This window comes from Macrotis lagotis, chromosome 1 (genome assembly GCF_037893015.1).
Source record: "Macrotis lagotis isolate mMagLag1 chromosome 1, bilby.v1.9.chrom.fasta, whole genome shotgun sequence".
NCBI lineage: Eukaryota > Metazoa > Chordata > Mammalia > Peramelemorphia > Peramelidae > Macrotis > Macrotis lagotis.
Window position 1 is genome coordinate 78,743,805 of NC_133658.1, and position 72,089 is coordinate 78,815,893.

At 35.1% G+C, this 72,089-nt stretch overlaps 2 protein-coding genes and 1 pseudogene across 2 annotated transcripts; all 3 read right to left on the reverse strand.

The window, feature by feature from the left end:
- Positions 1-17,967: 17,967 nt before the first annotated feature.
- On the reverse strand, positions 17,968-18,906 carry LOC141513621 (olfactory receptor 1N1-like). The gene has a single exon (XM_074223627.1). The coding sequence runs from the start codon at positions 18,904-18,906 to the stop codon at positions 17,968-17,970; it is 939 nt and encodes a 312-aa protein (XP_074079728.1).
- Positions 18,907-26,713: 7,807 nt separating this feature from the next.
- On the reverse strand, positions 26,714-27,734 carry LOC141508977 (rhomboid domain-containing protein 2 pseudogene; annotated as a pseudogene).
- A 14,816-nt stretch (positions 27,735-42,550) lies between these two features.
- Positions 42,551-43,498, reverse strand: LOC141513629 (olfactory receptor 1N1-like). The gene has a single exon (XM_074223640.1). The coding sequence runs from the start codon at positions 43,496-43,498 to the stop codon at positions 42,551-42,553; it is 948 nt and encodes a 315-aa protein (XP_074079741.1).
- Between the last annotated feature and the right edge of the window lie 28,591 nt (positions 43,499-72,089).

The window sequence follows — 72,089 nt, forward strand, 5'->3', positions numbered from 1 at the left end:
TGGGAGCACTTTTTTCATAAGAAAAAGATAATTTTAATTTCTTCATCTGAACAATGCTTGTTCTTATGCTTTGACCATTTATCAATAGAAGAATAACTTATATTCTTGTCGGTTTCACTCAGTTCTCCATATATTTTAGAAATAATCCTTTATCAGAACCACTAGCTGTGAAAATTGTTTCTCATCTTTCTGCATTCCTTCTAATATTGGTTGTATTGATTTGATTTGTGCAAACCCTTTTTAATTTAATGTAGTCTTATTTATCCACTTTGCAACTTGTTATGTTCTCTATGTCTTCTTTGCTCATAAACTTTCCCTAGTTTATTGGCATCCCCTCAGATTTCTGTTCTTTGTCACCTCACAAATACCTAAAAATTTTTGGTTCAATTTAACAGTTTCCTTTACGGGGCAGCTAGGTGGCGTAGTGGATAAAGCACCGGCCCTGGAGTCAGGGGTACCTGGGTTCAAATCCAGTCTCAGACACTTAATCATTACCTAGCTGTGTGGCCTTGGGCAAGCCACTTAACACTGTTTGCCTTGCAAAAAAAAAATTAAAGAGTTTCCTTTACCTAGGCTAAATACCTAGCTCACTCTGTTTTTTTCTCAGTTTCCCCCTTTGTCCTATTTCTCTTTTATTTTTCTAATATATAAAATATAGTTCTGTACACAACTTGTGTGAGTTTTTGTAAGTGTGAGTGTGTGTGTGTGTGTGTGTGTGTGTGTGTGTGTGTTTTACCATACACAATTAGCATGTACAACTTAGTAACTTTTGGGACAAATTGTCAAATTGCTTTTCCTGATAACTGTACCTATTCACAGCTCCACTAACAGTGATTTAGTGTTTGTTTTCATGCAGATCTTTAAATATTTGCATTTTCTTTTTCTGGCACCTTTGCCTATTTGGTGATTGTGAGATAGATTTCACAGTTACCCTAATTTGCATCCCCATATTAGTGAATTGGAGCATTTTCTCTTATTATAATACTCAACTTGAATTTCTTCCTTTGAAAACTGTTTGTTCATATCTTTTGATTTTTTTATCAATTAGAGAATTACTTACTCATATATTGAAATTATTTCCTTCTAAATCTTGGAAATCAGTGTTTGTAAGAGAAACTTGTTGCAAAGATTTTTTTTCTCCAAGTAATTGTTTCCCTCCTAAATTTTATTACATTAGAATTGTTTGAGAAATAAAAACTTTCAAATATTAAATAATTAAAATTTGAGACTCTCTCTATTCTTTTTTTTGCCATGAATTTTCCTTAACCATAGAGATGATAGGTAGTTTTTTCCATGTTTATCTAATTTGTTTATGATATGACTTTATATCTAGATAACATGTTCATTTAAATCTTATCAGAATATAACAAAAAGTAATGGTCTAAATTCAATTTCTTTCATATTGCTGTCTAATTTCTTAGCATTTTTTAAAATCAGAGAATAAGTTCTGAACCCAATATTTGGAATTTTTGTGTTTATGAAACACTTGGCTAATATATACATTTGTATCCACATATTTTATAGCTAATCTGTTGCACTGATTAATCTCTATTTTTAAAATCTCCAGGAAAATTAGTTTGAGAATTATTACTTTCTAGTATGATTTGTGATATACTATTAATAGGCCCTCTTTGATTCTATTTATATAAAATTTCCAGTTAAAACGTTTTTTAACATCTGTATTTAATTTTTACTAATGACTTGCTTGAAAGTGTAAATGTTGTATTCATCAAGTTTGTTGTGGATTCAAAGTTAAAAGAAATGTCTAGTTCCTTTGAATGGGAGAGTTAGAAACCAAAAATATTTAATCAACTGAAATAATGAACCAAATCATCAGATCATGCTTGCATATAAAGAGGAAAAAAAAATACTATGCAAGAAGAGAGATACAAGGAAACACCAAAGTAGAGCGTAGATTTCTCTGTTTAATAGTAAATGGAATAAAGCCTGCTCTAACATTCAGAGGAGGGACACATTCCTAAGGATCTAAGAAGGAAGAGGAAGCATGGTGAAGATGAAACTCATTCATTACCTTCAAGATTGATTCTAGTTTGAATAAACTAAGTAGTTAGATGAGGGCAATGGAAAGATCATGAGTGGAGGTGAACAGGAAGAACATTCCATGAATGGGGACAGAGAGGGAAAGGATATGGTGATTGAAGATAGAAAGTTATGTGAGGAAAAACATCAAGTGGATTAATGTTTCTGAATTATAGTATCTGAAGTGGGCTATAATTTCTAAGAAGATGAGAAAGGTAGGATGAATCATGTTGACAATTTATCTTGCCAATCTAATCCTGTTGCCTTCCTCGAATTGTAATTTACCGCATGACTAAAAATAGAGTTTTTAAATTTTTATCATGTTTATTTCATTCCTCCCTTGAGCTCGTATCTTATCCTTGGGTCATTCAGAAAGAATGTGATACTGCAAGAGTATAATCTTATAATTCAATGAGCAAGGAGATAGAATGTCTAAAAATTAATACATTCTATTTTCTAGATTATGAAATAGAAACAACTAAATTTTAAAAATCAAAATGATAAAAATAAAAGCATTAGATTCTTTTACATTTGCATTCCTTGACGGTAGTTCAGGAAAAGTTTATGGTTTAATACAGTATGATAGATTGACCATAAAAACCTTTATAGCTTTCTTGTCACGACCATAGAAATTTTCTATGAAAGAAGAAAGGTGAGATTTGATTTTAATGAAATTGAAATGTTTCCTGTAGTCCTCAACCTAAAAGAACAGACTCATATATTACAGAAATACATATTACTTTTAGTTCTTTGTTTGATTTCAGATTAAAGTCATCAAGGGTTCTTAAAAAGCTTAATTGTGGGAGGCAGAACCAAGATAGGGTAGAAAAGGCAGAGACCTGTCTGAGCTCTTTCCCCAACCCCACCAAATACCTTTAAATAATAACTCTAAATAGATTCAAAAGTGACACAACCTACAGAAAGATGGAGTAAAACAATTTTTCAGACTAAAACAACCTAGAAGTTGTACAGAAAAGGTCTGTAGCATCAGCATGAGAGAGTAGTGTGGTATAACTCAGTTTGAATCATTGCATATTGACCCCCAGCAACTAGGAACAGGCAATGGGGCACCTGAATAGGTGGCAGCCTTGGAGATTTCCAGACTTCTTAGCTCACAGATGCCAGAGTCAGCAGCAATGGTCTGTTCCACCAAGATGAGAGTGGAGCACAGTCCAGCCTGGAAATCAACAGCAGAGACCCAGTCCAACAGAATGGGAGCAGGTCTGAAGAAACCACTAAATCACCTTCAATAGCTACCTTTGGAACCCTCAGCCCACAGACAGTAAGGGGGTGGAGGGAGATTACAGGGATCTCTTTGCTAGCACTGAGACAGCACTCTGTTCAGTGGCCCATGCTTAAATCTGGGTCACAATCCAGGGTGGCAGTCCCTGGAAGAGGAGGAGCAATTGGCACACCAGACCTTGTAGTTACAGTGGAGCAGGGACCCTCCACAAGTTACAGGACAGAACAGAGTGCTTGTGGTCACTCACAGACCAGGAGAATAGATCATGCCACCTTGGAGGATCTCAAAATTTGCTGGTTCCCAGAAGTATTTCTGAAAATAGCTACACAGTCTCCCAAGAAGCTTGGGACACTTCCAACCTGGAAGCAGAGCCCTACTTTAAAAAGAGTTAAAATCAAGGCACAGCTAGGGAAAAAAAAAACAGAAAAAATATCTGAACAGAAAAAGTTACAAGGGTAACAAGGAAGATCAAACACAGACAGACCAAGATAATAAAAATCAAAGCTCTTAGATGCCAAGGCATTAAGAAAAATATGAATTTGTCTTATGCCATGAAAGAGCTCAAAAAAGATTTTGGAATCAGGTAAGAGTGGGGGAGGAAAAATTGGGAAGAGAAATGAGAGTGATGTAAGAAAAATGTGAAAAACAGTCAGCAGCTTGGTAAAGGAGAGACAAAAAATATTGATGAAAATAACATCTTAAAAATCAGCCTAGGAGGTGGAACCAAGATGGCACAATATAGGCAAGAACGTTGGAAGATCTCCCCCAGATCATTCCAAATATCTTTAAATAATGAATGTAGTCAAATTCTAGAATAGTAGAACCTAGAAGAAGACTAAGTGAAACAATGTTCCCGTCCAAGACAACTTGGAAGATCCCTGGGAAGTCTGTTTCATCTGGGTTAGAAAGGACAACAGTGCAACCTAAGCCCCAAAGGAGAAAACCTGCTTGCTTCAGGAACAGCCCACAGTGCATATGAATTCAAGTGGATGTCTGGATCAATGGCAGCAGTGGCAATTTCCAAATCTCTCAGCCCAGATTGTATCAAAGACAAATTGGATCATTAGCAGGAAAATTCTGTGGCACAAGAATGACCATGGAGCCCTGGTTAGTGCAGCCCCAGAGGAACGGGAGCATATCTGGTGAGCCACCTAGCAGCTTCTTCCAGAGTGCTTGGTGGACAGTAAGGAAGTTGGGTAGACTGCTGAGGTCTCTCTGTTATCCCTGAGGCAGGACTCTTTTGTGTTGTCCATACTCAGGGCCAGGCTGCAGTCTGGGGTCCCCTACTATCATAGCAGAACAGGGACTCAAATTTCCATTGCAAGGGTTATGGTCATTCACAGACCAAAGCAGGAGTCTCTTATAAGATATTGGAGGAACTGAGGTCCCTGGGGCAGTGTTCCTGAACATAATTGCAATGACCCTCAAAAGCTTGGGGCAGTACATCCTGTACCCTGGAAGTAGAACCCCACTTTAAGAAAGATATAAGATCAAGTCATTGACTGGTGAAATGAGAAAACAATAGAAGAAAAAAATCCAACTATAGACGGTTACTTTGGTCCTATGGAGCACTGAAATATACATTCAGAAGATAACAAATTCAAAACTATTGAATCCAAAGCCTCCAAGAAAAATACGAATTTATATCAGGATATGGAAGAATTAAAAGAAAGAAATTAAAAGGAAGAAAAATCAGAGTGATGTGGGAAAATCTTAAAAACCGAGTCAGTAGCTTGATAAGGGAGATACCATAAAATGCTGAAGAAAATTTCACCTTAAATACAAGTTGAAGCAAAAAAAAGTAGTCCAAAAGCCAAAGAGGACAAGAATGCCTTAAGAAATAGAGGTGGCCAGAAGGAAAAGGAGATACAAAAACTCTTTGAAACAAATAATTCCTTCAAATGGAGAATGGAACTTAGAAAAGCTGATGACTGTGAGAAATCAAGAAACAATAAAACAACTCAAAAGAATGATAAACTTGAGGAAAATGTGAAATATCTCATTGGAAAAACAAGTGACCTGGATAATAGATACAGAGGAGGCAATTTTAATATTATTTGACTACCTGAAAGTCATGACTGGGAAAAGAGCCTAGACTTCATTTTTTCAAGAAATAATCTAGGAAAACTGGAAGCAGAGGGTAAAATAAAAATGGAGGGAATCCTCCAGGCACTGGAAAGAGATTCCAAAATCAAAATTCCCAGGAATATTTTACTAAATTCCAGAACTCCCTAGTCAAGGAGAAAATATTACAAGCAGCCAGAAAGAAACAATTCAAATATCATGGAGTCACACAGGATTACACAGGATTTAGCAACATCTACTTTAAGGACTCATAGGACTTGGAATATGATATTCCAAATTCCAAAAGAGCTTGGATTATAACCTACCCAGCGAAAATGAAATACTCTTTCAGGGGAAAAGATGGATAATCAATGAAATAGGGGACTTTTAAACTTTTCTGTAGAAATGATTCAGAGCTGAACAGAAAGTTTGATCTTCCAGTGCAAAACTCGGGTGAAGCATTGAGAGGGTCTATGAGAAGGGCTAATCCTGAGAGACCTGATGTTGAACTGCTTAAATTACTTCATGGGTAGATGATACTGATAACTCATATGAATCTTTTCATTTATTAGGGCAGCTACAAGGAGCATATATAGATTAGGTACAGGACCGAGTTGAATTTGTATATTTTTTTACAGCTATCTATATTTAATAGTTATGATCATAAAGATTTTCTTTTTTATATAAGTATTTTACTTGTTTTCCAACTATATGAAATAGTAATTTCTACCAATCATTGTTTGTAAGGTTTTGAATTTTACAATTTTCTCCATCCTCCTTTCCCTCCCCCCACAAGAAGGCAATTTGATATTTTTACATTGTTTCCATGCTAGGCATTGATCAATATTGAATGTGTTGAGAGATAAAACACATCCTTGAAAAAGAAGTAAAATATTAGAGATACCCAAATTATGTTGTACATAAGATATCTTTTTTAAAAATTGAAAATAATAATCTTTGGTCTTTGTTTAAATTCCAAAGTTCCTTCTCTGCATACAGATGGTATTCCTCATCACAGACATTCTAAAATTTTCCCTGATTATTACAATGACGGAATGAGCAAATCCATTAAGATTGATCAGCACCCCAAGATGCTGTGAGGTATATAATGTTCTGCTTCTGGTTTTGCTCATCTTGCTTAGCATCAATTCATGCAAGTTTTTCCAAGCTTTTCTGAAATTCCATCTCTCCTGTTTTCTAATAGAAAAATAATATTCCATCACATGCATATGGCACAATGTGTTCAGGCATTCCCCAATTGATGGACATCCCCTTGATTTCCAATTCTTTGCCACTACAAACAGAACTGTTATGAATATTGTTGTACAAGTGATTTTTTTTACCCTTTTTCATGATCTCTTTAGTACCAGTAATGACTTTGCTGGATCAAAGGGTATGCACATTTTTATTGTCCTTTGGGCATAATTCGAAATTGCTCTCCAGAGAGGTTGGATCACTTCGCAGCTCCATCAACAATGGATTAGTATACCAGATTTCCCACATCCCTTCCAATACTGTTCATTATCCTTTCTGTTTATATTGGCCAATCTGAGAGGTGTGAGGTGGTACCTCAGAGATGCTTTAATTTGCATTTTCATATGAATATAGATAGCTTTGATTTCCTTCATCTAGGAAAGATAAATCAAAAATGATTTGACTTCCTGAAAGCCATGATCATAAAAAAAAGGCTAGACATCATCTTTCATGAAATTGTAATGGAATATTGGTCCAATATTCTAGATGCAAAGAGTAAAATACAAATTGAAGTAATTTACTGTTTGCGTCCTGAAAGAGATGCCAAAAATGAAAACTCCTAGGAACATTATATTCTAACCAAATTCCAGAGTTCCTAGAGCAAGGAGAACATATTGGAAACAATATAGAAAGAAACAATTTGAGTATTATGGAGCCAGAGTCAGGACAAAATAAGATTTAGCAGCTTCTTCCTTAGAGGGTTGTAGGGTTTAGAATAGGATATTTGAAAAGGCAAAAGAGCTTGGATGACAACCAACTACCCAGCAAAATACAATATATTCTTTCAAGGGGAAAAGAGGATATTCATTGAAATAGAGGACTTTCAAACTTACCTGTTGAAAGACCAGAACTGAACAGAAAATTCGACTTTTAAATACACTACTCAAAAGAAGAATAAAAATGTAAATAGAATATGGAAATAATAAGGGTTTAATGATTTTGAACTTTTCATATTCCTACATGGGAAGATGAAGCTGGTAATGCATTACAATTTTCACATTATTAGGACAGTTTGAAGGAGTATATTATACGTGTGTGTGTGTGTGTGTGTGTGTGTGTGTGTGTGTGTGTGTGTGTGAAGGGATGGCATTGAAAACAAAATTAATGGGTGAGAGAAGAACTGGGAGAAAAGAAAAGAGGGAGATAGACTGGAGTTTATTATTTCACATTAAAAATATAAGAAAGGGATTTTAAAGTGGAGTGGAAGGGAGAAAGGAGGGGCTAGTAAGGGAACCTTATTTTCATCAGAATTTGCTCAGAGAGGAATTAATATATGAACCCAGTTGGATTTGGAAAGCCATTTTACTCCACAGGAAAGTAGGAGGGGAAGGAGATAAGAGAAAGGTAGAATAATGGAGGGCAGGTTTGGGGAATCACTAGTTAGAAGCAAAACTCTTTTAAGGTAGTAAAGAGTGAAAGGAGAGAGAAAACAGAATAAAAACATTGGGGGAAATAGATTGGAAGGGAATATATTTAGCATTAGTAATTATGAAAAAACATTTTGAATAAAGTTCTCTGATAAAGGTCTCATTCCTCAAAAATATATAGAATTGAGTCAAATTTTTAGATATAAGAACAATTCACCAGTTGCTAAATGATCAAAAGATATAGTTTTCAGATAAAGTTATCAATGCTAATCCATATCCAGTTTATTAATATTCTAACTCACTATTAATTGGGGAATGCAAATTAAAACAATTCTGTGACACTAACTTATACCTATTTGATTGGCTAATAGAATAGAAAAGGAAGATGACAAATATTGTAGAGGTTGTAGGGAAAATGAGGCATTAATACACTATTGGTGAAGTTGTAAACTGATTAAACCACTCTTGTAGAGTAATCTGGATTTATGCCTAAAGAGTTTAGACCTAGCAATGCAAGTTATATATTACAAAAGTAATGAAAAACAAAAAGGAAAAGGATCTATATGTACAAGAATATTTACAGCAACTCTTTCCTGGTGGCAAATAATTGGAAATTGAGGAGATACCTATCAATTGGAGAATGGCTAAACAAGTTGGGATATACTTGTGAGGCAATGCTATTCTGCTATAAGAAATAATGAGCAGGATGGTCTCAGAAAATCTTTGAAAAATTTACAAGAGCTGATGCAAAGTGAAATGTACTGTGTATAAAAATAGAAAATTTTTTTAGGATAATTAGCTGTGAATGATTTAACTTTTCTCAACAATACAGTGTCCCAAGACAACTCTGAAGACCTAATGATGAAGAATACTATCTATGACCAGAGAAGAAGAAAAATACAATAGTTTACTGAAAACTTAGAAAGGTATTGACTTTTATTAGTTTGTATATGTCAAAATTTTAATTTTAATTCAAGTTAAATAAAGAAAAATATTTTTAAATTGTGGCTCAGTGATCTTAAGTTGGATGAAAGCAGTAACTCCAATATTTATCATTTCAGGTATAATCAATCCAGCTTAGATTTTTATAGATTTAATAATTAGTAGTCAGATAATTCACCATATAAATAACGTCTATATTATGAGCAATCTTGTAAAGCATGCCCCATTTTGACTGGAATTGCTTGTGTTGGAGAAGGGATCTCTGTTCTTCAGTAAACCGATTTACTGGTCTTAGAATTTAGAAGGCTGTCATTGTTCACATATATTTTTGCAGATCTTCTTTCCTAGAACTAATAAAATTTTATGAGCTTACCAAGATTAAAGAACCAGAAGACCTGACAAGTCCCTAAAGAATTGCACAGATAATGAACATTAACAAAGTCTTTTGTACTTTTCCCATACACTAAATAATTATCATTATTTTTCATCTTAAGGCAAAATATGCCCAATTAAATGCTTATGATAACCTAAAGAACAAAAATTCCTAATAGTGATAGTCAACTTCATAATTTTTCAGCATTCAGATCCAAAGTAGAGCTCATTTCTCAATGTATCCCATTCTCAGCATCATTTTCAAATTAACAGTATTTTAGTATAATTGTTTCTCTAAATCACAATGTAAAAAATTAAAAGCATAATTTTAACATAAAAATCACAGATTTTATACAGAAATATGAAATTTATAGCCCACCTTAAAACCCCTTTATCCAACTGAGTACATTTCTTAATTATTTTGCATAGAGAAATCATTTGATTTTTCTACCATTTTGGCATTCTCTACTAGTCTTTAAAAACTAATATAGATTAGTTGTAATTTTATTGCTCTTATATTTACAAATGTGGTACCAATAGCTACCTTTCAGAAAATAGATCAATGTGCCATGAATAATATTTTTTCTAATTTATCAAAACCCATTTTAAACCTAAATTTTAAATTGGTCAGTTTTCAATTTTAAATTGGTATGCTACATGATTCCAGCCTCTTTCCTACATCAAAAACAACATCAAATTCAATTAAATAAAGCCTGGTTATTTTGATAAGTCTTAAAACTTATTTTAACTATCTAAGAGAAATAAGCACTTCTCCAAATGAAATTCCCTATTTTACAGGTATGGAAATTTTCCTTTTTAATTCTTATCCACAAGGCTAAATTTGTAGAAATTGTATAATTCACTTCCAATAATTTATAAAACTTTTACTTCTCCTTGATCAAAATCTAAGAATCAACATGTATAAAATTTTTTATCTTCATCAAGGAAACATTTCAATTTGTTTTTTTCTTAAGTTTGCAAATAGTCTCTGCCAAATCCATTTAAGTAACTTTATTTTTATTTCACCTATGCAATAAGTTCTGCTAAATAAATCACAAAAGAACACAGTGGTAATGTTCTGATGTCACAAATCAGGAGTTAGGGTTCCTTTAATGAAGAATTCACAGAACCATCTGATCTTGGAGTTAAAGAGTAAAAAGGGGGAAAAATTATTAAATGCTACAACAAACGAGTGATGGGCAAGTCTTAGAGAAAGTTCATCTGTTAAACATTTCATAGAGGATTTGAAATTCTTTAATAAATATGGCCACATGGGGAAGAGACTTCACAGTAGTACAAAGGACAGCTTGCTCCCTGGCCAAGTGTCACAAAAAGAGTTGGGGGAAAAAAAGGGATGAATAGAGGGTTAGACCATCTTTAAGGACACTTCTGTGGTGAGAGAATGGGGGATAATTTTTAAGGAGTGGTTAGTCCCTGGTGTAGGAATGGTTAAACCTGGTGTTAGGTAGAATCTACTCTGCATGTGTAGCACCTCCTTTGCTAAGGCCAAGTTTTTGTTTTTGTAACCAAGGTCAGGAATGTGCACAATGAATGTTAAGTCCACAAAGGTTTAGGATTAAAGACATAGGGATACTGTAGGAACACAGGCTATTCTAATGGAGTGCAACCTGGACAGTCTCAGGAGCTGGCATGCCGCCCTAAGAGATAAGGTGTGCCGGAGTCCTTGGCAGCTGGACATTCCGCCCCACAGCCCAAGGGCACAAGACACAGCTGTGTTTTACCACCTCTCCCCCAACATACCCCCTTATCCTGTAATGCAAGACACTGCACATTCACCCCGCTTGTGTACCTCCATTCCCTCATTTTTCTTTGTTCTACCCTGGAAGACCTAACAGTATATATGCAATAGGTAAGCAGTAATAAAATTGAGCTGGAGGCATAAGGCAGCGGTGGCTTGACTCCTTATTCTCAGCTCTCCTCTGGGAGGGAGGTCGTCACTATGGGCCCCAAGGTGAAGCAAGACACATTTGGTGCAAAAACCTGGGATCCCCCCCCAATCTGAAGGACGCTTCAGAATTCACACTCATCCTTGCTGGCCAAGGTAATTGCCCCAAATTGACTGGTCTCTGATAGTCCCCTGGCCCCAGCAACCTCACAGCTTCTAGAGCCCCCTGTAGTCCCTTAACACAATGGGGAATCTTCCCCCTTCTTCCCAAGATACCCAAGTATGGGTTCTTAAACACCTCCTAAGTTCCCATCGCCTGAAATGCTCTGAAAAAGAATATAAGATAACACTCCAGGTGGTTTTGGCTTTGGCCCCCTGGATTGAAGCTGGCCACATCCTGGATCCTGACACTTGCCCACAGAGCTGAGGTCCATGGTGACTTTTTCTCCCCCCTCTGCCCTTCTATCCTATTGTCACTGCAATACATGCCTGCCTCAGGATATTGTACAGGCAGCTTTAGATGCAGAAAAGGCCAGGGCAGAGAGCCCGTGCCACCTCACTGAAGTTTGCAATGAGGGCACTCAAATTGATGAGAAATCCATTTGCTCTCCTCTTCCTGAACCCTCCCTGGATCCCCTGCCAGACAACCCACCTCCCAAAAGCCTCCTCTTGTCTATCCTGAGTGGCCTTGGGAAGACAGCTGGATGCAGCCTCCCCTAAACATCAAGATGCTCCCCCTGACCCATCAGCAGCAGCTAACAACTTCATGGATGCCTGTCAGATAAGAGATCTTTGCAGGGTCTCTTGATAACCCTTACCCACCCTCCCCTCTCCTCAAGGGGATTTCAGCACTCCCTGTCAGCATGCTCCCCTTCTCATTTCCCTCCCCTCCACCCATTCCACAGGCTTATGTAGACTTTACAGATGCAAACAGGCAGAATTACAAGCCCTGGCCTTGGTCCTTGCCTGCTTCCCTTCCTCCCCCATCCTAAAGCAAGGAATAGGGTTTGCTTGTGTTTTTCCCACAGATTGCACTGCGGCTGTGGATTCCCGACTGTCTGACCCTACCTGCCTCTCTAGATGATACTAATCACAGCAGCAGCAGCAGTAGTAGCAGCAGTGGCTTCCCCCCAGTCAGGTTTGAGATTGTGCTAGTTCTGTCCCTCCACCCGTGTAGTATCCCTAACCAAAGAAATGCAAAGAATGCCTCTAAACAACAATAGATGAAACCCTAGATGCAGAGGACCTAGGGGATGGAGATGATCCCCCAACCTCCCCACAACGCTCCAGGACGAACTCTTTACCTTGGCAAAAAGAGAAATAGACTTTACACCTAGAGGACACGTCCCTTCACCAACTCCTTGTTACTATGCTGTTCCTGCTGAACACCCCCACCCCTGGGTGCACAGTTATCCCTTCCCCCCTGATTCTTTTACCCATGGGTCATGATGTGTCTCTCCTCCCTGCTTACTGGCCCCAGAATTTCAGAACTTTGTACCCTGGACCTAAGATTACCGAAGGGCCCCAAACTCCACACACCCCTCTCTGCCCTTTTCTCCCTGACACCGGACACTCCCCCAGCTTCTAGTCTCCACAGATCCCCTGGACCCCGTGTAAAAGCCCCTATTCATTTCGTGTTATTTTGTTTATTATTATTTCACCGTGTTTATTATGACTGTCCAGGTCCCTCTGGCCCATAAGGCATGCTGAAGTCCTTGGGAACTGGACATTATGCCCCACAGCCCAAGGGCATAAGACACAGCTGTGTTTTACCACCTCCCCCCTAACATACCCCCTTATCCTGTAACACGAGAAGCTTCATGTACACCCCACTTGTGTACCCCCATTCCCTCATTTTCTTTGTTCTACCCTGGCAACCCTAACAGTATATATGTAGAAGCTGAGCAGTAATAAAATTGAGCTGGAGGCATAAGGCAGTGGTGGCCAGCTCCCCTCCGGGAGGGAGGTCATCACTGTGGGCCCCAAGGTGAAGCAAGCCACAGCAGGATACATAAGGGATGTCTGCTGCCAGGCTTACTGCTAAAATAGGTTTGCACAAGTCAATACAGAAAAGAAAAAATGCTTTAACAGTACAGAAAAAAAATTACAAGATTTCTTTCCAGTACAAAAAGATTACCATCTTTCTCTGCCCAAAGTTCTCCTGATCTAGTAAAGTAAAACATTCTCTACAAATCAAATTTTTCTTTTCCCCAAATTATTTGCTTTCTGATTTAAACAAGGTTCAATTTTATAAAGAAGCTGGAGAGAAGACTTAAAAAACTCTACTAGATGTTTCTTAGGCACAAAATAATTTTTAAAAATTGATTAATATATTTTATTTCTCCCAGTTGCATGCAAATTCAATTTTCAACGTTATTATTTTTTATGTTTTGAGTTCTGTATTCTTTTTCTCCCTCTTTCCCCAGGTCCTAAGACAGTAAGTTATTCGATATAGTTTCTATCTGTGCAATCAAAGAAAGCAAACTTACATATTTGTCATGTTGTTAAACAAAATAGAGATAAAAAAAGGAGTGGAGAATTATATGCTTAGATCTGCATTCATATACTATCTATTCTTTCTCTGGAGGTAGAAATCCTTCAGAATTTTCTTGTTGAAAGCCTGAAAATAGCTAGATCATTTATTTACTACCACACAATATTGCCATTATTGTGTAAAATGGTCTTCTAGTTCTTCTGTGTCTGTGTCTGTGTCTCTCTCTCTTTCACTTTTTGTTTCCTTCCCATCCTCCCTCCCTTCCAACCTCCCTCTCTTTTCTTACCTATTCCCAATATGGTCAGAAGTAGGAACACTTCCCAGAGATGGGAATATGTTGTTTACATTTTTAAAAAGAATAGTTCTCATCTTTTCTGCCCTGCTCCAAAGAGTTTTTTTCTCCAAATAAACTTTTCATGATCTTCTAATGAAAGTTTCAGGGGAAAGACTGATTATTTAGTATAGACTGAACATTCCCTTTTCTAGTATCTGGGAAGTTATCAGTAATTACGCAAACCAACAAGAGGTAGGTTAAATCCTTTGCTTCCTTTATGTTCTTTTGCAAAATACTAGTCTTGGACAGAATTTCATTGCAGATTTTACCTCTGGGGTTCCTGAATCTCCAGAAAGGGTGTGTTTGAAACAAATGGGGGAACACTTGATTAAAAAAATAATCTTAAGAGGATGTGCAAAGAATGCCCAAACTCTTATTTTACTGAAATTTCTTAAGGAGGTGGAGGCAGGACAGTTATCTCTTTTCCTGAGGAATAAAAGATGTATTTATTTTTATCTGCCAAAATAAGTCAAAAACTCATTTATTTAAGGAATTGAACATATTTTATTCTTTACAATTTGTAAGTCTTCATAAACAAAGACATCATATAATGGCCAATGTGTGACAGTGTTTAAGATATAAAGAGACTGGGAGGAAAAGAAGTGTTTCTTTTGTAGCAATTACAGTCTTTTTTCCCACTAGGGAAAGGAAGAGAACAATGAAGGACAGCAGCTATTGCAAATTGGTCCTACAATTCATGCAAGGATCATACATTGCAAAAATGTCAAATGTGAGACAAAATGGAATTAGTTTTGTCACTTCTTAATAGAGCACTCTTATAAAATAATCCACTTTTCACAACATTTTTTAGGTAGGACAGGATGTTTTGAACATAATACTCATAACTGAGCCTTTGAATGAATTCATTTTTTTGAGTTAGTTTGACCGAGTTTCTTAGTATCTTTCATATGGATTGTTGTCTAGCTACATGTTATCTGTTCTATACCTATATTATTGATTTTTTATTTTTATTATTTAGAAAGGTTATGAATGTTTTATTTTTTACATTATAATCCTTCACAGTTTTCTTTCACTTCTTAAGAAATCTCTTGTAAAAAAAAAAGAAAATACTTCAGTGAAACTAATAATATACAGTCATTCTTTGGAAGAACTTTGAATATTTCACATCTCTAATAGAATCCCAACCTTCCCCCTGCTTACTTATTAAAAATTTAATATAAATATACTTTCTCAACCTCTTACTTTTTACATCATTAGAAAAAATAAGAAAACAAGTTTCTTATAAAATTCACTTACAGTTAACGAAACATATAATCTCAATTTCTGAATATAATGGATATAATGGATAGCAGGTTTCAGTTTCAATTGTCTAGAAGCAAAATGATCATTAAGGTCATAAGGGTTAAATAAGAAGTCTTATTACTGTATTAAATAAAATCAATAGAATTAATGGAGAAAATTTAGAAACAAGTTCTGTAATCTTTAAAGCTGTTAAATCCTTTTTTTAATCTTTATTCTTTATTTCTTTTTATCCATATGCATATGCATATTTTTAAGTTTCCTTCTACCTCCCTTCCCACCCCACCTTCCCTCAGCAGTGAACAGTCAGGTTAGCATTGTACATACATATTTTTGATAAATATGTTTACAGATTAGTCATTTCCAGTGTGAGGAATTAGGGTTAAAGGAAAGAGATACATAAGAGATAATTTTTATAATGGGTTCAACAGATTCTGAAGGATTGTTTTTTGTTTTGTTTTATTTTTTTTTTAGTTTGTTTTTCTTCCTTTGGATGGGAATAACATTGTCCATAGCCAGTCTAATATGGTTGTCCTAACTCTGAACTGCTGAGAGCAATTGCTTCCATCAAAGTTGATCATCTCACAGTGTAAAATGTAAAATTTATATCCTGTCTCCTCATTTTCAACCCCCAGCTTTCAAACTTCTACCTGTTTGGGTCACATAAGTGGGAAGAGATTGCCCCTTGCCCTCAGTGCACATAAAATGCGCAAGGCTATAAAACCTGGGCTGGGCCCACACTCAGCTCCTGTCAGATCTCTGGTCCAGACAGCTCTCCCTGTCTTGCTTCCTCTCTTTATCTCCCTCTCTCTGTCCCTATGTCCATCTCCCAAAAACCCTCACCTAGCCTTTTGATAGCCTCTCCTGAAGTGCTTATTGACTCTCTGGGAGGAGGAAAAGTTTTAACCTGTAATAAAATTCTGACCATTTTTAAAACCCCAAGTAGTATGCAAATTCCTTTGTCTTTTGGTAACCCTTTATTTGGTTACCCCAAAACTCATTGTCCACATTTTGGTGACCTCACTGTGGATCCACTGAGTCCCTATTGGATCTGTTTGAACATCTATTGTTGATGTAGAGAAACCTGGGCATGGGAATGATGAGATCAGTTGAAGACAAACTTTGTAAATCTTTTGTTTGCATTGCAAAAAGAATCTTCTGAGGGCCTGACCTTCAACCTGATTTAGATTGCATTGTTTTTTTTTTTTTTTTTGGTGTGGGCAGCCAAGGAGCACAGGCCCTGGAAGACCACCCAAAAGAGACCCCTCCCCAAAAGGTAAAATCTCTAATAAGGGACTTGGGTCACTCCCAGGTCACCACCACCTCCCATGGACTCTGGGAGAAAATTTAAAGGAGATCCAAGGGAGGTGCTCAGACCTTTTAACCTTCCACTCTCCTGCTGAAACCTGACCAGCTGGCCTGGCCAATTCAATCAGCAATCCATGTGGTCTTCTCCTTAAACGCCTTTTAACTTTTCTATCATTTTCTTAATATGATGTAACTTCCTTTAATAAATCTCTGTTTTCTTTCCAAAACCTGCATTCCTGAGTCTGAGTCATGATTCTTCACAGGGCAGAACTGAACCCAAGAAAAAAAATCAGTGACAAAACCATGAGGTGTGAAAAACTGGGCTATCTTTTCTAGATCTGGCTAAATTGCACTCTTAGGAAAACCCTCCCCAATTTAGACCTCTCCCTTGCTCCTGGAAATTTGTGGAGAATGGTTGTGAGGTGCAGTATTGAAAAGACTTTGTTTTGTGGTGTGTGTGTTTGTATCAACTAATTGATATATGGGGACTCCTGGGTAAAGGTCACTCACCTTGTCTTGGCCCCTTGCTGGGGGGGGTCTGCTTATGTGGGACATAAGGTAATATATATATATATATATATATATATATATATATATATATATATATATATATGTATATTTGTCTGTGTGTGTGTGTGTGTGTGTGTGTGTGTGTGTGTGTGTGTGTGTGTGTGTGTGATTATCTGAGGATTTGAAGATGGCTTGAAATGAGCTGGGAGGATTTGTCACTGAGATTTGTTTAGAATTTTGAGAAGGGAAGTGGCCAGTTAAGGATTTTCTCTGCCCCCATTGCAAAAAGACAAGTGGAATTTTTAAAGAAGATTATTTAGGTTTGATATAAAATTCAAATTGTACATGTTGTGGGGTGGCTAGGTGGCACAGTGAATAGAGCACTGGCCCTGTAGTCAGGAGTACCTGAGTTCAAATGTGACCTGAGACATTTAATAATTACCTAGCTGTGTGACCTTGGGCAAGCCACTTAACCCTGTTTGCCTTGCAAAAATCTAAAAAAAAAAATTGTACATGTTGTAATGAGGCTGCTTAGTTATCATTTGGAGTACAGGTTCTCTCTCAGATGCCCTTTCCAGAACTTGGAGTCTGTGGTTCAGTGAAGAAGTCTGATGAGAAAATTTTGGATTTCAGCTCTTTCATCTGAAGTATTCATCCTAACAACATGCCATCTGTAAGTTTGATCAATATGGTACTTATGAAATTTAAGTCACTGTCTAATACAATGCCAAGGATGGAGTCTTTGGATACTCTACTACAGTTGCCTGCAGGCTAACTCTTACCAATTTACAAATATTTCCAAACAAAGCAAAGCTAAATCGGAAAGGCAAGATTAAGGGAAAGATAAGCATAGAGGATTTAATATTAATGTGTCTAAGAGGCAAATATCTTGCCTCTAAGAAGACTCTTTAGTGCCACTTTCACATCTTGGTTTCTCAGACTATAGAGGAAAGGGTTGAGCATTGGAGTTACCACTGTATATACCACAGAGGCCACAATGTCTTTGGTAGGGACAGTAGATGGAGGACTTAAATAAACACTAAAAACTGTGCTATAAAAGACACAAACGACAGAAAGGTGAGAGCCACAAGTGGAGAAGGCCTTTCTCCTGCCACCCCCTGAGGATGGCATCTTAAGGATGGCAGAGACAATACAGATATAAGAGATCAGAGTGCATAGAAAAGGACCTGCCAAAAATGGACCACCAACAAAAAATAGAACTAATTCATTTAGTCGAGTGGGAGAGCAGGCAACTTTCAACAAGGGATTGATGTCACAAAAAAAGTGGGATATTTCTCCTACCACACAGAAGGACAGTTTTGCTATGAGCAAAATATATAACAAAGCAATGACGTTAGCAATCACCCAGCACACACTCACCAGAAGGACACACAGCCGAGGGCTCATGGCTGTGTTATAATGGAGTGGGTGGCAAATGGCCATGTAGCGATCATATGCCATCACAGTAAGCAAGAAACTGTCCATGTCTCCAAAGATAAGGAAGAAATAGAGCTGTGTCAGACATCCTATATAGGAGATGGTACGTTGTTGTGTATAGAGGTTATGTAGCACTTTCAAGACTATAGAGGAAGACAGACCAATGTCAGCAAGGGAAAGACAAGCCAAGAAGAAATACATGGGGGTGTGGAGGCGAGATCCAAAGATGATGGCAAGGAAGATGAGCACATTCCCTGCCAGAGTGATCAGGTACATACACAAAAACAATCCAAAAAAGAGGTGTTGGTGTTCTGGCCACTGGGAGAACCCCTGGAGAAGAAACTCAGAGACACTGGACTGATTTCTATGTCCCATGTCATAGACATGCTAAGGGATCACAAAGCAAAAGTACCTAAGAAAATAAGGAAAGTAAAAGGATATTTTTAATTATATTATATAGAGGAAAGAACTAGAATAAAAATCAAGAAAACTGAATCATGAAAGTAATCCATTTGTGTCTTCATGACTCTTATTTAGCTATGTACCTCTCCTACATGTTTGATCATTCCTTTCTCCCTTTTTCCCAGTTTTTTAGCAAATACTATCTACTATCAACATCCTAACTACCAATGAATATTCTCAAAATCTCTTACCCTTAAAAATTCTTCTCCTATAGTGGATTATTCTTTGTCATTGGGAGAGGGGAGGGAATGGAGGATGGTAGAAAAATGTTGACAAAGCTTAGAAAAGAATAAATGTTGAAAACCATCTTTGCATAAAACTAAAAAAATAAAATAAAATCATATTCAAAATTTCTCCTGTTAGTTGCCATTCTTATCCCCTTCTAATCCCTACAAGGAATGGTACTGAGTTTTGTATGAATCAATATATTTTTCTCAGCCTATTTGTAGATCAGTGCTATATTTCTATAAATCCTTCAGAATTCTATCTCAAAGGCTAGAAGAAGAGAGAACACTCTAGGATAAATATTTTTACTAATATTTTATAAAGAAAGGGTACTGTGAGCAGAGTGTATGGGGTATACAATGAACCCAATAAATTCTTTGTTTCCTTTTTCTTTATCCCTCCTTTTTCTCCTATTTTAGTAAATATTAGAATTTAACTTAACTGTATGTTTGTGTGTTTGTGTGTGTGTCTGTGTGTGTGTGTGTGTCTGTGTGTGTGTGTGTGTGTGTGTGTGTGTGTGTGTGTGTGTGTGTGTGTTTGTGCCAGGTAGAATGCTGTGGGGTTTGCAAAGAGAAGTTACCTAGTAAAGAAGACAGGGGACTTGTCTCGGGGCTAAGAAAACTGGAGTGTAGTCTTGCCTCTGACATATACAAACATGAAAATTAGGTACCCCCCTTACCTTCCAGATGGCACAACACTAGCTCAATTTCCTTGCAATATTGAATTTCTTTTCCAAGAGCTTCCTTTAGGAATGAAAATTCAGATTTGGACTAAAATTGAAAAAAAAGTTTTGTAAAATTCCCAATTTCTTCTGTCTCTATCTTATTATATGTCTATATCATTATTCACCTGGACTATCATTCTAACCTCTTCATGGGTCTTCATCTTTTTACTCTATCTTCTTTAACCATCCTTCATAATCATAGTTCCACATTAAAATTCCAGCAATAGCTCCATAAAACCTAAGGGACCAAGCTCATATTTTAAGTCCATCAATGAAGGCCTGACATAATATTGTGCTTCATTAAATTTCTAGCTTTAACTCATGCTAGCTTGTACTTATTCGATTTAGGAGGCATCTATATGATATAAGGTTTTAGACTGCTGGACTCGGAGTCAAAGAAGACATGAATTCAAATTTGACCTGAGATCCTTCTGTTTATATGACCTTGGGACAAGTCATTTAACCTTTTTCTGCTTCAGTTTCTTCATTTATAAATGAATTTATATAAATAAAGTACCTACATAATTTATATAGTGAAAGTACTTAAATCCTAGAGATGTAAGAATAAAATGAGGAAATATTCATAAAATGCTTTGGGAACCATAAAGCACTTTGTAAATGCTCTCCATTACTGTGATGATGATTACCATTACAAACAGGATGGCTGCCCATCAATTCCCTCAGTTCTGCCTGCCAATTGAGTTTTTAATCCATCTCTCAGCCTCATAAATAATGTTTTCCATAATAAAGTTTTGAACTTTATAGATATACTTCTTTACACCTTGATTATAAACTTGCACTATTTTTTGCACTAAAAATTTTAAAGTCTATTTGCATAAGAAGAAGTTTGATCATCATGGATAGAGAGCTAAACTCTAAGAGATCTAGATTCGACTTTGAACTCTGATACATGCTATTTCTATGATCCTGGGAAGCAATATGACTTCTAAGTGCCCTTAATCAACTTTCTAAGAACATGAATTTCAGCAAAATTGTAAACCTGTCTTGGTCAAGTGAGTCTCTTCACTGACATATCTCTTAGCCACCGAAATCTTAGGTTGGGGCAAAAAATAATTATATAACAAAGATATGGACCGAATTTCATTTTTTTTTACCCTCCTTTACCTCTAGATGTATTTTGTTTATTTCAAAAGTTAAGAAAATGTCACAGTGGACAATTCTTCTGACCACTTCTCTGCTCCAGCTTTTAGAAATTGAAAGGTCATTTGAGAGGAACTGGGAAATCCCTCTGTCCATTGCATGTCAAACATGTAATGTATTCTACAAGCTGTAGATCTCTGGACTGGATAAGTGACGTAGAAGGAAAAGCCTTTGTCCTCAGTCTTAGCATTGGAATGCCTAAGTGTGGGATTATGAAGCCCCACACTGGACTAAATTCAATTGAAGAGCAGCTATCTGTGTCCTAAGTGCTCTCTCTCTCTCTCTCTCTCTCTCTCTCTCTCTCTCTCTCTCTCTCTCTCCCCTCTCTCTCTACAGCTCCCACTCCCAGTAGATCAGAGCATTTACCTTCTTAAATTGAACTTTGACGGTTTTGGGGAAAACAGTCCCCATAGATTTGTTAGAGAAGACAGACCTGACCATCTATACTCTCTCCAGACCAGTTCTTCCTGGAGCATAAGGGAGAGGCCCCAGGATGAGGTTACACAATGATTATGCTCTGGTACCTCAGAGCAGCTAATTTATTATCTTGGGGGAATTCTCCCTCTGACTCTTGGAGTAAGGTACTGTAGAAGGCAATGTTCTCAGAATTGGACCCTTGGGCTCTGAATAGAATCCCTTTCCTGAACAGAATCCCAGCTCCATTCCTGTTCTAGTCCTAGGTGATTCTAGTTTGAGTCATTTTGTCTCTTTCTTCATTACTCTATACTTGAACTTAGAATTATAGAATAAACCTGTTAATCAATTAATTGAATATTTGTTGAGTACTTTATATAGGCCAAAAATGGGCTAGGCACCTGAATAAGAATAGTAAGAATGAAAGCATTGCTGCTGTGAAGGAGGATCAATTCTATCAAAGGAGACAAAATCTAATACAATTGGTATAAAAAAACATTTTAGCTAAATTCCAGGTTAGAGTATGACTTTAACACTAGCCACTCTTCAGGGATCAGGAAAACTCATTCCACAATCATGAAATCTGCTTAAAATTTATTTCTTTTTAAAATGCTTATAAAAGCATTTTGATACCTCATTCTCTTCCTCCCTCTCAGAAATATATTCTTTCCAATTAGGATAGAAAGTTGGAAAAAAGAGTTCATAAAAATTAAGAATAAAAAAGTTTTCAGCATTCTGTATAAAATATCTCCTATTCATATTGATTGATGTCCAACTCTCTGAGGAACAGGTCTTATGTCATACCTAATTTTGTTGATTCTATGATAGTAAGTACAACAGTTACTAGCCCCATTCTCCATATCTTTCTATTATGGGATAATCTAGCCAAGCTTATGCAACTGGCACAGCCATTGAAAAGTTGGACTTCCCTATATGCTTTGCTCAAATTTTAGCAGGTCTTCAATAAAATAAGACACATATATTATCCAATCAACAAGCATTTATTGTCTACTACCATCACTTTGCTAATCTTTGGCTATGTCAAGAAAGGAAAATCACAATCTAATGGGGAGATGTCATATAACTTCTATGTGTAAGAAAGCTAAATTGTAAAATAAAAAGGAAATTAAAAAATGAGAAAGTTTCTAGAATTAAGAGAAGTTAGGAAAAGCTTCCTATGGAAGAATGGTATCAAATACACCAATAAATTAATATATGGGACAAGAAATTAATATATAAGATTGTCATCACATATTGACTTAGGAAAAAAACACAGTTCAATATAGTCTTATTTTTACTATATTTTTCTATATTTTGTTAAATTTTCTCCAATTTCATTTTATTATAGTTCTGGTCATGCTATGACCCTGATACTCTGGACCAGCATATTTAACATATCTGCTGTGGAAAGTAGAATTTTTTTTTAGATATTTGATAGAAAATAGTATATTCAGGAGGTGGAATTATGAGGGAAAAGATTCTATTCCTTAGGTACAATCAGCAAAAATGCCCAGAGATGAAAGATGGAGAGTTTTGTTGTAGAACAACAAGGTGATTAGAATCATTGTATTACAGAGTACATAGTGATTTATAAAATAAAAAAGATTTAAATGCAGGGGAGAACAGGGTCATGAAGATTTTTTTAATGCCATGTAGAAGAATTTCTATTTGATCATGGAGATAAGGAGCCAATGGAGTTTACTGAGTATGGAAATGACATGGTCATGCCTATGCTTCAGGAAAATCACTTTTGTGTTTGAATCGAGCATAGACTCAGAACTTGGAGACACATGTGCAAGGCCAAACAACCAGAAAGCTATTTCAGTTGTTGAGGCAGGAGGAAATGAGGGCATGATAGTCTCAGAGGAGAGTCTGGGGTGTCTCAAAGGTGAAATGACATATTATCACAAATTTGAGGACAGCTAGGTAGCATAATAGATTACAGTGCAGAGCCTAGAGTTAGGAATACTCAATCTCCTGAGTTCAAATCTGGTCTCAGACAGCTGTATGACCCAGGACAAGTCATATAGACTTGCTTGTCCCAGTTTCCTCTTCTATAAAATGAGTTGGAAAAGTAAATAACAAGCTACTCCAGTAGCAATGTCAAGAAGACTTCAAATGTGATCAAGAAGCATCAGATATGATTGAAAAATGACTGAACAACACCATAACAGATTTCTTGGAGATAGTAAAGCATTGACAATGACAACTTGTGAAGCTGTGGAGCTGGAATGACAGTATTGCCTTTGACATTAATAGAGAAGTTGAGAAATATAGATTTTAGAAGAAAGAAAATTAGTTTACCTTTGGAAATGTTTCACTGAAGATGTCTATTGGAAATCTAGTTCAAGATGTCTCACAGGTAGTTGGAGATGGGATACTGGTGGAAAAGAGATTAGACCTGAATAAGTATACTTGAGAATCATCACCATAACAATGATAATTAAATATATGAGAAGTAATGAATGGTATAAAGGGAGAAGAAAAATCATCTCAGGTCAAAGTCTTGTGGAAGAAACATGATCAATGATAATGACTTGAAGATCAAGCAAAGGAGACCGAGAAGTGGTTGTAAGATAAGTATGAGAACCAGGAGGGTATAGTGTAAAACCTAAAGGAAAAAAAAGATGATTAGAGAGAAGAAGATGATAAACTTTTTATTCCTCTAAATGTATTTTGTAGATTAGCAAGAAACTAACATAGTAATTTGGGTAACATAAAATTAATTGTTCCTATATTATTTCACATTTCCATAGTTCAAATCCTCCCAGATAAAGATCTCCCTTTATATTTAATTTAAAAAATGGAGTTGTGCTTTTGGAGATCTTTCTCTTCCTATCTCAACATGGTTTTCTACTTACATATTCAGACTTCTTCCTTCACTATTCAATCCTCCACCCCTCTTAGGGTCCTTCACTTTGCCATGTAAATCCCTTTATATTATGATCATGTCTCTTCCTGTCTTCTCCAGCAGTTTGGCCCTCTGTCACTCCCATTCTCTCATCCTCAATCTTTATCTTTTGACTTCTTTTCTACTATCCATTAGTATACAAATGTCTCCTCCATCCATTAAAAAAATCTCAATTAATGCAATGATACCTATTATGTATTATTTTGTACCTCTCTTCCAACTTCTGCATCCCTGAAAGATCTATCTCCATAAAGTTTCTTCACTTCTCTTCTTATTTGTTCTAAAGATTGCAACCTGGCTACTAACCTTATCATTCAACTGAAACCATTCCATCTAGTTATCAGCACTCTCATATTTACCAGTCTAATGGTCTTTTCTCAGTCTTTATTCTTCTTGACCTCCTGGCAAGTATCTTTGATGCTCTTTGGGTCCTTTTCTCTCTCTGCATCTATCATGTGTATGAAGATGATTTCCCAGACCCATATATTCACCCCCTGAATTTTCCCAAGAGAATTAATGTTTGATAATGTCTTTTTTATTTGATTTTACTCTGTTATTTTATTCTGTAATCATATTCTATATGTTAAATAGCAAGCTTGGGCCATTCCTCAGTGTGAAAGTTCAGCTTCCCCTTTTCATTACTCACTAACAGTTCAGTAAATAGTCTCTTGCTTAGGTAATTACTTCACTTTACCTTTTTCTTATATTTTATTCGAGCCACTCTTTAACTCCCATTCTATAGTACCAATTTCCTTGATGAACACTTAGAAATAGATGCCTCCTAGATATATTCAACTTGTGTCAAAGCTAGTTTTTTAAGCCCTCCCTTCTTCTAAATATCTCAATTATTATCTTTTTTAATGTTTCTTTATTTATTTTTCCAAATACATAAAGGGATAGTTTCCAACATTCCTCCTTTTGCAAGCTTTAGTGTTCCAAAGTTTTCCACCACTCTCCCTTCCCATCCCCTTTCCATAGCAACAAACAATCTGATATAGGCTGTATATGCAAACCTATATACATAAATTTTCCTATTATTTTTATATTAGTCAAGATTAAAAAAGAACAAAAATTCGGGGGAAAAAACATGAGAAAGAAGAGAGCTTTGCTCTCCATTAGGAATGCATCATTTTTTTTTCTCAGGATGTGGATGGCATTTTTCTTAACAAGTCTCTCAGAATTGTCCTTGATCACTGAACTGCTGAGAGAAGTTGTGTACAGCGTAGTTGATCATCTAACTTGCATTTTTTAGTGTGAATAATGTTCTCTTAGTTTTTCTTGCTTCACTCAGCATCAGTTCATACAAGGTTTTCCAATCTTTTCTGAAGTCAAAACACTCATATCTTACAGAACAACAGAAATCAATAAAATGCATATACCATAGCTTATTCATTCATTTTCCCTATTGATGGACATCTCAACTTCCAGTTTCTTTGTCACTACAAAAATAGCTGCAATAAATATTTTTGTACATGGGAATCATTTCCCCTTTTTTGAGGATCTCTTTGGGATCAGACTTAGTAGTGGAATTGCTGGATCAAAGGATTTGCAGTTTAATTGCCCTTTGAGCATAGTTCCAAATTTCCCTAAAAAATGGTTGAATCAGTTCACAACCACCAAAAGGGAATTATTGTTCCAGTTTTTGCACATACTTTCCAACATTGATAATTTTCCCTTTTTGTCATTTTAGTCAGACTGATAAGGGTGAGGTGGTATCTTAGAGTTGTTTTAATTTGCATTTTCCTAGTCAATAATTATTGGAAGTATTTTTTACATACGATGATAGTCATAATTTGTTCATTTGAAAACTGCTTGTTCATATATTTTGATCATTTATCAATAAGAGAATGACTTGTATTTTTTCTTGGGTACACTAGTTTTATTTGAGCAAAACCCTTTTTTTTGTTGGATCTTTATATTTTTAATAAAAAAACTAACATAGTACACTAGTCCAAACTCCCAAGGATCATGCTTTACTGGAAAATTTCTGCTGACGTAGCTCCTTAGCTCTAGGCCAGTCAAAGTTGGGAGAACATGGTGTGGTGGGCTGAGCAATGAAGGGCAAAGGTACACACATACACACACACACACACACACACAAACACACGCATGAGCTATTACACAAAACATCAAAGAGAAGAGCTCAAGAGAAGCAACCAGGGGCCACACAGGAGCTTGAGCCCAGAAAGGACAGTTGGGTACGATGGCTTCAACCACAAAGACTGCTTGTGGCCAGGGCAAGGACTCAGATGTGGTGAGTGGAGGCTGCTCTCCTTGGGAGTCTGTCATTGCCTCTGGACCCTTGACCCCTCCGTGGGCACTGAGGTTGTGTTGTGGCCCAGGGTCAGCTGTTGTGGCCCTTGGCAGACTGGAGGCTGTGGCAGGCAGCTCCCCTGGGTAGAACAGGAGACAGCAGGGTACAAGGTAGAGGAGGCAGGTGCAATGCCCAAGGGACTGTACATAAAACTGTACAGAAACTGGCTGGTAGGGAGGTGAGACAGGTGGACTCCTAGGGTCATCATTAGGCCAGGTTCCCAATCTCTCGGTGTTGTCATGTTGCTGCATCTGAATTCCCTGGAGGGTCAGCATGGGTAAGAATGATAACTCTTTGTAGGGTAGGATCCTGGCACTAGATTAATCTTCCATGTCTTTATGGCTTTTCTCTGAACTAAATATCCTGAGACATAGTTGAGCACTGTGGTCTGCCTCATCAGATTGAAGGGAAACTTCTGATCTACTTTCAGGGCAACTGACTCTGAGAGATCCAGGCAGGATTAGTAACCAAGACCATAGATAGAGCCAATGAAGAGTACACAGATGTTGTTGAGGAAAGAAGCTTGGGGAATAAACCAGGAGGCAAATAGTAGGAACCATGAGGCTGAGACAGGGACCCCCCAAAATTAAAGTTCTTCTTATTCTAGTTTAGAAGGAGCTGACACCCAGCATGGCAAAAGGCACTCTGGTCTTTTACTCCTCCAAAGCCAGCCAGATCCCAGAGAGTCTTCAGAAGGATGAAGAGAAAGGTGGAAAAGAAAGCGAAGACCAAGGTGAAGAAGCTGTGGTGCACAGTGCCCACACTCTTCTCAAAGCTGCTAGCAAAGCTACAGATGATGAAGAGGCCAGAGAGCAAGGAAAGGGGATGCTCATAGACCAAATGTAGGTTATCAGCCTGAAAACTTACCAGTCTTGCTCCAAGGCTGCAGGGCTAGGTCCGAGTGGGGCAGCAGCTGGGCGGCAGCAGGAGTCTGGGCCCAGATGAGGAAGGAGGCAGATGAGATACCGGCAGCCACCCCCACCACCTGCCATTCTCTCCCTGTGAAAAACTTTTTAAATTATAGTGGTTTTAATTATCCATTTTGTAATTTGTTATGTTCTCTATATCTTCTGTGGTCATAAACTTTCCTCCATTTATTGGCACCTCCTCAGATTTCTGTTTTTTGTCACATCAAAAATACCTAAATATATTTGATACATTCCAAGAGTTTCCTTTGTTTAGGACTAATAATTCACTTACTTTGTTTTTCTTCTAATTCCTCCTTCCATCTCCTATTTCTATTTTATTTCTCTTATATATATATATATAAAATATAGTTCTATGTCCAAATTATGTGAGTCTGTGTGTGTGTGTGTGTGTGTGTGTGTGTGTATGCTATTCCATTTCATTGCTTTTCCTGAGAGGTGCATCCATTCACAGTTGGACTAATAGTGCTCTACTGCTTGCTTTCATGCTGATCTTTAAGCATTTGCACTTTTTTCTGTTTACTTTGCCAATTTGATGAGCATGAGGTAGATTTCACAGTTAGTCTAATTTGCATTCCCATATTAATGATTTAGAGTATTTTATCTTATTATTATATACAACTTGAATTTCTTCCCTCGAAAACTATTTGCTCCTATCTTTTGTTTTTTTATCAATTGGAGAATGACTTAACCTGTATATAGTAATTATTTCCTTATAGATCCTGGAAATAAATGTTTATGAGAAAAACTTGCTCCAAAGATTTTTTTCTTCAAGTAACTTTCTCTAATATTTTTTATTTGTTTGAGAGGAAAAATAACTATAAAATATTTTGTAATAAAGATTATAAATTTTATTTGAAATCCTCTCTATTCTTTTTGTGGCCATAATTTTCTTTATCAATAGATATAATACATAGATTTTCTCCATGTTTATCTAATTTGTTTATGATGTGACCTTTTATATATGATATAAGGTATTGATCTAAATTCAATTTCTTTCATACTGCTATCTAATTACTCATCATGTTTTTTAATTCAGTTAGTGAGTTCTAATTCCAGTTTCTGGAACCTTTATGTTTACACAGCACTTGGTTAATATATACATTTGTTTCATATATTTTGTAGCTATATTATTTCATTGATTAATCTCTATTTTTAAAATCCCCATATAAAATTGGTTTGAGATTATTACTTTCCAGTATGGTTTGAGATGTATTATTATTAGGCTCTCTTTAATTGTTTTTTTTAGTTTCCCCTTGAGTTGATAGTACCATGTTAACTTTTAAAGAAAAAAATACTATAGGAGTGGAGGGATACAAGCAAAAACCAAATTGCAGCATGGATTTCTCTGTTTCAGTGTAAATGGGAGACTTTTATCTAATCATTCAAAGGAAGTAGAGAATCCTGAGAATCAAGGAAAGAAGAGGAAGTATGGTGAAGAAAAGACTAATTCAGTACCTTCAAGACTGACTCTACCTTAAATAAACTAAGTAGGTACGTGAGGGAAATGGAAAGATGATGAGTGGAGGCAAACAAAAAGAACATTCCAGGAATGGGGATAGAGAGGAACAATATATGGAAATTGAAGATAGTAAGTTATGTGAGGACATTTAAAGTGGACCAATGTATCTGGACTATTGTATATTTGGAAGACTAAAATTTGTAAGAAGATGAGAAAGGTAGGATGAAAACACGTAGACATTTTTTGGTGCCAGTCTAATCTTTTTGCTTTTATCAAACTAAAATTTACAGTAACTAAACATAGAGTTTTTACATTTTTATCATATTTGTCACATTCCCCCCACTTAAGGATATATCTTATCCTTAAGTCATTCAGCAAGAATGTGGTATTGCAAGGATGTAATCTTATAAATCAATGAGCAAGGAGATAGAATGTCTAAATAGTAATTTATCCTATTTTCCAGGTTAGGAAACTGAAACAACTGATCATTAAAAAAATCAAAATAATAAAAATAAAAGCAATAGATTCTTTTATATTTGCATCCCATAGCAGTAGTTCAGTAAAGGTTGTCCTTTAATACAGTATGATACATTTCTCATAAAGCCTCTATTCCTTTCCTGCCATTACCATGGACATCTACTGTTAAAGAAGGAAGGTGGGATTTAGTTTTAATAAAATCAAAACCTAAAAGAACAGATGAATTTATCATAGAAATAGGTATAACTTTTAGCTCTTTTTGATTTCAGGTTAAAGTCATCAAAGGTTTTTTAAAAGGTCAATTTTGAGAGATGGAGTCAAGATAGGGGAGAAAGTATTGATACTTGTCAAAACTCTTGACCAAACCCTAAGTAATATTTTAAAATAATGACTCTAAATAGATTCTCACAAGATGATGGAGTAAACCAGTTTTCCATCCTAAGACATCTTAGAAGATGAACAGAAAAGTCTGTAGCACCAGGGTGAGAGAATAGTAGACTCCTACAACCCAGAAACAGGCAGCGGGGCAGTTGAATCAATGACAGTAGTGACATTTTCCAGACTTCTCAGCTCTTAGATGCAAAAGTCAGCAGCAAAGATGTGTCCCACTAGGAAGAGAGTGGAGCAGGTCCAGTCCAAAAGTCAACAACATGGAGCTAGTCCAACAAAACAAGAACAAGACAGAATAAACCACTAAAACAGCTTCAGCAGCTATTTCTGAAGCTTTCAGCCCTCAGTTAGGGAGTGAAGGAATATAACAGGAATCGCTTTGCTAGCACTGAGACACATTCTGTTACTTTGGTTATACTTAGACCTAGGTTGCAAATCTGGGTGGCAGTGCCAGGGTGAAGAGGAGCAGTTGGCACACCAGACCTTGCAGTCACAAATGAAGCAGGGGCCTTCCTCAAATTTCAGGACAGAAAAGAATCCATAGACCAGGAGAATACGTCTTACCACTTTGGAGGAATTGAAAATTTGCAGGTTCCCAGAAATGCAAATAGCTACATAGACTCCCAGATGTTTGGGACATTTCCAATCTGGAAGCAGAGCCTTACTTTATTAAAAAGTTAAAATCAAGTTATAGATTGAGAAAATGAGCAAAAAAAAAAAAACCCAGAAAATATCTGACTGTAAAAAGTTACAATGTCATAGGGAAGATTGAACTCAGACTCAGAAGAAGATAACAAAATCTTTGTCCCAAGTCTATAAGAAAAATATGAATTTGTCTCATGACATGGAAGAGATCATAAAAGATTTTAGAAATCAGGTAAGAGAGGTAGGGGAGGAGCGGCTAGGTGGCATAGTGGATAAAGCACTGACCTTGGAGTCAGGAGTACCTGGGTTCAAATCCGGTCTCAGTCACTTAATAATTACCTTGCTGTGTGGCCTTAGGCAAGCCACTTAACCCCATTTGCCTTACAAAAACCTAAAAAAAGAGAGAGGTAGAGGAAAAATTTGGGAAAAGAAATGAAAGTAATGAAAGAAAAATCGGAAAAAGAGTGAATAGCTTTGGTAAAGGAGAGACAAAAAATACTGAAGGAAAAAAAAAAACAGATTATTGGGGCAGAACCAAGATAGCAGAGTCAAGGCAAGAACTCCTGGAGCTCTCCCACAGAGCACTTCAAGTGCCTTCAAATAATGACTCTATCCAAATTCTAGAGTGTGGGAACCAGACAAATGGTTGAATGAGTGACATAATTTTCCAGTTCAAGACAATTTGGAAGATCCACAGGAAAGGTCTATTACCTTAGGTTTAGAAAAGGCAAATAATGTAGCTTGAACCACAAAGGAATAAACTGTCTTCAGTCCTCTAGGAACAGCCCACAGGGTCCCTTGGATCCCTGGAGGTGCTTGAATATTTGGCATTGGTGGCAATTTCCAGATCTCTCAGTTCAGGGATTGTCAAAGACAAATTGGAAGGTCAGCAGGAAAACTGCCACACCAGAGTGATCACGACAGACCAGTCCAGTATACAAGTCAGTGCAGACCCAGCCCCAGAGGAACAAGGCCAGGACTGGTAGACCACCCAGCTACTGTTTTCAGAGTGTTCAGTCCACAGGGTTCGATGGGGAGATTACAGAGGTCTCTCTGGATTCTCTGAGGCAGGACTTTGTTGCCTTGTCAATACTGATATCCAGATCACAGTCTGAGACCCCATACTGCCATAATGGAGCAATGATTCCCCCTCATATTCCAGGGAAGAGGGGAGTGCTTGTGGTCATCCACAGATGAGGGTGCAGCCCAGGACAGCAGTCAGAGTCTTCTATGACCTTGGGGGAGGTAAGAACTAGAGAGTGTCTCTGAAAACCCTCAAAAGCCTGGGATTGTGTGTTCTACACTCTGGAAGCAGAAAAAAATCTGACCATAGATAATTACTTTGGTCCTAATGGAAGAAGATAACAAAGTTGGGGCAGCTAGGTGACACAGTGGATAGAGCACCAACCCTGGAGTCAGGAGTACCTTAGTTCAAATCTGGCCTCAGACACTTAATAATTACCTAGCTGTATGGCCTTGGGAAAGCCACTTAACCCATTTGCCTTGCAAAGAAAAGCCTAAAAACAGAGATAAAGTTAAAGTTTCTGTATCCAAAGCCTCCAAGAAAAACATGAATTTGTCTCAGACTTTGGAAGACTTCAAAAAAGATTTTGAAAATCAAGTAAGGTAGGTAGAAAAAAAATTGAGAAGGGAAATGAGAGAGATGTGGGAAAATTATGGAAAACAAATCCAATTTGGTAAAGGAGATACTAAAGGATACTGAAGAAAATATTTTTTTTTATTTTAGGTTTTTGCAAGGCAGTGGGGTTAAGTGGTTTGCCCAAGGCCACACAGCTACGTAATTATTAAGCATATTGTGTTGGATTTGAACTCAGGTACTCTTGACTCTAGGGTCGGTGCTCTATCTACTGTGCCACCTAGTCACCCCCAGAAAATATCATCTTCAAAAAAGTTGAAGTCAAATAGAATAAGTAGTCCAAATGGCCCATGAGGAGAAAAATGCCTTAAAAAGCAGAATTGGCCAGAAGAAAAAGGAGATATAAAAGCTCCTTGAAGAAGATAATTCTTTAAATTATAGAATGGAGCTAAGAGAAGCTTATGACTATGAGAAATCAAGAAACAACAAAACAGATGCAAACAATTAAAAACTAGAAGAAAATGTGTAATATGTGATTGGAAAAACAACTAGCCTGGAAAACAGATCCAGACAAGACAATTTAAAAATTATTGCACTACCTGAAAATAATGACCAGGAAAAAAGCCTAAATTTTATTTTTTCAAGAAATAATCCAGTTCAAATAGATGGATTATGAGCAAGGAGATAGCATGTCTAAATAGTAATTTATCCTATTTTAATAATTTTGATTATTGATAGAGAGCACTAACTCTGGAGTAATGAGAACCTGAATTCAAATATGGCCTCATTCCCTAATTGTGTGAGTTTGGGTAAATCACTCAACCCCATTGCCTTGCAAAAAAGTTTTAAAAAATTAAAGAAAATAAATAAATAACCCAGGAAAACTGCCATGATATCCTATAAGCAGAAGGTAAAAGAGAAACTAAGGGAATTCACTGATCTCCTAAAAGAGTTCCCCAAATGAAAACTCCCAGGAATAATATAGCTAAATTCCAGAACTCTCAAATCAAGGAAAAAAATTTAGCAAGCAGCCAGAAAGGACACAATTCAAATATCATGGAGTTAGAGGCAAGATAACACAAGATTTAGCAGCTTCTATATTAAGGCTCAAAGAACTTGAAATATGATATTCTAGAAGGCCAAAGAGCTTGTATTATAATCAAGCATCAACTACCCAGCAAAACTGAACATACTTTCAGGGGAAAGGATGAGCCTTCAATGAAATAGGAGACTTTCAAACTTTCCTATTGAAATCCCTAAGCTGAACAGAAAGCTTGATCACCAAGGACAAGATTCAGGTGAAGCACAGAGAGAGTGGATTGAAAGGTCAAGTTATAAGGGATTTAGTGATGCTAAACTACATGTATTTCTGCATGGGAAGAGGAACCTTTTCATTTGTTATAGTAGTTAGAAGGCTCAAGGCACAGGAGGGAGAGGAATATGAAGGTATAATATATTATAAAGGTGGTATAATGTAATAAGAAGGTGTAATATATTATATTGTGGTGAAAGGAATGTAGTACTATGAGAAAGGGAAAAGAGAGATAGAATTGGGTTAGTAATTTCACACAAAAGTGGCAAGAAAAACCTTTTGCAATGGAATGGAAAGGGGGAAAGTGAGGGTGAGTAAGTGAGCCTTCATTCTCATCACTAGTGACTCGAAGAGGAAATAAAACACACACTCCACCGGGCATAGAAATCTATCTTACCCTAGAGGAAAATAGGAGAGGAAAGGGATGGAAGAAGGGGTAAAGGTGGAGGGAAGTGGGGATGTATGTGATGATGAGAAGCAAAATCATGGGAGAGGGTATTCAGATATAACACACTTTTGAGGAGGGACAGGGTGAAAGGAGAGAGAGAATGGAATAAATTGGAGTGGGAGAGATAGGATGGAGGAAAATATAGCTAGGAATAGCAATTGTGAAAAAAATTGAAGTAAATTCTCTGATCTTTTAATCATAAAAAATAATATCTATTCCAACAAAGAGCTTATGGTTTCTGAATAGAGACAGAATTATACTTTTTTCTCTCCCTTTATTATTTTTTTGAGGTTTCTTTTTTAAAAGGGGGAATTATGTTTACTTGATGTTTACATCATGATTATTGTAGCAATATATTTCACAGCTACACATTTGTTTTGCATAGGTGATTAAATATGAAGTCTCTGAGGTAGGATGTGAACTGAAGTTCTCCTGACTCCAGGGTTAGTGTTTCATCCACTGTGTCACCTAGCTTCCCCTACATGTTTTTAATCTATGCCAAGTAATGTGCTTTCTCATTGAGGGGAGGGATTAGAATAAGATAGTCCAGAAAGCAAAAGAGCTTGTATTGCAGCCAAGAATCAACTATCCAACAAAATTGATCATATTCTTTCATGTGAAAAAATAATAATGTTTGTCCTTCATTTTCAAAGAAGACCATGACATCATGTAGGTTATGCTATGATAAGCATATGAATTATATTTGAGTTGGGGGGGGATACTGTGCTAAGCCATCAGCCTCACTTTCTCCTCCAGAGCCATCTGGGTCCAGTGGCTAAATATGAATCAGGATGCCTGGAGATGTGAAGCACACATCTAATAAGAGGCAAGTGTCTGAGGCCAGATTCAGACTCCTGTCCTCCTGAATCCTTGGCCAGTACTCTATCCTCTGCACCATCTAGCAAACCTGGGAAAATAAGGATATTCAATGAAATAGAAGACTTTCAAACTCTCCTGATGAAAACACAAGAGCTGAACAGAAAATTTGATTTTCAGACATGAGACTCAAAAGAAGCATACAAAGGTAAAATGAAATGGGAAATAATAAGGGACATAATGAATGTGAATTTTTCATATTTCAATACAGGAAGATGATACTGATAACTCATAACAACTTTCACAAATAGGTCAGTTGGAAGGAGTATATATATATATATATATATATATATATATATATATATATACACAGAGAGGGCAAAGGTATGAGTTTAATATGAAAGGATGATATTTAAAAAAGGATAATATTTAAAAAAATAAAATTAAGAGAGAAGGATAGACTGAGAGAAAAGGAGGTAAAATGGGGTAAATTACTTCATATAAAAAAGACAAGAAAAGGCTTTTTTACAGTGGAGTGGAAGAAAGGAGAGGGAAAGGAAAGTGAGGGAACCTTAATTTCATCAGAATTGACTCAGAGAGGGAATAATGTATACACTCAGTTGGGTATAGAAATCTATTTTACCTTACAGAAAAATATGAGGGGGAGATAAGAGAAAGATAGAATAATGGAGGGGAAACTGAGGGAGAGACTACTCAGAACAAAACACTTTTAAGGTGGGAAAGGGTGAAAGGAGAGAGAGAACAGAATAAAAATGTCTAGGGCCAATAGGACAGAAGGAAATATAGTCAGCAATGGCAATTGTGAAAACAATTATGTAGCAAGTTTTCTCTGATAAAGCCCTCATTCTTCAAAAATGTATAAAATTAAGTCAAATTTTTGGAAATATGGACCATTCACCAATTGATAAATGATCAAAAGATATGAACAGTTTTCAGGTAAGGTTATCAATGCTATTTATATCCATATTAAAAATGTTCAAACTCACTATTGATTGGAGAAATGCATATTAAAATAATTCTGAGGTGTTGTCATAATACATAATAGAATGGATAATAGGACAGAAAAGGAAAATGACATGTGTTGTAGAGGTTGTATGGGAAATGAGGTATTAACACATTGTTGGTGGAGTTGTGAACTGATTCAACCATTCTGTAGAGTAAGTTGGAATTAAGCCTAAAGGGCTTGGACCTAGTGATGCCAGTTCTAGACCTGTATCCCAAAAGAAATAAGAAACAAAAAGGAAAACGACCTATATGTACAAGGATATTTATAGCAGTTATTTTCTGGTGGCAAAGAATTGTACATTGAGGGGATGTCCATCAATTGGAGAATGGTTAAACAAGTTGAGCTATATAATTGTGAGGAAATGCTATTCTGCTCTAAGAAATGATGAGCAGGATGCTTTCAGAAAATTCTGAAAACACTTACATGAGCTGATGCAAAGGGAAATCTATTATATATAATATAGTAGCAATATTGTAGCGTGAACAGCTGTGAATAGTTTAGATTTTCTCAGCATTATAGTCCTCCAAGACAGTTCTGAAGAATTTATGACAAAGAATGCTATCCATTCCTAGAGGAGCTGTAGAGCACATTATAATAGCTTATTCAAAACCTAGAAAGATATTGACTTCTATTAATTTTCAAATGTCAAAGTTTTTATATTAATTCAAAAGAAAAAAAAGAAAAAATATTGTTAAACTGTGGCCCAATGATCTTAAGTTGGTTCAAAACACTAACTTTAATATTCATTATTCCAGGTATAATCAATCTAGCTTAGTTTTCATAGATTTAATAATTAGTAGTCAGATAATTCATCATACAAAAGACTTCTATATTATAAGCAATTGTGTAAACCACACTCCATTTTGACTGGGATTGCTTGTATTAGAGGATAGAACTCAGTTCTTCAGTCTAAACCAGTTTTACTGGGCTTAGAATTTAGAAGACTTCATTGTTCACATATATTATTGAAGTCCCTCTTTCACAGAAATGTAAAATTTTATGAGCTTACAAGATTGAAGAACCAGAAGACCTGACAAGTCCCCAAAGAATTCCTGGATAGTGAGAATTAACAAAAGTATTTTGTACAAGCACTAAATAATTATCATTATTATTCATTTGAAAGCAAAATATGCCCAATTATATGCCTAAGGCATTGTTCTAACCATATGAACAAAAATCCCTAATAGCGATAGTCAAATTTATAATTTCTCTGCATTCAGATCAAGAGTTCATCACCTAATGTATCACACTCTCAGGACCATTTTTCAAATTACCAGTATTTTTTATAAAATGATTTCTCTAAATCACAATGCAAAATAATCAAAAGCATTATTTTTAACAAAGAACAGTATCACAGATTTGAAACAAAAATGAAACTTATTGTCCAACATGATCTTTTAACCAATTTGAACACCTTTGTGAATTATTTTACATAGGAAACACCATTTCTTTTGTCTGCCATTTTGGCATTCTATACTAATTGCATTCGGAAACCAATATAGAATAATTGTAAACCAATTACTCTTATATTTACTAATATGGTACCAATAGTTACCATTCAGAGTACAGATTAGCCTGCTGTGAATAATAATTATTTTATTATTTATTGAAACCCGTTATAATTCTTGATCTTAAATTGCTCAGTTTTCAATTTTAATGCATGCTACATGATTCCAGCTCCTTTTCTGCAGCAAAAATATTAAATTCAGTTAAATGAAATTTGAATATATTGAGAAATCCCAAAACTAAGTTAACTTAGGGAGAACTAAACACTTTTCCAAATAAAATTCAATATTTAAAGGAAGGCAAATCTTCCTTTTTTCTGTTTATCTACAAGACCGTAGTATATAGGGCAGCCTACTGCCTTGTCTAGACACATAGAAAGAGAAATAAGGGGTAAAACCGAGGGTCTGACCCTCTTCATATATACTTGTGTGGTGAGAGGAATGGGATCTGTTTTTAAAAAGTGGTTAACACCTAGTACAGACTCTACTTTGCATGAGTAGCATCTACCACACCTGCCTCCAAAGGCATTTTAAATATATGTGACCAAGATCAGGCATGTTCTCAACTACTGTGAAATCCACAATAATTTAGACATTGAGATGTATAAGGGAAGTCTGCTGCTAGGCTTTACTACTAAATGGTTTTGCAAAAGTCAATACAGAAAGGAAAAACAATTTAAGAGTAGAGAAAAAAAAATTACAAAATTTCACGCAAAGACAAAAGATTACCATCATTCTTTGTGCCCAGACTTCCCTAACTCCAATAAAGTAAAATATTCTCTACAAATTAAAATTTTATTTTCCCCAAATTAATTGCTTTCTGATTTAAACAAGGCGAAGCTGGAAAGAAGAACCAATGTGTTTCGTAAGCACAAAATAAGTTTTTAAAATGATTAATGTATTTAATTTCTACCAGTTGTATGTAAAATCAACTTTCAACATTAATTTTTTTTTGCATTTTCAGTTCTAAATCTCTCTCTCTCTCTCTCTCTCTCTCTCTCTCTCTCTCTCTCTCTCTCTCTCTCTCTCTCCTCCTTCCCTAAGGAGTAAGCAATTTGATATAGTTTATAAGTGTATAATCTTGTGAAAAAAACTTCCATATTAGTCATCTTGTTAAACAAAACATGAAAAAAAAGGAGTGTAATATAGCATGCTTAGATCTACATTCATCATCATCACTTCTTTCCCTGGAGATAGATAGCATTTTTCATCATGAATCCTTCAGAATTTTCTTGTTGTATTGTTGAAAATAATTAAGTCATATACAGTTGATCATCATGAAATATTGACCTTAAGTGTAAGATTATCTCCTGTTTCTTCTCTCTGTCTCTCTGTCTCTGTCTCTTAGTTTCCCTCCCAATCTCCTTTCCTCGTGTTTTTGTTTTTCTTCTCTATTTCCAATATGTCCAGAAATAGGATCACAGAGATAGGAATATATTTTTAGAAGCATTTATTTTAAGAAGAATAGATCTATTTTCCTACCTGCTCCAAAGATTCTCTTATTCCAAATAATATTTTCATGACCTTCTAATGAAAGTTTTATTGGAAAGGTTGATTATTCAGCTTGGATTGAACATTCCATTTACTAGAACCTGGGTATTTAGCAGTAATTACACAAACCAACAATTGGTAGTTTAAATTCTTTGTTTCCTTTCTTTCTTTTGGAAAATAGTAGTCTTGGACAGAATCTCACTGAAGATATTGCCTCTGAGGAACTTGTATCTTCAAATATGGAGTGTTTGAAAGAAATGGTGGAACACTAGGTTAATAAAAGTCTGGAGAGGATGTGATAAAGAATATTTTACTGAAATCTTTTAAGGAGGTAGGGATGGGACGGTTATCTCTTTTCCTGAAGAATAAAAGATGTATTAATTTTTATCTGCCAAAATAAATCAAAACCTCATTTAAGGAGCTGAAAATATTTTATTCTTTAGAATTTGAAAGTCTTCATAATCAGGGACACCAAATAATAGCCAAAGTACTTCAGTAGAATAGGTATAGGATGGCTATTTAAATTATAGTTCAACAAGTACAATCTTAGATAAAATAGTATTTTCTGCAATTCACCCATCCCCCAAATTACTGACATTGGAATTGGCTTTTGTTCTAAAGAGATTGACAAATTTCATAAGAACTTATGACTCCTCCAAACAGTGTTTGACTCTTATGTCATATTTATCTGATTATTACATACTATAGCATTGCCTGCTTACATCAAATTTTTTAATTGAAGGGCATTCTCACTCCCAGAAATTAGTAATAGAGAATGGAGAGGAGACCAAGACAAAACATGAAGCACAAATGACAGATGGACCATCAGGAAGATTAGTCCCTTGCTTATTTTTCTGCAGGAAATAAGATGAAGGGACACATGGGTTACAGAGGGGGATGGACAGATTCCTAAATTCAGGGTGGGAATTCACCAAGAAATGAGACCTCTTACTGAAACAAAAGATTCTTCAACGAAGTCCTTGCATTCGATCCCTAAATCAGAGTGCCATGAGATCAGTCAGGGTGGCTGCCTGTCTGATTTCTAAGAATTCAATAGTTTTGTCTAATGGAACATTCAGAAACAGGAGAAAGTCAGAAAATGCTAAAAAATGTACACAAAACGCAAAACTGGAATTGTAGATCTCTCAATTTAGAGCCCAAAAGTGCTGACCTGAAACTTTGGGAACTTCTCTCTAGAAGTCTCAAAATAGGTCAACTCATCTTAGTACATACTGGAATGTACCCACAGATGAGAATCTGAAAAAAACCTGGTCTCCTCTGGGTCACTAAAATTCTTATGTAAATAATCTTTAGGTCTTTGACTAGTTAATTTAGTATGAAACAGAGGCAATGAGTCTATCAATATTCATCAAGTCCTACTGTGTTTCAGGAAGTATGATAAGCATTGGGGATATAAAAAGAAATACAATTCAAGCCCTGCCCTCAAGACCTTCCAATCTAAATGAGGGAGACAATAAATAGATAAGTAGGTTCAAACAAGCTATACATAGGATAAATATGAAATAACAAACAAGAATTAAGAGGAGTTGAGAAGATCATTTTTTTGGCAAAGCAGTGTGATTAAGTGACATGTTCAAGGTCACACAGCTAAGTAATTATTAAGTTTCTGGGGCTAGATTTGAACTTACGTTCTCCTCTCTCCAGGGTCAGTGCTCTATCTACTGTGCAACCTAGCTATCCCAAGAAGACTTTGTAAAAGATGAGCCTTTGGTTGAGATTTCAAGGGAATTAGGGAAGCCAGTTAGCAGAGATGAAGAGGGAGAGCCTTACAGGCAGAGGGGACAGAGAAAAAATTCCCAGCATTGACAAATAGAGTAACTGGTTTTCTTTACAGTCAAAAGGTCAGTGTTACTAGATCAAAATGTTTGTGTCAGTGAATAAGATACAGGAAGACTGGAACAGTGGAGGCAGGGTAGAGAATTCAACTGAAATAGTTTTTTGGTGGCAATTACAGTCTTTCATACCTTTAAGGAAATAAAAGGACAGTGAAAGAAATAAGCTGTTGCAAACTGGTCCTACAATTCATGCTGGAATCACTCATAGCAAAAATGATTAATATGGAACAACATGGAATTAGTTAAGTCAATTCTTAGTAAACTACTCTTACCTCATAAAATAATCTACTTTTAGGGTAATGTGGCCTGTCAAGGATAGAATATTCTGAACATAATACTTTCCATAAGAGAGTCTAAGAATAAATTCCTTTTTTTTTTGACTGAGTTGGATTGAGTTTCCTGGTATCTTACACATGGATTATTGTCTAGCTACATATCATCTGCTCTGTACCTATCCTGTTGAATTTTTTTATTATTTTGGAATTTTTGTTTATACGTTTTTTTATATTAAAACCACAGATTTCTTTCACTTAAGAAGTATCTTGTAAAAAAAATAGTTAATTAAAACCAATAATGCATTGTCAGTATCTGAAATTCAAATATTTCACATCTCTAGTGTCTTCCCCCTACTTAGTTATTAAAAATTTAATAGAAATCTATTTTCTCTCCCTCCCATTCCTACCCCCATTGGAAAAAAAGGAAAAAGAAAAAAAATTTCTTGTATCATCTACATATAGTTAAGCAAAACAGATAATCTCGATATACGAATACAATGGATATAATGATTAGCAGGTTTCAGTTTCAGTCTTCTAGAATCAAAATGATCTCTCAGATAATAAGGGTTAAATGAGAAGACTTACATTTGTATTAAAAAAACCAATAGTATCATTTAATTTGAGATTTTCCTTAATTTTGATTATTTATTCCCTCATTTCTCATACCACAATAGTAATCCATCATATTTTTACACTACAATTGAGTTAGCCATACTTCAGTAGATGGTTTTTCCTATTACCAGTTTTTTTTCTACAAGAAAAGTAAGAGTGAAGTAAATATTATCATATAAAGATTATGAAAATTAATAATTATGTTGATTTGATAACAGTAGAGAATGATTTAAGTAAAATGAAAGAATAAGCAATGAAATGACAACTGAAAAATAAATCTTTTAAAGGGGTAAGAAGAAACATCAATACAATGATGAGTCCAGATATGGCAATTCTGCAGTTATCTACCTTTTTTTTCCTATTCATTCTCCTGAGATAACTAGACCAGGCATCATATGGATCAGTTGAAGGACCCATGGCAAATGACCAGAAGAAAAGAAAATTTAGAAGGATGAGAAGGACATCATAAACTGCAAACTTCAAAAACTGAGAGGAAATCATTTGATTCTTATTGGTCCCAGAGAAGCAACAGGTAGAATTTTTCAAAGAAGATTATTGTGTTTTGATGTAAGGTTCAAGTAATACATGTCGTAATGTACATTTTTGGCCAGTTATCATTTAGGTTACAGGTTCTCATTTCCAAAACTTGGAGTCTGTGGTTCAGTGAAGAATACCATTATCTAGTCTGATGAGAAATTTTGGATGTCAGTTCTTTCATCTGAAGCATCCATCATAACAACATGCCACCTGCAAGTTAGATTAATATGGCATCTATCACATTTTAAGTCATTGTATAGACTACAGTGCCAAGGATATAGCCTTTGGATACTGTACTATAGGTCCTTTGGATACTCCACTGCAGGTTAGAAGGCTGACTTTTACCTATTTGCAAATGTTTTTCCAAAAAAAAAGTAAAGCTAGGTTGGAGGGACAACATTAAGAGAGAATTCAGCATAGAGGGCTGAAGAATTAATATGTCTGAGAGGCAAATATCTTGCCTTTAAGAAGACTCCTTAGTGCCACTTTCACATCTTGGTTTCTCAGGCTATAGAGGAAAGGGTTGAGCATTGGAGTAACCGCTGTGTATACCACAGAGGCCACAGTGTCTTTGGTAGGGACAGCAGATGGAGGACTTAAATAAACACTAAAAACTGTACTATAAAAGACACAAACAACAGAGAGGTGAGAACCACAAGTGGAGAAGGCCTTTCTCCTGCCACCCCCTGAAGATGGCATCTTGAGGATGGCAGAGACAATGCAGATATAAGAGACCAGTGTACATAGAAAAGGAGCTGCCAAAAATGGACCACCGACAAAAAATAGAACTAATTCATTTAGTCGAGTGGGAGAGCAGGCAGCTTTCAAAAGGGGATTGATGTCACAAAAAAAGTGGGATATTTCTCTTTTAACACAGAAGGACAGTTTTGCAATGAGCAAGGTATGCAACAGAGCCAGGATATTAGCGATCACCCAGCACACACTCAACAGGAAGACACAGAGCCGAGGGCTCATGGTTGTGGTATAATGGAGTGGGTGGCAAATGGCCGTGTAGCGATCATATGCCATCACAGTAAGCAAGAAACTGTCCATGTCCCCAAATGTAAGAAAGAAATACATCTGTGCCAGGCATCCTGTATAGGAGATGGTGTGTTGTTGTGTATAAAGGTAATGCAGCATTTTCAAGACTACAGAGGAAGACATACCAATGTCAGCAAGGGAGAGACAAGCCAGGAAGAAATACATAGGGCTGTGGAGGCGAGATTCAAAGATGATGGCAAGGAAGATGAGCACATTCCCTGCCAGAGTGATCAGGTAAATGCACAGAAACAATCCAAAGAAGAGATGTTGGTGTTCTGGCCACTGGGAGAACCCCTGGAGAAGAAAGTCAGAGACACTGGACTGATTTCCATGTCCCATGTCAGGAGTCACATGTCCAGGAGTCACAAAGGAAAAGACCTAAGAAAATAAAGGAATATTCTTTAAACATATTATAGAGAGGAGAGAACTAGAATAAAAATCAGGATAACTGGGTTATACAGATAATATTTTGATGTCTTCATGGTTTATATTCTATCTACCTTTCCTCTGGAAGTTATCATGTTTGACCATTCTTCTCCCCTTGTCTCTCAGTCTTTCAGCAAATACTATTGCGATCCTATCCACCAATAAATAATACTCAGAACTTCCTTTCCCTTAAAAATTCTTCTCCTAGATCAGATTACTCTCTGTCATGGGGAGGGAGGAAAGAATGAAGGATAGAAAAATTTGAAACTTAGAAGCTTAGAAAAGGAAGAATGTTAAAAAATATCTTTGCATGTGATTGAACAAATAAAATGAAATCATATTAAAAAATTCTTCTCAGCCTCCATTCCCTCAGATTATAGGTCCTCTCTGAATTGACTAATCCCTTCATTTGTATAAACCAATATGCTTTTCTCAACCTGTTTGTAGATCAGTACTATTTTTGTATAAATCCTTCAGAATTATATATCAAAGGGTAGAAGAGAGAATATTTTAACAAAAATATTTTTACTAATATTTTATAAAGAAATTGTCCAGGGATGTCCCATTTGATCAATGATGAGAAAGCACCATTGCTGCAGAACACAAAGATAACTTCTTAAGCAGATCAGGTTTATGCCCTTCTAAAATATTAGGTGACAATCGATAGAATAGTGAACTCGAAGTCAGTAGGATCTGAGCAAGTCATTGAACTATTGTTTGCATCAGTTTCCTCAACACTAAAATAGGAATTTCTATAACCTTTTATCTAATGGTTGTCATGAGAATTGAATAAGAAATTATTTGTAATGCTCTGAGCAGAGTGCCTGGGATGTAGCAGTTAACGATTATTTTTTTTTTCTTTTCTACTTCCCTCCTTCTTTTTCTCCTATTTTCCTTTCTTCTTCCCTAGATCCATTTTTAATGAAAGGAAGCTGTAATGGTCATCAAAAACATTTTAATAACCTAGAAATAATTAAAACATGGGAAATTGGAGGAAATATTTTTTAAATGCAATATGCAATTAGGATTCAGTCTAATTATGGTTTCTCTGAAACTTATTTTCTTGGCAAGTTATAGAGAGTACTCTCAAGTTAAGCAAATTGTCCAGCACAACACAATATGCGTCAGAGGAAAGGTTTTCACCTTGTACTTTTCACTAAGAACTAATCCAACCAAATATGACCCTTATCAATTTCTTAATGAGAAATTAATAACATATGTATTAAGTTAGAATTTGTGTGTGTGTGTGTGTGTGTGTGTGTGTGTGTGTGTGTGTGTGTGTGTGTGTGCAAGGTAGAATGCTTTGGGGTTTGCAAAGAGATATAGTGAAGAAGGCAGAGGACTTCTCTCAGGGCTAAGAAAACTGGAGTGCAAATCTTGCCTCTGACACATACAGACAATGAAAATTAGCTATCCCTTTTAACCTTATGATTTTCTAGGTAACACTTTAAGAACAGAAATGGCATAGCACCACTACAACTGCCTTGGTAGAGTGAATCTCTTTAACTAAAAAGCTCTTTTTAGTGATGAAAATTCAGGCATTGACTAAAGTTTAAAAAAAAAAGTTTTATGAAATACCCAATTTCCACTGTCTCTTATCCTATTAAAAGTCTATATCACCATTCACTTAGAATATTGTTTCTGCCTCCTCACAGGTCTTCATCTTGCTACTCTCTGTCTCCTTTCTCCTTTCAACCATCCATCTACACTAAAATTACAGCAATAGCTCCATAAAACCTATGATTTTAACCTAGGATTATGTTCACACTTTTAGTTCAGCAATGAAGATCTGATAAAATATGGTACTTTATTAAATTTATAACTTTAATTCATGCTAGATTTAACTCTTACTTTGGGAAGCAACTAGATGATAAAAGATTTTAGACTGCAGAACTTGGAGTCATACCAAAGGTGGCCTGAATTAAAATATGACCTGAAACTCTTACTATTTATATGACCTTGGGCAAGTCACTGAACCATCATTTGTCTCAGTTCCTTCATTCATTACATGTTTATTATAATGAAAGTACTTACATCCCAGAGTTGTGAGAATAAAATGAGGAAATATTCATAAAATGCTTTGGGAACTATGAAGTACTATGTAATTGTTCTCAATTATTGTGATGATGATTACAATTATAAACAAGATTGTTAGCCATTTCTGTAGGTTCTCAACTTTGTTCTTAATTTGCCTTTGTTTAGGTTTTTTTCTTATACCTGGAAATCCCTCAGATACGCCTGCCTGTTGAATTTCTACTCCACCTCTCAATCTCATAAATAGCATTTTCAGACAATAACATCTCGAACTTTATAGATATCTTTCTTTACATCTGATTAATAACCCTGCGTTAATTTTTTTGGCACTAAAATTTTTAAAGTTCTACTTGTGAATCAGAGGAAGTATGGTCAAGTATGGCTAAAGAATAGAACTCTGAGAGATGGAGATACTACTTTCCCCTCTGACTCACACTGCCTCTGTGACCCTTAGAAGTAATTCAACTTCTAAGTGACCTTAAGCAACTCTCTAAGAGCATAAATTTCAGCATAATTGTAAACCTGCTTTGGTCAAGTGAACCTCTTCCCTGAAACATCTCTTAGCCAGTGAAATCTCAGGCTGGTACGCAAAACAATTGCATAACAAAGATACAGACAGAATTTCAATTTTTTGTCATCTTCTACCTCTATATATTTTTTTTTGTTGATTTCATATGTTAAGAAAGTGTCACTTAGTTGACAATTCTTCTGTCACCACTCCTCTGCTCCTCTGTTCTATATTTTAGAAATTCAAAGACTGGTTGAGAAGAACTGAGAAACTCCTCTGTCCATTGCAAATTGAACATGCAATGTGTTCTACAAGCTGTAGATTTCTGGACTGGGCAAATGATTTAGAAGGAGAAGTCTATGTCCTCAGTCTTGGCATTGAGAAGAATAAGTGTGGGATTGTGAAGCCCCACACTGAGTTAGAGTGAATTGAAGAGCAGCTATCTGGGTTCTAAGAGAGCACTCTCTGTCCCCTCTCTCTATGTACCTCACCCCTAGCAGATCAGAGGACTTACCTTCTTAACTGGAATTTTGATAGTCTCTGGGAAAAGAGTCCCCAAAGATTTGTTAGGAAAGACAACTTATTTTCTGACCATCTATATTCTCTCCAGACAGGTTTCTCCTGGGGCAGAGGAGAGAGTCCCCAGGATGAAATTCCACATTGTTTGTGCTCTGCATTCCTCAGAGCAGCTAATTTATTATCTTGGGGGATTCTTCATTTGACACTTGGAGAAAGATAGGGAGAAAGCAGTGTTCTCTGAATTGGACCCCTGGGTTCTGAATAGAATCAGTTTCCTGAATAGAATCCCTAGCTCCTTTCCTATTCTGGTGCTAGGTGATTCTAGTTTTTTGATTCTCTATCTCTTTCACCATTACCCTATATCTGGAACATGGAACTATAGAGTAACTCCAGTTAATTAATAAATTAAATATTTGTTGAGTACTTGTTCTAATGCCAAAAATGTGCTAGATACATGAACAGGAAAAGTAAGAGTGTTGTGAAGGAGCCTCCATTCTATCAAAGGAGACAAAATCCAAAACAATTGGTTTTAAAAAAAATTAAACTAAATTCCAGGTCAGAGTAAGGCTTTTACACTATCAATTCTTCAGGGATCAGGAAAATTCTCCCAACAATCATGAAATCTATTTAAACGTTATTTCTTTTTAAAATATTTAAAATGCTTTTATTCATATTTTAGATTGTTAAATCACCTACATCTCCCAATATATCATTCTCTCTTTCCCTCCCTGAAACTCATTCTTCCTAATACAAATAAGAAATGGGATAGAGTTCACAAAAATAAAAAAAAATTCGACATTCCATATGTCTCCTATTCATAGTGATTGTTGTCCATCTATCCAAAAATCAAATGCTCTGTCTGACTTAATCTTGTTGATTTTATGATGTTTTCAACATCAGTTACTAGCCTCATTCTCTAAATCTTCCTATTATGGAACAATCTTGCTAAACTTGTATACCTGCCACAGTCATTGAGAAATTGGGATCCCCTATATGCTATGATTAAACTTAAGCAGGTCTTCAGTAAAACAAGACATACACATTTCATTCATTCAACAAGCATTTATTGTCTGCTATCTTCCACTTTGCTTCACTCTGACTATATCAAAAAAGGAAAAAGAGCTTATGAACTTAATATTTAATGGGACAATGGCATACAACTTCTAAGTGCAAACAAGATAAATTTAGAATAAAATGGAAATAATAAAATGACAAAGACACTAGTATTAAAAGAAGCTAAGAAAAGCTTCCTATGGAAGAATGGTATCAGACACACAACTGGCAGATAAATGAATATATCAGATTGTATATCATCACATATTGACTTAGAAAAACAGTTTAATATCATCTGTTTTATTGTATTTTTCTATATTTTGTTTATTTTTCCCTAATTTCATTTTAATATAGTTCTGACATACTATCGCCCCTATATTCTGTACCAACATATTTAATATCTCTGCTATAGAAAGTAGAATATTTTTTAGATATTTAAAAGAAAACAGATTAAGATGGAGGTGACAATTAAGTGGGAAAAGATTCTGTGCCCAGAGCTGAAAGATGGAGAGTTCTGTTGGAGAAAAACAGAGGTCAAAGTCATTGTATTACAGAGTATATGGTGACTTATTAATTAAATCCCGAAGTGTAGGAGAGAATAGGGTTATGGAGGTTTTTTAAATACCAAGCAGAAGATTTTCTATTTGATTATGGACATAAGGAACCATTGCAGTTTCCTGAGTATAGAAATGACATGTTCATGCCTATGCTTCAGGAAAATCACTTTGAATAGAGAGGATGGACTTGAAACTTGGAGATACATGTGCAAGACAAACCAACCAGAAAGCTCTTTCAGTTGTTGAGACAAGAAGGAAAGAGGGCATAGTATAGTCTCAGAAGAGAGATTAAGGTGTCCCAAAGTTGAAATGACACATCTTATAATAGATTTGAAGGCAGCTAGGTAGCAGAGAAGATGAGTTCAGAGACTAGAGTTAGTAATACTTGGTCTCTACATCTCCCTTTCACTCCATTTGATTCTCCTCTAAGAATTTGGATGCCATACTACTTGGTGAATCTATGTTTAATATTGATATTACTTTATTGTCTTTGATACCTTTTAGAAAGATGTTTGCATTCTTGTCCCTTTTATTGTAATCTATTTTTGCTTTTGCTTTGTCTAAGATAAGGATTGCTCTTCTTTTTTTTTAACTTAAGCTGAATCATAATATATTATACTCTAGCATTTTACCTTTATCTTGTGTGTATCTTTCTGTTTCCAATGTTTTTCTTGCAGACAACATATGGTAGGATAATACTTTTTAATTCATTCTATCTGCTACAACTTTATGGAAAAGTTCATCTCATTCACATTCACAGTTATAATTACTATTTCCTTCCATCTTCTCTTCCTCCTCTTTTTTACTTTTATTTCTCCTTCCCTCCTATTTCTTCTCACTAGTGTATTGTTTTTCACTGCTGCCTCCCTCATTCTTCAATCCCTGTTATCAACCCATTTCTCTTTCTTTTTTCTTTTTTTTTAGTTTTTATTTTGTTTCTTTCTTTTTTAAAGAAAGATTGTATTTATTTTGAGTTCTGCATTTTTTTCCTCTAATCTTGCTTCCATCCCCCCACAGAAGGCATTTTGTTAGTCTTTACATTGTTTCCATTGTATACATAGATCTAAGTTGAATGTGATGAGAGAGAAAAATCATATCCTTAAGGGAAAAAAAGTATGAGATAGAAAAATTATATAATAAGACAATGTTTTTTTTTAAATTAAAGGTAATATTTTTTGGTCTTTTTTTTTAAACTCCACAGTTCTTTCTCTGGATACAGATGACATTCTCCAACACAGTATCCCAAAATTGTGCCTGATTGTTGCACTGATGGAATGAGCAAGTCTATTAAGGTTGATCATCACCCCCATGTTGCTGTTAGGGTGTACAATGTTATTCTGGTTCTTCTCATCTTGCTCAGCCTCAGTTCATGCAAATCCTTCCAGGTTCCCAGAATTCCCATCACTCCTGCTTTCTAATAGAACAATAGTGTCCCATGACATACATATACCATAGTTTGTTAAGCCATTCCCCAATTGAAGGACATTCACTTAATTTCCAATTCTTTGCCCCACAAACTGAACTGCTATGAATATTTTTTGTACAAGTGATATTTTTACCCTCTTTCCTAATCTCTTCAGGTTATAGACTCAGTAGTGGTATTGCTGGATCAAAGGGTATGCACATTTTTGTTGCCCTTTGTGCATAATTCCAAATTGCTTTCCAGAAAGGTTGGATGAGTTCACAGCCCCACCAAGAATGTATTAGTGTCCCATATTTCCCACTTCCTTTCCAGCGTTGATCATTGTCCTTTCTAGTCATAATGGCCAGTCTGAGAGGAGTGAGGTGGTACCTCAGATATACTTTAATTTGCATTTCTCTAATAAGTAATGATTTAGAGCAAAGAGCAAATTTTCATATGGCTATGGATCGCTTTGATTTCCTCATCTGTAAATTGCCTTTGCATATCCTTTGATCACTTGTCAATTAGGGAATGACTTGTATTTTTGAAAATTTGACTCAGTTCTTTGTATATTTTAGAGGTGAGTCCTTTGTCAGAAACACTAGTTGTAAAAATTGTTTTTCAATTTACTACATTTCTTTTGATCTTGGTTATTACAGTGGTTTTATCTGTGCAAAACCTTTTTAATTTAATGTAATCAAAATTATCTAGTTTGTTTTTAATGTTGTTCTCCATCACTTTCTTGGTCATAAACTGCTTCCCTTTCCATGGATCTGACAGGTAAACTCTTCCTTGATCTTCTAGTTTGCTTATAATAATGTTTTTGTGTCTAAATCTTGTATCCATTTTGATCTTATCTTGGAATAGGGTGTGAAATGTTGGCCTAGATCAAGTTTCTTCCATACTAACTTACAATTTTCCCAACAGTTTTAATCAAAGAGTGATTTTTTTATCCCATATAGCTGGTCTCTTTGGGTTTATCAAGCAGCAGATTATTGTAATCATTTCCTGCTATTGCACCTAGTCTATTCCACTGATCCACTATTCTATTTCTTAGTCAATACCAGACTGTTTTGATGATAGATGTTTTATAAAATAATTTTAGATTTGGTAAGGCAAAACCACTTTCTTTTGCACTTTTTTCTTTGAATCCCTGGAAATTCTTGACTTTTTATTTCTCCATATGAATTTACTTAAATTTTTTTCTAATTCATTAAAGTAATTTTGGGGGATTTTGATTGGTAGGGCACTAAAAAAGGTAGTTTAGTTTTAGTAGAATTGTCATTTTTATTATATTAGCTCTACCTATCCATGAGTGGTTGATGTTTGCCCAGTTTCTTAAATCTGGTTTTATTTGTCAGAGAAGTTTCTTGTAGTTTTTTCAAAAACTTTTTGAGTCTCCCTTGGCAAAGAGACTCCCAGGTATTTTATATTGTCGGAGGTTACTTTGAATGGGATTTCTCTTTCTAGCACTTTCTGCTGTATCTTGCTAGTCATTTATAGAAATATTGAAGATTTATGAGGGTTTTTTTATATCCTGTAACTTAGCTAAATTTGCTAATTATCTCTAGTAGTTAATTTTTAGATATTTTGGGGGATTCTTTAGATACACCATCATCTCATCTGCAAAGAGTGAGAGTTTTGTCTCTTCCTTCCCAATTCTAATTCCTTCAATTTCTTTTTCTTTTCTTATTGCTGAAACTAAAATTACTAATACAATATTGAATAGTAATGGCGATAATAGGCATCCTTGTTTCATCTCTGATTTTATTGGGAATACCTCTAACCTATCCCCATTGCATATGTTTGTTGATGGTTTCAGATAGATATTGCTTATTATTCTAAGGAACAATCCATTTATTTCTGCCGGGGTTTTATTTACAACACCGGCTTCTTTATGCTAGTCCGTCCTCTTACTCACCAGTCCAACGCATGATGAGTCTTCGGGGTACCTCCGGCCCCCACTCTTTGATGGGGGAAGAACCAGACAGAGCCCCTGAGGTGGATAATGAGTCTTTATTCTTCTGTGATCACATCCTGCTCCATCCCCACCTCTCAGCAGACACTTTTATCCCTCCTGTCCTCCCTCCCATGAACTCTTAAACAATGAGGGGCCGAGTTCTGTAACATTCCTTTATAAGGGGATTATTTTATCCCTTCTGTCCTCCCTGCCATGAACTCTTAAACAATGAGGGGCCGAGTTCTGTAACATTCCTTTATAAGGGGATTATGTTTCCCCCGCTAAGCGACCGCCAAGCCTCTTCCCCCCGCCCCCAACATATTTCTATACTCTGGGTGCTGTATTTTGTCAAAAGCTTTTTCAGCACAGATTGATATAATGCTATGATTTATGATAGGTTTATTATTGATAACATTAATTCCACTAGCAGTCTTCCTAATATTGAAACAACCCTGCCTTCCTGGGATAAATCCTACCTGGCAATAATGTATTATCCTAGTGATAGCTTGTTGTGATCATTTTGCTAAAATTTTATTTAAGATTTTTACATCTATATTCATCAGGGAGATAGGTCTATACTTTTCTTTCTCTGTTTTTAAGTCTTCCTGGTTTATGTATCAGCACCATATTGGTGTCATAGAAAGAGCTAGGTAGAATTCTGTCTTCACCTATTTTTCCAAAGAGTTGAAATAGAATTGGAACCAATTCCATCTGGATCTGGAGACTTTTTCTTAGGGAATTCAATAATGGCTTGTTGAATTTCATTTTCTGGGATAGGGTTATTTAGGTATTTAATTTCCTTTTCATTTAACTTAGGCAACTTATATTTTTGCAAATATTCATCCATTTCCCTTAGATTGTCAAATTTATTGGCATAGAGTTGTTAAAAATAATTCTGAATTATTACTTTAATTTCCTCATTTGTGTTGAGTTCACCTTTTTCATTTATGATAGTAGCAATTTTTTTCATCTTTATTTTTTAATCAAATTGACCAGAGGTTTATTAATCTTATTTTTTTATAAAACCAACTCTTGGTTTTATTTATTACTTGAATAGTTTTGTTTTCGATTTAATTAATTTCTCATTTAATTTTTAGAATTTCTAATTTGGTATTTAATTCAGGTTTTTAATCTGTTCTTTCTCTAATTTTTTAGTTGCATATTTAGTTCATTGATTTTCTCTTTCTTTAATTTATTCATGTAAGCATTTAAAGATATAATATATCCCCTGACAGCCACCTTGAGTGAATCCCATAGGTTTTGGTATGTTGTTTCATTATTGTCATTATCTAGAATGAAATAACTAATCCTCTCTATAATTTGTTGTTTGGTCCACTCATTCTTTAAAATGATGTTATTTAGTTTCCAATTAGTTTTGAGTCTATATTTCCCTGGCCTAATATTGCATATTACTTTTATTACATATGTATTCATTATTTCTGCCTTTCTGCAATTGATCATTAGGTTTTTATGTCCTAGTATATGGTCAATTTTTGTGTAAGTGTCATGCACTGTAGAAAAATAAGTACATTCCTTTCTATCCCCATTCAATTTCCTCCATAAGTCTACCATATCTAGGTTTTCTAACAATCTATTTACCTCCTTAACTTTCTTCTTTATTTTATGATTAGATTTATCTAAATCTGAGAGCAGAAAGTAGAGGTCTCCCAGTAGTAGAGTTTTGCTGGCTATGTCTTCCTGTAGCTCTTTCAACTTCTCCTCCTGCTATATGATTGGGTGCATGCATATTTAGAACTGAAATTACTTTATTTTCTATGGTACCTTTTAAGAGGATATAGTTTTCTTCCTTATCTCTTTTTCCACTGTTTTTTCAACTCCTTTGACTGCAATAAGGATTACTACTCCTGCTTTTTTCACTTCAGCTGAAGCAAAATATATTTTGCTCCAACCTTTTACCTTTAATCTATATGTATCTCTATGCTTCAAATGAGTTTCTTGTAAGCAGCATATCACAGTATTTTGGTTCTTAATCTACTTTTCTATTAACTTATGTATTAAGGGAGAGTTCATCCCATTTCCACTCAAAATTATAATTAATTATTCTTTATAGCCCTCCATGCTATCCTCCCTCTGTTCATATTTTCCCCCTTCACTCCCTTTATCCATTTTCCCCAGTGTTTTGTTCCTGAATACCACCACCTTCAGTGAATTTGTCCTCCTATATCAATCCCCTCCCCTTTAGTTCCCCTTTCCATTTCCCCTGTCTCCCTTCCATTCCTTCTGCTTGTTCCCCTTTTTCTCCACCTCCCCACCCCCTCCACCTTTCCCCTGGTAATACTTGAAAGGTAAGATAAGTTTCTTAATTTAACTGAGTTTGTGTAAGTTAACTGTAAGCCAATTCTGATGAGAGGAAGACTTAGGTGGTTCTTACCTCCTCCTTTCTTCCCCTCTATTTGCAATAGGTCTTTGTACTTCTCAATTTCATGAGATTTACCCCATTCAATCTCCTCCATCCTCCTGTCTCCTTACTTTCTTCCTTTTTTAAGAATGTATTGTTTTTAAATCATTCTATCTGAGTCACAGAAAATTCATCAGTGTCCATCACTTCTGGCTGAGTATACTCTCTCTAATAGAATTCTCAAGAGTTATGAGAAACTTTCTCCCAGGTGGGGATATAACCAGTTTTATCCTATTGGATAGTAGTTATTTTCTTTACCCTTTTATATTATTTTTACCTTTTTCTGTGTCTCTTGAGCCTCCTGTTTGGTGTCCAAATTTTTTTTTTAGTTCTGGCATTTTCATCAGGAAGTGGTGGAAGCCTCCTATTTTGTTAAATGTTCATCTTTTCCCCTGGAAGAGAAGGCTCAGCTTTGCTGGATAGTGGATTCTTGGTTGCATTCCAAGCCCCCTTGCTCTTCCGAATATTACATTCAATCTCTTAGTGTTGATGCAGACAGGTCCTGCGTAATCCTTACTGTATCTCCATGGTATTTAACTTGTTCCTTTTCTGGCTGCTTGCAGAATTTTCTCTGTTATCTGATAGTTCTGAAATTTGGCTTAAACATTCCTTGCTGATTTCATTTAGGATCTCTTTTCAAAGGGGATCAACGTATTCTTTCAATAACAATTTTGTGCTCTGGTTCCATGATATCAGGGCAATTTTCCATCACTAAATCCTGTAATATTAAGTCCAGGCTTTTTTCTTTTTCAATGTTTTCAGAAAGTCCTATAATACTCAGATTGTCCCTTCTTGATCTATTCTAGAGGTCAATGGGTTTGGTGATGAGGTATTTTACATTTTCTTCTATTTTTTTCAGTCTTTTGGTTTTGTTTAAGAGAATCCTGATGTCTCATGAAGTCATTTGTTTACACAGATTCCATTCTTATTTTTTAGAAAATAATTTTCTTTGTTTACCTTTTGCAATTCCTTTTCCAATTGGCCACTCCTATTTTTGAAAGAATTTTCCATTTGCCCAAGTGTAGTTTTGAGACAATTATTTTCTTTTTGTATTTGTTCAATTGAGGATCTGAGAGAATTATTCTCATTTTGTATATGTCCAATTGTATTTTCCAAGGATTTGTTTTCTTGTTGCAAGATGTTAATCTTCTCTTGGGTTTCACCAGAGCTCCTTCTCTCTCCTGGCCAAAGATTCCATGTCTAAAGTTGGTCCTTGCACCCATCACTTATCAAAGTCTCTGCAGCTAAGGCCAGTGCTCTGGCTTCACCCTCCTGTTGTCCCTGCGCTTGCCTTCTGCTCTCTGTTCCCAGTTAATCCACGCTCCCCTGAGACAGATCTTATTGGTAGGCATTCTTCTCCTAGCTTCTTTTTCTGGGTTTTGCCAATCAAATTTATGTTAAGAGGCTTCTTTCATGTTATTTTTTTGGGGGGAACCAGGAGCACTTAGCACAATGCCTGTCTTCTCTCCACCATCTTGGCTGGAAGTGTCTTTTTTTTTCTTAAATAACTTTATTTCACAACCAAAAAAAAAGTGGAGAAAAGAACCAACTAAGTAAAAAAAGAAACAGATCAAATTGGGAAAAAAATAGACAAAAATTATATTCAAGATAACTCCTAAAATTAAAAATTGTAAGCTTTGATCTGCAGTTAAACTCCACAGTTGTTTCTCTAGATATGAATGTCTTAGTCACAAGTCTTAGAATTATCTTTGATTATTGTACTGCTTACATGAACAAGTATATCATAGCTGATTATCACCCAGTGTTGCAGTTGGTGTGTGTAATGCTCTGATCCTGCTCACTTCACTCAGCATCAATTCATGCAAACATTTCAGGTTATTCTGAAGTCCGATCTCTCATGATTTCTTATAGAACAATAGTATTCCACAATCCATATATTACAACTTTATTCAACCATTCCTGAATTGATGGGCATCCCTTTAATTTTCAATTTTTTCCCAAGATAGAAAGAGCTGCTCTAAATTGTTTTGAACATGTGGATTGTTTGCTCTTTATCCTGATGTCTTTGGGATACAGATCTAGTAGGATCAAAGGATACACAAAGTTTTATTGCTCTTTAGGCATAATTCCAAAGTTCTCTCCAGAAAGATTGAATCTGTTCACAGTTCCACAAACAGTGCATTATTGTCCCATATACATTTTTCCCACATCCCCTCCAACATTGATAATTTTCCTTTTTATTCATATTGACCAATCTGATAGGTGGTATATCAGTTATTTTTAATTTCTTTCTTTAATCAATATTGATTTAGGGAAATTTTTCATATGGCTAGAGATAACTTTAGCATTCTTTATCTGAGAATTGCCTTCTCATATTCTTTAACCATTTATCAATTAGGGAATTGTAATCTTATAAATTTGATTCAATTCTCTATATATTTTAGAATTGAGCTCTGTGCCAAAATCACTAGTTCTAAAAATTGTTTCTCAACTTACTGTTTTGTACTTAACTTTGGTTGCATTGGTTTTATTTGTGTAAAATCTTTACAATTTAATGTAATCAAAATAATCTCTTTTGAAGTTATAAGTCTCTCTATTTCTTCTTTGGTCATAAACTGCTCTGCTTTCCATATATTTGACAGGTAAACTATTCCTTGTTCTCCTATTTGGCTTATTTATTTGTCCTATCCTACTTTATTTTTTTCATATTGAAATTTTATTTTATTTTTTCAATTGTATGTTAAGAAAGTTTGCTGACATTCATTCACTTACATATGTTTGTAACACATTTTCTACCACTCTCTCTTCCTATAGCCCCTCCCATCAGCTGTGAACAGTTTGGTAAAAGTTGTATATGTGCATATATACATGTTTAACATGCTTGAATATTAGTCATTTTGCGTATGAGTAATTGGGAATAAGGAAACAGAACATCAAGGGATAGGAAGGAAAAAAATAAGAGAAAATTTTAAAAAGGGAGCATAAAATTTATTCTATGGCTTAGGCTTTTTGCTTGTTTACCTTTGCTTTTTTTTTCTTTTCATCTATATGCACAGATATATTTTTAAGTTGGAAAATTTCCTTCCACCCACCCTTCCCAACCCCTCTCCTCAACAGTGAATAGTCAGGTTAGCATTGTATATACATATTTTTGATAAACAGGTTTACTGATCATTAATTTTTGTATGAGGAATTAAGATTAACGGAAAGAGATAAATCAGAGATAATTTTTTTAACTGTTTTTCTTCTTTTTAGTTTTTTTTGACAGGCAATGGGGTTAAGTGTCTTGCCCAAGGCCACACAGCTAAGTAATTATTAAATATCTGAGGCCAGATTTGAACTCAGGTACTCCTGACTCCAGGGCCAGTGCTCTATCCACTGTACAACCTAGTAGCCCCTTGCACCACCTAGCTGCCCCGAAATAATTTTTATAAAGTGTTCAACATATTCTGAAGGATTGTTTTTTTGTTTTGTTTTTCTCCCTCTGGATGGGGATAACATTGTCCATAGCCATTCTAACATGTTCTCCTAGCTCTCTGAACTATTGAGAGGAGCTGCCTCCATCAAGTTTGTTCATCTCACAATGTTGTTGTTAATGTGTACATTGTTCTCTTGGTTCTGCTCCCTTCTCTCACTGTAAGATCCTATAACTCATTTCATGCTTCTCTAGAATCTGTTCTTACAGAACAATCATATTCCATAGTACTTGCGTACAATAACTTGTTTAACAATTCCCCAATTGATGGGTATAGCTTTGATTTCTTTATTTGAAAACTACTTGATCATATTCTTTGCTCATTTAACACTTGGGAAATGACTTGTAACCTTGCAATTTTGATTTAATTCTATATATTTTACTGAGACCTTTATCAGAACCCTTAGACATGAAAGGTATTTCCCCGTTTTCTAATTTCCTTCTATTCTATGCTGCATTGGATTTATTAGTATGAAAACTTTAATTTAATATAGTCAAAATCATCCATATTGCAATTTATTATATACTCTATTCTTTGTTTGGTCATAATTTCTCCCCTTTCCATAGATCTGATAGTCTTTCTTGATCTGTTAATTGATCTATGATCTCTTTTTGTCTATATCATGTACCCATTTTGATCTTGTTTTGGTATATGGTTTTAGATATGGGATCTATGCCAAGTTTTTGTCGTATTGTTTTTCATGTTTCCTAAGAAGGTTTTGTTGAATAGTGTGTTCTTATCCCAGAAGTTAATGTATTTGAATTTGTCTAACAATAGATTAGTATAGTCATTTACTCCTGCTTCTTTTGTAACTATTCTAATCCACTGGTCCATTACTCTGTTTCTTAACCAGTATCATGCAGTTTGATGACTGCCACTTTATAGTGTAGTTTTAAATCTGGTACAACCAGGTACCTTCCTTTGCATTTTTCATCAGTTCCCTTGATATTCTTGAACTTTTTCCTGCTCAGATGAATATTGTTACTATTTTTTCTAGCTCTGTAAATAATTATTTGTTAGTTTGTTTGGATGGCACTGAATAAATAATTAAATATGTATAGAATTGCTATTTTTATTATATTAGCTCGGCCTAACACTGAGCAATTAATGTGTTTCCAGTTCTTTAGATCTGGTATTATGTGTGTGAAAAGTATCTTGTAATCATGTTTGTGCAGTTCCTGGGTTTGTCTTGGGAGGTAAATCTTCAAGTAGTTTATATTGCCTACAGTTACTTTAAATGGAATTTATCTTTCTATATATTTATTGTTCTATGTAGAAATGCTGATTATTTCTGTGAGTTTATTTTATATTCTCCCACTTTGAGGAAGTTGTTAATTGTTTCAAGTACTTTTTGGATTGACTCTCTAAGTAAACCATCATATCATCTGCAAAAAAGTTATAGTTTTTTTTCCTCATTGTCAAGTCTAGTTCCTTCAATTTCTTTTTCTTCTCTTATTGCTAAAGCTAACATTTTTAATTCTACTTTGAATAGTAATGGTGATAATGTGTATACTTGTTTCACTCCTGATCTTATTGGAAATACTCTTTCTTTATCCCATTACATATAATATTTGCTGTTGGCTTCATGTTGATACTACTTGTCATTTTAAGGAAATACCCATTTATTCTATACTTTCTAGTGTTTTTAATAGAAATAGATATTGCATTTTCCTAGGCTTTTAAAGTATCTATTGAAATAATCATATAATTTCTGTTGTTTTGCTATTGATATTTTCAATTATGTTGTGTTTTCCTAATATTGAGTCATCACTACCTACCTTATGTAAAATCTGTCTGATCATGGCATATTTTTTTCCATTATAATTTGGTGTGATCTCTTTGCTAAAACGTTATTTAGAATTTTTGCATCAATGTTCATTAGGGAGATTGATCAATAAATTCCTTTGTTTTAACTCTTTCTGATTTAGCTATCATCACTATTTTGGTATCATAAAAGGAATTTGGCAGAACCTTTCTCATTTTTAAAACATTTTATGTAGAATTGTTATTAATTATTCCTTATATATTTGGTAGAATTCACTTGTAAATCCATTTGGACCTGGAGACTTTTTCTTAGGGAGTTTGCTGATGATTTCTTCAATTTCTTTTTCTGAAATGGGGTATTTAGGTATGTTATCTCCTCTTCTGTTAATCTATGTAGTTTATGTTTTTGTAAATATTCATCCCCACTCACATTGTTGAATTTATTGGCATAAAGTTGGGAAAAATAGCTCTGAATTACCACTTTAATTTCCACCTCATTTGTACTGAGATCACCCTTTTCATTTTTGATACTGATAATTTAGTATTCTCCCTTTTTAATCTAATTATCTAAAGGTTAATCTATTTTGTTGTTTTTTTTTCATAAAACCAGCTCAATTTAATTATTAGATCAATGATTAATGGTTTGTTGACTTTCAATTTTATTAATCTTTCCTTTGATTTTCAGATTTTCTACTTTGGTATCTAAATAGGGATATTTAATTTTCTATTTTCCTAGCTTTTTTTTAGTTTCATGCCCAATTCATTTATCTGCTTTTTATTTTATTCACATAATCATTTATAGATATAAATTTTCTCTCGAAAACTGCTTTAGTTTCATCCCATAAATTTTGTTATGAAGTCCCAGTTTTGTCATTCTCTTGGATAAAATGGTTGATAATTTCTATGATTTGTTATTTGATCACTCCTTTTGTAAAATTAAGTTATTTAGTTTCCAATTAATTTTTAATATCTTTCCATGTCCCTTTATTACCTGTAATTTTTATTGTATCATGATCTGATAAGTTTTATGCTCTAGTATAGTGTCAATTTTGGTATAAGTAAGTACCCATTCATTTTTCTCCAGAGGTCTATCATATCTAGGTTTTCTAAGTTTTTATCCACCTTCTTAACTTCAATTTATCTCATGGTGAGGTTCCCCACTATTATAATTTTGATGTCTGTGTCTTCTTTCAATTTGTTCAGCTTCTCCTCTAAGAATTTAGATATTATACCACTTGGTGCATATATATTTAATTATATATAACTTCATTTTCAATAGTGTCTTTTAAAATGTAATTTCCTTCCGTTTCCTTTTTAATGATATCTATTTTTGCTTTTACCTTGTCTGAGATCAAGATATTCCTTATTTTTTTACTTCTGTTGAAACTTAATATATTTTACTCCTTTTCCCTCTGTATATCTCTGCTTCAAATGTGTTTCTTGTAAAGAACATATTGTAGGATTCTGGATTTTATCCATCCTGTAATTCACTTCCCTTTTATCAGTCCCTTCTTTTGCTTCCTTTACCATTTCCCTACCTCCACTTCCCTATAGGGTATGATAGTTTTTTTTTAGTTTTTGCAAGGCAATGGGGTTAAATGGCTTGCCTGGGGCCATACAGCTAGGTAATTATTAAGTGTCTGAGGTCAGATTTTAACTCAGGTACTCCTGACTCCAGGGTCGGGGCTCTATCCACTGCATCACCTAGCTGCTCCAGTAGGATAGATATTTAATCCCATTTGGGAATGTATACTATTCCATCTCTGGCCCAAATCTGTTAATAGGAGGATTTATTCATACCCTCCCTGCTTTACCTTAACTATAATTGATCTTTTTGCTTCTTCACCTACTGTTATATATCTACTAATACATAGTCTTATCCTAGTATAGCCCTTCTTTTTAATGTCTTTTTTGTTTTAACACTCTCTTGTACCTACAACTCCTTTGTCAAAATGTACTCCTTTTATCTGTCCTGATAGAAGTACCATCCTCAAAGTTTGATTGATTGCTTGATTGCTGGATAAGCATCATTACCTCAGTCACAAAAAATACTTCTATCCCATTAGAAATACACTTCTCAAGAATCATAAATCACATCAAATTATAATTGATTTATACGGTCCCTCTTTTCCAGTACCCTCCATGGACACACAGTCCTCATGAAGGAAACCTTTTCATGAATCATTTATACCTCTCCCTCTCAAAAGCACACTCCCCACAATTGTAGCCAAAGTATCAAGCAAAGCAAAATTGCTTCATGTCCAGTCCCTCTAAATACAATCTCTCACTCTCTCCCTTTAGCTCTCTAACCATAGTATTATAACACTTGTTTACTAATGTGTGTTAATACAAGATTTCTTCTTAATCTGTTTGTTTCTTACCCTTCTAAGTATACTCCCACCCTCTGTCCCAATTGTACTACAACCCTGCTTAAGTAAAGTGTCTAGTCACTTTGTGACTTCTTTATGTATAGAGCCTTTAAGTATTCACCTTCCCTTTGTCTCTATAGGAAATATCATCCCTCATAATCGATATCATATTCATGTCTCATTTAAACCCACATCCTCTAAGTACAATTCCTTTAAGTATATTCAGCTGTTTAACTATCCTAAGAGAAATACAATTCTTAAGAAGCATTATCTTCCCTTGTAGGGATGTTTTCAATTTAATTTTCTTAACTAGCAATCTTCCCCTTTTCATTTATCTATTTATGCATCTTTTGAGTCATATTTGAAGATCAAATTTTCTATTCAGTTCATCTTTTCATTAGAAAATTTTGGAAGGCATTTATTTCATTGAAAATCATCTTGCTTTTTTCCCTAATAGAATACCCTGAATTTTTCAGGGTAGTAAATTCTTGGTTATCATCCAAGTTCCTTTTCCCTCTGAAATATCATATTCCATGCTTCCTGATCATTTAATATTGAAGCTGATAAGTCCTATCTAATTCTGATTGTGCTTCCTTTGCACTTAAATTACTTTTGGGTTTTTTTTTTTTGGCTCTCTGCAGTACTTTCTTCTTTAATTGAGAATTCTGGAATTTGTATAATGATATTCCTTGGAATATTGGGGGCCTTACTATAATCTTGGGGCCTCTTTATATAGGTGTTCAGTGTATTCTTTCAAGGACTATTTTGTCTTCCTGACAAATATATTAGGCCAGTTTTCCATGATATTTTCCTGAAAGATATGTTACAGGCTATTTTTCTGATCTAGGCTTTCCTGTGGACCAATAATTCATAAAATAACTTACTTGGATCTATTTTCAAGGTTGTTTGTTTTTTCCTTAAAAAATACATTTAACTTTTTTTCAATTTTTTTCAGTTTTTTGATTTTGTTTGATGTACTTGTTGTCTCACAGAGTCATTAGTTTCTATTTGCCCATTCCTCATTTTATGGTTTTATTTTTTCAGTTAGCTTTTGTGTTTCCTTTTCCAGTTGGTCAATTTTACTTTTAAATAAGTTATTTTTCTTTTTCCATTTGGCTAATTTTTTTTGATGAATTGCTTTTTTTTCCAGTTGACCATTTTTACTTTAAAAGAAGTTGATTTCTTTAGTAAATTTTACATAATTCCCCTGCATGGCTCTCATTTCATTTTTCCATTTTCTTCATCTCCTCTTTGGTTTTGAAAATCTTTTTTTAAAGCTATTCTATGAGGTTTTAGATTTGAGTACAATTTATAAACTCATTTGAGACTTTCCAGGTAGATAATTTTTCACTACTTTCTCCTTCTGAGATGGTATTTTTATCAACTCTATTTGAATCATAGCTTTCTTTGGTGAGCACTCTTTATTTTTGCTCATTTTAATAGTTGAGATCCAATCCTGGGGTATAGGGAATATAGTTTCAAGCTTTTTGTGCTGAGGCTGGAGTCTGGTACTTGGCTGACTGCTTGCTAATGTGTTGCTTTTGTGCCCCCCTGTGTTGCCTATGCAGAGGTTTGTTTCCTCCTTTTTGCCATGGCTTTGCCAATGCAGTGGTTTATTCCCAACCCAGTCCTGTCTTTTGCCCCAGTTTTTCCAGGGCTCAGACTTCGTCGGGGTTTGAGACCCTTCCTGTGCTCTGTTATCTAGCTCCAAAGACCTAAGTTGCTGTCTAGCTGCCAAGATCTGGGCTATTCCCCCTTTTTTTTTGCCAAATATGTTGAGAATATCATTTACTCATTGCTCACATCCTCTCTTCTATCTCCTTACTATATTGGGTCCTTTATGCCAATTCATGTGGTGCTATTTATTCTCTGATGCCCTGACTTCTCCAATCATAATTCTCTTTTTTCCATGTCCTAATGGTTTTATAGCTGTTTTGTCCCCACTCCTATTATCAAAGTATGCTCCTTTCAATTGTCCTGATAGAAGTACAATTCTTAAAAGTCTTTATCATCCTTGCATAATAATCAACTTATACTTCCTCCTTATTTGCAAGTACCCTTCCTCCAACTGCCTAAATAGAAATACAACTCTCAAGAGTTAAGTTTGATCATATCCCAGGTAATTTCTATCCTAACTCTATATAAATATATATCTTTCAACTATCTTAAGAGAACTTCTCAAGAGTTATAAGTGTTGTCTTCCTGAGTAGAAACAGTGACAATTTAGTCTTATTGACTAGGATTTTTCCTACTTTCCATTTCTATTTTTCTATATCTCTGAGTCTTGTACTGGAAGATCAAATTTTCTGTTGAGGTATGGTCTTGTTTTTTGGCTTTGGCAAGGCAATGGGGTTAAATCACTTGTCCAAGGTCACACAATTAGGTAATTATTACTTGTCTGATGTAGAATTTGAGCTCAGATCCTCCTGAGTCCACGGTCAGAATTCTATTCACTGTAACAACTAGCTGACCCAGGTCTCATCTTTTTATCGGGTAAGCTTGAAAATCCTTTGGGTGTCTATCTTTTCTCTTGAAAGAATATAATGAATTTTGCAGGGTAATTAATACTTGGCTATAATCCAAACTATTTTGGCCTTTGGATAATCATATTCGAGAATATTTGATCCTTTCATGTTGAAACTGATAAATCCTGAACAATCCTGACTGTGGCTTCTTGGTATTTAAATTGCTTCTTTTTTGTTTGCTTGCAATATTATATCCTTTCACTAAGAATTCTGAAATTCAGTCATAATATTCCTTATAGTTTTTATTTGGGATCTCTTTCTGGAGATGATTGATGGATTCTTTCAAGGACTATTTTATTTTCCTCTTCTAGGTATTAAGGAAGTTTTCCATGATAATATCCTGTAAGATGTTATTCAGGATCTTTTTCTGAGCTTTCTGATGTTCTGATTGGTCTTTCTGGTAGACCAATAATTCATAAATTATATTTCCTGGATCTAATTTCTAAGTCAGTTATTTTTCCTAAGAGGTAATTTGCATCCTTTTGCTTTTTGTTTGATGGAATTTTGGTATTTCATATAATTATTTATTTCCAGTTGTCTAGTTCTAGTTTTTAGAATTCTATTTTCTTTATTTAGCCTTTGGATTTCCTTTTAACAGGTTGGCTAAATTTACTTTTAAATGAATCACTTTTCTTTTCCAGTTGATCAATTTTACTTATAAAATTCATATTTTCTTCAGTCACTTTTTCATAGTTCTCCTGCATGGCTTGTTTCTTTGCTCCTTCCAAGAGGTCTTTCTGAATTTAAGACCAATTCAAAAATCCTCTTTCAAGGTTTCACAATTTGTCACTGTTTTCTTCTGAGATGGCATTGTTATCCTCCCTAGCAGGATAGCAGCTGTTGATGGTTATTTTTGTTTGTAATAGTTGAGCTCTGTTCCTGGGGTATAGGATATATAGACTCAAGATTTTTCTGCTGGGTACTGGGTAGTCTCTGATTTTTACCTTGTGCCAGGGTTGCCCAGCAGTATTTTAGGACTCAATCCTTGCATTCCAAACTCTGGTTTAGACCCTCATTGCTGGTCTGCTGAGCTGGAACCTGAGCCCTACTGGGAGCCAAACCACACTGGGACCTTCCCAGACCTGAATTGCTAAATGACTTAGCTGAGTGGCTAAGAACCTCTCAATGGTTTCCCTGGTCTCTTATACTCAGCTACAAAATCCTTTTATCCATGTGGGATAGACCTTTTCCTGAAATTTCTGTAAGATATCTCTCTGAAAAATTTTCTTTCACTGTTTTGAAGGGAGCTCTATGGTTTTAGGATCTATATAAAGGCTTCATTCAAACTTGTTTTGGGGAAAGCTTCAGGAGATTCCTACCTTCATGCAGTCATCTTGGCTCTACCCTGGAAGTTCTCTCACTCTATTGTTTTCAAAGATGGAATAATCATTTCAGTTACCCAGGATCACGACTTTGGTTTTGAAATCACAAGGTTTGACAACTGGATGGATATGTGGGGTGAGTGAGAATGAGGAGACAAGGATGATATATACAGTATAAATCTAGGTGGAAACAAAAACGTTGGAACTCTGCACAACATATGGAAAAAAAGAGTGAATTTAGGATAGAAGACTCAAAATCCATTTTGAATTGGTTATACCCATAGAACATCCAGTTGAAAATTTCTGATAAGCAATTCACAATGTAGAACTAGAGTTATATTTTCACTGTCTATTAACTGGGAATATGCTAAGGATCAGGATTCTATTTGTCAAAATCACATCAAAGTTTACATTTTCCAATTTCATGATAATTTAAAAATAACCAGGTCCATATATCATCAAATACTATCAATATAGAATTCTAATCAATTGAAGCAGAAATCAAAATAAGGTTCAAATTTGAAAGCATAACAACTACAGATTATCTTTTTTTTTGCAAGGCAAACAGGGTTAAGTGGCTTGCCCAAGGCCACACAGCTAGGTCAGATTATCTTTCTATATAATAGTGGAGTTGACATTTAAATCCAGTTGAGTTTAACAAGAAAATTTTTAGATGCTATAGACAATGCTTTGTGCTAGATGCTAAAGATAAAAAGATGAAATAAAAATATTTCCTTCTAGGAAAACTGAGGAAATTGAAACCACAAATGGTAAGGAAATTGATTTCATCTGTGACTCAATTCTGAAACTAGTTCAGGTTCCTTTTTATTCAATTATGGCTTTAGTACAATTTCTCTCTTGCGAAAATATTCATTTGTGGAAATTGTGAGAGTGCTTTGTTGCATTGTTTGAACTTAGTATTGTTTTACTGGAAAACTAGACCATCTCTATTTTTTAGAGACTTTTAACTAACTTCCTAGATTATACTGACCAGAAACCTAGTCAGGTTCAAAGATTGATGTAAGGAATATTCTACAATTATAAATCTCAAGCAATCCAAATATGTTATATGAAAACTGACCCCATAAAAAGCAATCAGTTATTCTTTCTATGTTCCTTTGGTTGAATACAGGCACTTCTGAAAAATGAGCTATGTCTTTTTTTTCATTTTAAGGCATTGAACCTGTTTATTCTACACTCCCAACTTGAAAAGGATCTAATCTTTCCTTCAATTAGAAATCAATTTCTAATTTTGTCTACTGATAAATTGCTTTCTTTTAATTAATTGATTACATTTGATTAATTATTTTAATATATAAAAATCCATGTCTTTGAATTTGAGGTCTAACCCTGAGCTGAAACACTCTGTTCCTAATTTATCATATAATTTATATGTATTATTTAATAAATCAATAAACTCAGAAGTTCAAATCTTTGTTTCCTTAATCCTTTCATCTTTTACCCAACACACATCCTTTCAGACAGTTTTCATAATACTTGAGACAAAGGTATAGAATAAGTGAAGAAATGCAAAAATACAACATTCAAATATGCAAATAAATGCTATGTAATTTAAGGATGGAGAGAACATAAACGATTAGGAGGACTGGAAACAATATCTCATGGGAAATGACACACAAAATGAATATTTTTTTGTTGTTGGCAGGATAAGTGACTTGCCCAAATCACACAGCTAGCAATTGAGGTCAGCTTTGAACACAGATCCTTCTGACTCCAGGGCTGGTGCCCTATCCACTGTACCACCTATCTGCATCAACATGAAATGAATCCTAAAAAAAAGTTAGGCAGAAATAGGGAAGGAGTTCATTCCAGAAAGGTGGGACAGGTTGGACAAAGACATGGAAGTGGGAGATAGAATATATAGTATATAAAAACATATTCTTGAGACTGTAAATGGGTCAATTTAGTTGGCAGATTGAGTGCAAAAAATATTGTGAAGTATGGCTGGAAAAGTAGTTTAATGACAGTTCTCTGCTAATAACACTTTAGTCTATTCAAAAGGAGAGCTCAGGAACTCAACTAGTTCTATGCTTGTCCTAGCATTTATGGATCTCTGTCCCACTAAATAGACATGACAAGGAATTACTGAACTTTCTATGACCAACAGAAAGCAAACAGTATGATTTTCCAGTTTCCATTTCCATTTCTGGGTGCCCCATCAGTCTATGGTTATGTGTAATTTTCTTTACCCTCTCATAATCAGAATGGGACCCCCATGCTGCTGAGAGAAACCTGCCTTTCCCTGAGCTGTTTATATTTTACATAGTCCTAGTGCTGTGGCCATAGCATGAAGAACAAGAATGAAATATTTAGAACACAGTGAACTGTGTAATGCTTTAATCTTGACAGAGAAACAATGGAAAGCAATATGTATATTTTAATAGGACAAGACCTAAGAGTTAATCGATACTTCTCCTTTTCCCAACCCTAATTAATTTTATGTAATTTTTCCCTAAATGTAGTCATCTGAAAGGCACCTCCCAGAGAGGTAGACTTATGCACAGTTATTTTCTTGATTGAACTTCAGAGATTGGGACTTGCTCTTGATAATTGTTTGGTAGTAGCTTAAGAGGAATGACTCTCAGCAAAGCCTCCTCTACCCTCTGCTTAATATAGGACTGTACTGTTAAATTACTCATCACTTTCTTCCTTTCTATTTTTTCTCAAATTTTTTTCTCTTGAAATTCCAGGCCAAATAATAGCAATGTTTGGAATGGAAAGAAGTACTTTTCCCTAGTACCACAAGTACTGTTGTCTTCATGTGATTTTCTGTTATTCTTTTTTCTTCTGAGATTATCTCAGTCAGATTCTGAGAATAGACTTTTCCACTACTAAGCTATCTCACTAGTAATTCTAATTTGCCCACAGATTTGAGATAAGTAGAATGTTGAAGTATAGAGTTGCCTATTGTGGCAACAAGTGACCCCACAACAATCTATAGTACAAACAGATGAAATTGCAATGGAAAAATACTTGGCAATGTAATTCAACACTGATAATGTTAATGTACAGTTTTTGAAGTTCGATACCACTTCTGTAATGTCTACAGGGCAGATATGAGACCAAGAACACCCTATCTTAATTAACTATTTTTGTAAACTATGTGAGAAAATTACTTGCCCTTTTATTTCGAGAGGCAACATTTTAAGGCAGTGCTTATTTTCATTTATTGAGAGTTTATTAAAAGCAGAAAGAAATTCCTAGTGACCAGAGAATTCAGATGTGGTCTCAAGGAGGAGGTGCATCTTATTCTGGACTCTGAAGGCTGATTTAAAGAAGTTGCATTTAAGACTGAGAGAAGAAAAGAAGGCAAACATGCCAGGGCTTAAGAGAAAAATGTTGGGACTTTAATGATAATCTCAGAGGCAGAATATTAGCATGAAATATTTATCTCATACCTTCTTGTTGATGGAGCAGCCATAATCTATATGTAGTAGGGAAAGAACATGAAGAGAAGAGCCAACTTAACAATGAGTTATTTTTAGGAGCAATCTTTCCCACCCTCATTCTTTGCCTCAGTGTCTGAGACATGGTCAGTTTTCCTATGTGCTTGATATTGAAAATATTCTCAGGAAGTATTCTAGTCTTCTTATATATGTCCTCATGATTTTGCTTTAGGGACTCTTAAATATGCATCCCCTTATGGACTCATCATGAAAGTGGTCAGGGTTTCTCGACATCTTCATTTGGTGCTCACACAGAAAATTCATGGTCAGCTCTCCCTGGCATCCCATTTCCATGTAGGCCCCACCAAACATTTTGTGTCTATTTGTTCCATGTGCTCCCATTTCTGTGTTTCACCCTTGCACTGCCTGAGTTGATAAGTTACAATCTTGAAAACTATGGAACCACAGATTCAGAATTCAATTTAACTTGTCAAATGCCTATCATATCATCCATCAATCCACCTCTCACTTATCTATCTATCTATCTATCTATCTATCTATCTATCTATCTATCTATCTATCTATCTATCTATCTGTGTATAGATATATCAATTTACTATTATAAAAATTTTCTTCTTTTATTCAAGCTTCATTCAGTCATCTTTCTGAAAACTTCATATAATGAGACATCAGGATATTCCAAGGTAGTCCATCCCATTACTGAGACAGTTCTAATAGTTCTGAGATCTTCATTAAACTAGGTCAAAATATATCTCTTTTAATTATTGGAACTAGTTCTTCCTTCTGAAGAAACATAAAACATTTTGCTTCCTTCATTATATGTAATCCTTCAGGTACTCTCTAAAGATAGAAATAATTTTCTGCATATATATTTTTTCCCCTGCTCTGCACATATTCTTTTACTCAGTCATTCTCATATTACTTATTATTGAAGCTTTCCTCTTATTAACCTCTTTGGGGTATAACTTTTAATAACATCTGATGTTATGTTATGTCACAAAGAATTCAGCAATGACTGAACTGCCATGCTATCTGCTTTTCAGATTTTACACTCCAATAATTCATAAATATAACAATTACTGTAGTGGATATATATATATATATATATACACATACATATACATATATACATATATATGTGTGTGTATGTATGTATGTATGTATGTTATACATATATAAAAGGTTATACAGTGTTTTATACATATATTACTGTATCTTCACAACTACCCTCAGAAGTTGTTGCCATTATTCCCATTTTACACATGAGCAAACTGAAGCAGACAGAAATTAATTGACCTGCCATTTTAGGAATGTCTGGAATCAGAATCAACTTGTGTTCCCCTAACTCCAAGTCAAACCTTCTATTCACTTCACCATCTATAAAAAATCCAGTAATTAGTAGAGGAGCCACCTCAACTAGTGAGGGCCTTTTTGTATTTCAAAATTAGATTTTGAAAAATATTCAAAAATAATAAGGATCCTCTAGCAGTTCAGACATTAGATTGACTATTAGATCTGCTACAGGCAATGTTACCCCCATTCAGAGGAGGAGAAACAAAACCAAAAAAAAACCATTCAAAAATCTGATGAACATTAACTACATTTACTTTTTGAAAAACAAATTCTTTTATGTACTTCTTTCCCTTAATCTTAATTACTCAAACCTAAATTGACTAATGTGTAAACATGTTTAAACTGAGGAGAGGGGGGATAGAAAAGGAATGTAGAAGGAAATTATGTAACTTAAAAATATACATATGCATATGGATGAATGTTTAAAAACTTTCATAATATGCATTTGGAAAATGAAATATCAATAAAAAAGAATATTAGACAAAGATTCAAACAAAAAATAAGGAAATAAATTATTTATAACTGAAAGTTTAATTATTTAAATAGTGCTAAAGCTTTGTGTTAAGACAATGAATTCTTTGACTTTTCAAAAGATGACTAGGAAAAGAAGACAAAAGATTTGACTAACTTAGTTCCTATGGTCTGGAATCATCAAATGTAACTTTCTGGCAAAACAAGGAAGAGATTGTCCTGTTTCTTTCCTGAACTTGATTCCTTTTCCCTTCCATACATTCCAAGAACATTGGTATGTAATAGTCATATCATATCAATGACAAAAATGACTGAGAAATATTACTCAACATTAATTCTTGTAATTTAATTTACTGTCAAGAGCTTTGGTCATGGTACCACAATCCTTAGCACAAACCCCTGAGTAGTAATAACCTTAAACCTCCCTGAGATGTGGCTACAGGAACCCTCAAAGTTCCTACCTACAGTTACTAATTTCATTTGCCTTTTTCTCCTTCAGGATCCTACGCAATGAATTTCTTTTCTATGAAAACATTTTCAAAAGATTGTGATTTCTCAGTCTGGAACACTTAGAAAGAAAAGACAGACAACTATCAAATAGCAAATAGAGTAACATGGCCTTGTTTATTAAACATCATAACCCTAGAAATAATCTTTACACCATCCTCAACCCCTTCATCTTCAATTCAAAGTCAAAAAGGAATCATTTAAGTCAAACATAGATCCTTCTAAACACAAGGTGGCTATTGATAATAATCCTACCACATCTTCTTGCCTTTGTTAAGTCATATAAATTTCTGCAGTTGTTTAGGCATCAGAAAAATGAAGGTGTAAATAGTACATCATTCACAGCTCAAAAAATCATTAATTTTATAATCTTGAACTATAAAATTTGATTTCCAATGATGGAAGGCACTTTAGAATTCCTTCCAAGTTTCCTTTATAATTTAACTTCTACTTTATTACCAGCTTCTTTTTCAGCATTCCCCCAAAAATATACATCTGAAGATTTCCATTATGGAGAACTTGTTAACTTCTGAAGAAGCATTATGCTACTTTTTTAAGATCTTATTTTTAGAAAGCTTCCCTTCAGCTAAAACTTGCCTTTGGGTAATTTCTGCTCATTGATTTATGTTTTATCCTCTATGGGCAGGCCAAATGAGTCTTTCACTCAACTGACCTTCAAATCTTTGAAATCAATTTATCATATTGACTGAAAGGATTTTCTCTATACAGACTAAATAGATAACACATTTTTTCCATAAATTCTTATCTTCAATGATTTTAACCTTATAGCTTTTCTCCTTCTCCTTTGAATATATTTCAATGTCAATATTCCTCCTAACAGAACTAGACACTCATCATATATTATATTCTGATGAA

Excerpts from the sequence above, each read along its gene's own strand:
- LOC141513621 (XM_074223627.1), bottom strand. The coding sequence starts at position 18,906 with ATGGGACATAGAAATCAGTCCAGTGTCTCTGAGTTTCTTCTCCAGGGG.
- LOC141513629 (XM_074223640.1), bottom strand. The coding sequence starts at position 43,498 with ATGGGACATGGAAATCAGTCCAGTGTCTCTGACTTTCTTCTCCAGGGG.